The 72,089-nt window shown below is 43.1% G+C and overlaps 2 protein-coding genes across 2 annotated transcripts in view; both read right to left on the bottom strand.

Annotated features, from left to right (window-relative positions):
• Nucleotides 1-20,480: 20,480 nt before the first annotated feature.
• On the bottom strand, nucleotides 20,481-59,899 carry LOC127051040 (tesmin-like). Its single transcript, XM_050952867.1, has 13 exons — nucleotides 59,819-59,899; nucleotides 58,217-58,803; nucleotides 44,527-44,644; nucleotides 42,267-42,325; nucleotides 40,236-40,394; nucleotides 39,530-39,650; nucleotides 37,588-37,664; nucleotides 35,370-35,461; nucleotides 26,075-26,146; nucleotides 25,043-25,145; nucleotides 23,208-23,345; nucleotides 22,220-22,395; nucleotides 20,481-20,673 (listed from the first exon to the last, which is right to left on the bottom strand). The coding sequence occupies exons 1-13, from the start codon at nucleotides 59,859-59,861 to the stop codon at nucleotides 20,481-20,483; spliced, it is 1,938 nt and encodes a 645-aa protein (XP_050808824.1). The 5' UTR covers nucleotides 59,862-59,899.
• A 1,982-nt stretch (nucleotides 59,900-61,881) lies between these two features.
• Nucleotides 61,882-72,089, bottom strand: part of CPT1A (carnitine palmitoyltransferase 1A) — a 178,759-nt gene continuing 168,551 nt past the window's right edge. The window contains exons 18-19 of the mRNA XM_050952846.1: nucleotides 69,040-69,132; nucleotides 61,882-65,014 (exon numbers count right to left, since the gene is read on the bottom strand). Of these exons, the coding sequence (XP_050808803.1) occupies nucleotides 64,928-65,014; nucleotides 69,040-69,132 (180 nt within the window). The 3' untranslated portion in view covers nucleotides 61,882-64,927. The remainder of the gene's footprint in view (nucleotides 65,015-69,039; nucleotides 69,133-72,089) is intronic.

Genomic DNA, 72,089 nt, shown 5'->3' with positions numbered 1-72,089 from the left:
GGTGCTATGGTAATGAGTACAGTACAACCAACTAAAGAGAACAGAAGAGAGTGATGGATAAATGAGCATATAAAACAGTCAATGAACAGGGAAACTTTCCTTTGCAACCCTCCCCATTATCAGGTGTTTACTATGGTAGAAAACAGGGCGACAGATGCAAATTACACATATGCAGCATCTACCGAGAATGCTTGACATTTAGTCAACTTTTGTCTTGTCTTTTTTTTTCCTTTGGGTACAGGTTGTTTCTGGATCTCACGGGGACAACTGTCATTAACTACCCTGGTATAAAAGAGCCTGACACAATAATTTTATTGTTTTGATCACAAAGGAAGGTAGATACTGTATACCTAATTTTCGCATATTAAACTGCATCTGTACATTGTTCCCTTTAAAACTGACTGCTGGAAAGAAACATGCCCAGCTGAACTCAGGTTTGCATGTTTTATGATCATCAGCTGCTCAAGCTCTTTTCCAGGGAGAGAGCGGCAAACCAAATCTTTGACAGCGTTTGGATGACAGAAGAGTGACAGCAGCAGACGTGCTAAAATGGTAAGAAGAATACAGAGTGTGCATGAACTCAGATTTATAATATTCATTGCTCCGTTTTGCTGAATGTGTTATGAAAGGCAAAAATCTATTTTAAAAAATTATTATTTTCTTACAGAAAACTAAAACTGCAGTGGTTTGCGCCTGTGCCATCCTCATGGTTGTTCTTACAGTTGAATCTCAGTGTGCTCCAAAGGTAAAAATTGGGTTAAAAATGTCTCTGTAGGACTTTATGAGAGGATTCATTTCTAGCCAAATAATTTCTACTTTGTTTTTGCAACTTGCAGAACAAACTTATAGCAAGAAATTGGGGCCCACAATCAATGCTATACCTCAAAGGACGATGTAAGTTAAATTCAGTAGCCTATCATTTGCACAGTGAGATTAAATGCTTAATTGGACTAAGAAACTGAATTTATATGTATTTTTAAAAATACCACATTAAATAAAAACATTGGTAAGTTAATAAAGCTGTTTTATCATATGAAAGTTGTACCACTGTGAAGTATACAGATACATTTTCTGTGTAAGGATATCCTAATACCAAAGTACTGCTAATTTTTTTGTGTTACGTACAAATTCTGTTAGAAATGTTATTTTTCTACAAATACCACAGTCATATCTTACTCAGTTATGTATTTCTTTTATACAACATATTATTTACAATTACAAATACTAGTGCTTTGGACAAATTCGACAATAATTATTGGCAGAAAAATAAGATTGTGTTTCTAATTTTTGTGATGTCTGTACATTTTCATGTATGTGTTATAAAGTCAACCCAAAAACAGTCTGATGAAAAGTGGTAAACGTATATTGTACTGTCTACTTTTAACCAATTTTACTGCTAGAGTCCAGTCTTGAAAACAAATAAACTCCGAGCATTCAAATGTCTCTACCTGTAGAACAAACTATGCATTCCAATGCAGGATTTTAAATTCACTTTCAGTTCAGATTTTTTAAATTACAGTAAGTAAACAAGTATTTTGTTTCGTTGATTCTCAGAGGAGTCTATAAAGTATGCAATCATCTAATTTAATTAAATAACTAGAGAAAGACAAGAGCTAGCAGCGGAGGGCAATCTGATAAAGTTTGCCATTGTTTGACAACAGAATGTCACAGAGCACCCAGCACTATTTAGTTATATCTTTGAAAATTGATGAGACGTGACAAAAGGTACCTGAAGTACTGAGACTTAGCACTACACCTACTCAATGTCCTCCTATATTATCCAGATGACATTAGCAAAGAGATAACTGTGACAAGGTCTGAAATGCTCTTTCAAACTTGGAAGAATTTTATAAATGATACTGTGGGAACAATATGCTTCTAGAGAGTGATGACCAGAGAGTTCATTCATAGTTACTGTAAGGTCTCAGATTCATAAATCTCTAAAACCTGATTTACTTAAGAAGTTTTATTTCCTGTGACTATAGGTTGAGACGTTAATGTAGACAAATAATAATCTTGGAGTGGATCAAATTAAAAATCAAAATATTTCAGAGGTGGATCAAAGCTGTAGGCCTAGATCCTTCCATCACTAGGACTATTTGGCCCTTCTTCACTGATGGGCAATGGCTATGAGACTGGTTTAACCAGCACAGGAGTTTATTTCCCAGTATAGGGGGATTATTGGATGGCATAGAACCAATAAAGCCACCATAATGGCTTTTTCTCCTACCCAACCTCCTCCTGGTGGCATAGCTGGGGGAAAGAGGGGATTAGCACAGTTTCCCTGTTCCCAGCGATACTCAGTTATCATAATGACCCCTTAGGGCTGTTGGCAGTGGGTGCAAGTTAGAGAAATCTTCAAGCTACTCTAATCTGTGCCAGAGAAGCTGTCCAACATCCGGATGGCCCAGGGAACTCAGAGGTACTTAGAATCACTTTTGCACTCCTGCTTCTCCTGGCAAATTTTAAGAGATCCACAGCTGAAGTCCAGAATTTTTTCCAGAGAGGATGTGTTTATATGAAGCAAAGAAACTACTGCAGGGATATGACTGCATAAAATAGTTCATTTTCTTGCTTGTCCTTGCAATGATCTGGTATTTCCACACAGGAATATTTTTTAACTAAACCGTTTTGGTGTGTATGCAATATTCGTTACAACCATGCTTGTACTGTACCAATTGCATTCTAGGGCCGCAGAAACTTCTTTCCCATAACATGAAGCAGTGTTGCTGGGAGCAGAGATGCCTGGGTAATTTCCATATGCAGAGCACTGCATTGTAGGGTGTACTTTGTCCCAGAACTGCAAGCAACCAGTACAAGCAGCTCTTTCAAAACACTGGACAGCTGTTCTCTATGAGGACACAAGGCATTGTACACATAGGCTTGCGCACAGGGTTTGCTGGGTGTGCCTAGGCACACCCTAATGTCTCAAAAAAAAAAAGTGGCTTTGCATTTTAATTTAAGTAAAGTTTAGTTCTTAATTTAAAAAAAATTAAGTTTAGTTAAGTTTTAGTTTCTTTAGTTTGTTTGATGAATAATAATGTCCTTTACCATTGAGTATTCAACAAATGTTCACCTTTAAACAAACAAACAAAAAATTCCCTGGGTGCACACCCTAATTATATGTGCTGTGCACACCTAAGATTGTACAGGCATTGCAAGCTCAATTAATGGTTTGTTGCAATACCTTTTTGACTAGTAGAGACCGGGTTAGAGAAGTTAAGTGACCTGACCAACACCAAAGGAGGAGTCAGTGTCAAGATTCAGGAGTTCCTAGCTCCCTCACACAGCTCAGCAAATCACAGCTTTGTCTGGATTCACTGTGGCTTTCTCACATGCATACTGAATATTTATAATAAATCATCCAGACCTGTGACTTATTTTGAATGATGTATTGATAAAACATTTTCACTGGTAACTTGTCTCTCTCTTTTTTTCATTTTTAACAGATGGTAGAAGATATGCTTCTGATAGCGAAGAGCAATATTACAAGCTTGACCTGGAGGACTTGAATGCAGTGTTAAAAAGTAATTTAAAAATATAATATACAAGTAAATCTGCCATAAGCATTTATATGTCGATTTTTAAAATGTTACCCAGACAAATATATTTCTTGGTCTGGGATGCAGGCAAAACCCTTGGGGCAGATCCTCAGCTGCTGTAAATTATCATAGATCCTCTGGATAATTTATATTAGCTGAGGATCTGTCCCTTGCTTTGCTAATTCACTTCAAATCAAGGGGAAAAGACTGAACGCAGGCAGGATTTTCCACAATGCTCAGCGTTACCTTAGCCCTGCTGCCAGTGAACCATAGACTTTGATGGGAGCAGAGTTAGGCCAGCATGGAGTGCAGTGGAAAATCCCATGTATATACTGGAGGTTCAACCATTTCATAGCATAAAGCAAAAACTTAAATAAGAAAGTCTTTATTTTTGGACTGGCAAAAAGGCGGGCAGCAATCTTCTGCACATCCTGGAGTCTGCAGAGGTGGGAGTGGGGCAAGGCAGAGAGAAGGGAGTTGCAGGAGTGAAGACAAGAGGAGATGAAGGAACAGATGAGGATTTCAGCTGAAGGGGAGCGGTGGCAGTGTTGTGTACACAACGGCAATGATGGAGGTGCTAACAGGCAGGGTTGTGCATGTAAGTCATGCAGGTAGAACAGTGAAATTCAGGGCCCAGGGTGATGCCAAATTTACAGACAGTGAAGGCTACTGGGGAAAATATATGCTTAGTTTGTGGCATGAGAGTCGTTCCCATCAAGCATGCTGTAGTATTACAGGAAATGGCATTGCAATGCTGCATCCTGGCATGGAGCTACACTACGGTGCACTGATGCAACATCACACTGGGGAGATTCCCATTTTCTGATGTGGCAACACAACAGTGAATCCTGCCCTACTGCAGTCAAGAGGAGTTTTGCCATTAACTTCAATGGGGCCAGGATTTCACCTAGGATTATTTTGGCTCACAAGCAAATACAAAAGTTGTCAGCCCTAACAAGGTGAGCTGGAAGTCTTCAGAATCATACCCCAGGTCTCTGATTGCTGCCATGAAGCCACAAAAAGTGTTTGTTCTTACAATACCATCTTCTCTCACTATTACTATCACAGCAGCAGAAACCCTACCTCAGTCCTGTCTCTGGTCAGGGGTTCATGGCCATTATTGTCAGTACTTGTGCCAAGAAGTGCAACAGCATGTACTTAAATGCTTTCCTGATTAAGAATGGATTTAAGTATGTGCTTAAGTGCTTTCCTCAGTTGGGGACTGGGTGAGCAAATCAGCAGCAAATACAATGGGGACAGGCAGGAATGAGCTGTAGGAGGACGTGGTAGAGACAAGGATGGTGGTTGTCACAGGCCTTACCAGGGGGAAAATAAAGAGTCCTAGCTCAGGTCACTCAGCAACTCACTGTTGCTCTAGGAAATGAATGAACAGTTTTATTTTTCCTCTTTGTTTTTGCTGTCTCTGCACAGTGTAATTTGGGGAATGTTGCTAAAAAGTAAAATAAACAGAAACTCCAGGAAGAGCAACTTGTTTTCCATCAGACTCCCACTAGGTCTGGGCTGCTGTAGGTGTGTGTGTGTTGGGGAGTGGCGAGGACAAAGATCACGAATACACTATAATCTTTAGAAAAAGAGCAGTGACAAACTTTCTACCCTATAAATTGGTTTAGATTCCAGTAAGTTTTCAAGACTAAATTGGCAACGAAGAGGGCTAGAAACAGTAGCCCAGACTTGGTGGGATGAATCTTTACATCTAAAGTAGGTGGAGTCCTATTCAGGTGTTTATATTATTGATTTTAGGGCCCAGTCCAACTCCTAGTGAAGTCAATGGAAAGACCTTGACTTCAATGGGAGTATGAACAGGCCATAATATCTAATCATGGACACTAACCATAGTATATGTTTTCATATTAGGAACATGTGTAGTGAATATTTATTTTTTGACTTTAGGTTATAAAAATTCAACACCAGTGAAATTTATGAACATCAAAAGAAGATTAACAGCTCAAAATATGGACATTAACTACTTGGAATAGAACAAATAGATTTACTTTACCTGCTGCTAATTTCTCATCATGCTGTAAAAATAAAAACAAATATGTTAACTTAAAAAAGTTACTGTAAATGTCACCGTGAAAAGTTCCATTAAAGGCTGGTAAACTTTAAATCAGTTTGTTTTAGTAACAATTTCATTTTATCTTAATAAAATTTAATTTGGTAGTCATGGACGCTAAAGGGTGAACAACATATTAAATGTTTGATGTTCTTAGGAGCGATATCCAATGTAAAAAAGCAACAGCAAAGTTTACAACTCCCAGGTACCTGCAAAGTAGCAGTGTTCAAAACACAAGCCAGGTGTCTCTTTCTGCTTTCGCCAAAGACATACTTCCCCCAAACTGGTACCTTGACTGTGCTTCTCTCTTCCACTGAAGTCACATTAAGCGTCCTCCTGTGTTTGACCCACTCTACAAAGTCATCCCCACCATCAGCCAGGTGTTTAAGCAGAATGAAATGTCCAGCTGGAGCTGCCTCCTTTGCAATTCTCTGGTCCGACAGAAAGAGCACTTACTGCCTCTCATCACACATGTAAAAGACCATGCTACCTCTAAGACATAGATTAAACAAAATGGCAATGCATTTGTACCTCATTGATGTATCTGTTTTGGTTGTGGGTGATTGGCTTTTCTGATTTTATTGCAATCAAGTTATTAGCTTTCTTCCTTTATCAGGTTTCACACGTCACTGGCTTCTCAAAGTTTGTTCAGAAATCTGAACATGACAAGTGGGATTTTGTACATGCAATCTTCACAAATATTGTGCTAGGATATGTTTGGTACTTGTGTAAGACCTATGAAACACAACAGCATCCTTCAAGTGAGCTGCTTTTGATCTTTCTGGTACAAATGCAGCATTTGCTAATTACTCACTGAAATTTTACATCAGATGCTCACTCATCACATTGGCACAGGACATCTGTTCTGAAAATGATATTGTAGCCTTTGTATTTAACCAACTAAGTAATTTATAATACTTGCTGTATGCCTGGTGACGCTGTACACTGACACAAGAAGAACAGGAGTACCTGTGGCACCTGAGAGACGGTGCCACAAGTACTCCTGTTCTTTTTGTGGATATAGACTAACACGGCTGCTACTCTGAAAACTGACACAAGAGTTATCCTGTGGCATTAGCTTATTTTAACAGTAAACTGCTTCCAGACATATTTATCACTTGTGAGATCAGATAATCCATATGCTGTCCAGTAAAGAGCAACATGACCTGGCAAACAGCGACAGCATAATCTGGGGTCTGTGGGCAGCTTAGGCAATGTAGGTTTTTATAGTTGTCTAAAACTTCTGGGTGCTTATCTGAACTCTGAATGTTTTGAGGTTCCCCATCACTGGTGTCACTGTACTGATGCTAGTTTATAGCATGCGTTTACATGTTGTTTGCCTGCGGTAATGGGTTTGCATGTTTTTCATTTTATTCCCTTCTCAGTACTAGAAGCAGGACAAGAATTGTTTTGAAGGGGAGAAGGAAAATATTTCCGTTTGGGAGAGCAACGGTCAGATCTGTGCAATGTTTTGCTTACACATAGGCCTTGTGCGCACTTGCAATGGTATGTAGGGTATGTGTAGCTACACACCACAGTGAAAAGCTGTGTCTATGCTGCACTGTGTTACTACACATGTCAGTGAAAGGCTCTGGTGGGGGAAGGCAGCTGAGAAAGGCTAAGACAGCTGGAGTCTTTCCCCACTGCCTCTGCCCTGCCCGAGTCTTTCACTGCTGCCAGAGCCTTTCACTGTCTCTGTCCTACTTGCTTAAGCAACGCTCACCATCTATGTAGTACGATAGAACCCTGTATAGCCGAGGCTCCGTTAGCCAGCTCTCCGTATTAGCTGAACTGGGGCTGACAGCAGGTGCCCTGCCACCTGAGGCTGAAGCTCTTTGCCCATTAGCCAGATTATCCACATTTTTGATGATCCAATCTGGCTCCGGTCCCACTTAGATCAGATAAGTGGGGTTCCGCTGTATTTATCCACGTGGTAGGGATCTGTGCAGTGTCTGTACTCTATACGCCACCATAAGTGTAGACATACCTATACACATCTAAAACGCTGAGACGGGATCAGAGTTGAAGACCCAGCTGAAAGGTCTAGTCTTCTTCTTATTATTTATATCATGTGAGCGCCTAGGAACCCTAGACTTCGACCAGGACCTCACTGTGTACATTCTATGGGCACTGTACAAACACAAAGTCTACCTAGTTTGGATGCTGCTGCTCCTGTCTGAGGTTAATATTTTAATATACTTTTAATAGACCTTTATTATCGCTATGACACCTGCGACTATCCATGTGCAGTTTATGGGTCATAAGAAACAGTTATGGTTAGGTGCATTGTGACTAAAAAGAAGCTGTTGTTGCTGCTGCTGAAGATACTGTTTGTTGTATGAAAGTATGCATTGACTTTCACAGCTGAACTTTGCCTGTGCTGTCAGTTTTGCTGTTCTTGAACTTCGTTGTTTAAGTGATGCTGATTTTGTGTCCTGCCTGCCTAGCTTAAATTCTATTGTATATACCTCAGCAAAGCTGGAAAAAATGCTGACTCCTGATTTATTGCTGTTCTTTTTGGCTAACTTGGGGAACTGTGTAGGTAAAACAATTCTTCTCACAACAGGCAGGCTGACTAGCAGTCAGACCACTGACTATGTGTGAGGACCCACTGGCTTAGATCTGGGGAAAAGAAACTTGGACACGGGCAAGAGGGCCAGACCAAACACCTGCCTCCCACTGGATTTCACTAGCATATGAATCAAGCCCTAACACCAACAAATTAACAATGTTTTTTTCTTCCTTCCACTGACCCAGCCACGCTCTTCACCTACAGTGCACAAAATTTTAAGAAATGGCCACTATCCCGCTTGGGCATGAAATGCCAAGATCATGAAATTTCTCCAAATAGAACAAATATTTTCAAGCGAAATTTTGTGAAAAAATGGTCACTAGTTTGACACTTCTCTTGTTGCACTCATCTAGCCTGACTTTTATATGTGCTCTGAACCACACAAAGCAAGGAAAGGGGATCTGCAAGTGATAAAGCCAAGTACCTCAGAGATAGTCTGCCTCAGTGCAGTCAGTACCAATAATGTCTGATGGGTGGCATATGCGGCTCACAATTATAAATAGGTTGAGAACCATTGCTGTAGGGGAACCTCCTCTATAACTTTTTGCACAAGCAGAGTCTGGACCTGCTTCAGGAACAATGTCTTGTAAGAAGGGTCCCAGGCACCAGCACACCAAGCGCGTGCCTGGGGTGGCAAGCGGCGTGGGGTGGCCTGCCAGTTGCCGTGAGGGCGACAGTCAGGCTTCCTTCAATGGCATGACTGTGAGAGGTATGCTGAAGGCACGGGACCGGCAGACCTCCCACAGGTGAGCTGCTGAAAACTGCTGACTGCCATGCTTGGGGTGGCAAAATACATAGAGCCGCCCCTGGTCCCTGAAGAGGACGGGATAGAAGGTGTTGAGAAGAGAAGGCTAGGAATTGTATGGCATTACCCGACCTCATGATGCTTAGGATGCATTTGTCCATGGTAACTGTAGTAAAAGTGAGACAACTAGTCTCCAAACTGAGAAGACAGAGATGGAGAGTACATGACTAGAATGCTGCCCTAGACAGGCAAGGCAAAATGGGTTCTTGCTGGAGAAGGATTCGCCAACTGGTTGAAACTGGACCCAGAAGACCTCATCCTCCGAGATCTCTGACCTTTTCAGGAAAAATCTTGCTGCCTCACAGGAAAGGATGACTAGCAGAAAAACTTCTGTGAGTGGTATTGTTACTGCTGCTGTTGATCCTCATAGTGATGTCATTTTGTGGCTGGGGTATAAACTCCCAAGGAACAAAAAGTAGTAGCCCGTGATCCTTAAACACATTTAAAGTTTCTTCAGTCTTTTCTGAAAACAAAAATGACTCTCAAAAGGTAAGTCCTCTATGTTTTGTAACCGCAAGGCCCTCCTCATGGTCACAGCTGATACCATAGTTCTGGCTGAAGCATCTGCCATGTCCAGAGCCAAATGCAACAAAGTCTTTGCCACCAGATGGCCCTCTGCAGTGAAAACTTTTAAACACTTTCCTGGAGGCTTCCAGCAACTTTCAATTGCCCCAGGGTGATTTGCACTTAAATATGGTACTATGGTGTGTCATTTCTTTATAAATAAAGGACACTGTGATCCTCCAAGCCCCTGAGGCTTCTTGTTTCTTATAATTGCAGTGGTGCCATTTCCCTTGCTGAAGGTATTAATAATAAATAATAACCAGACTCTGCATTTCTATAGCATCTTCCACCAAAGATCTCAAAGTTCTATTCTTTCAATTTCCCTGGTCCTTATCCAGAACTCCAGGTATCTCCCAAATATTAAAACACTCTGGTGGGCTAGATCCTCAGCTGGTATAAATCAGCATAGATCTGTTGACTTCCATGGAGCCTTGCTGATTTACATCGCTTGAGAGTCTGACCCAGCATTTGAAATCCTGAAAATGTTCAATACATTGTTTGGATCCACCAAATATCTAGTTAATAGTCTCACACAAAAAACAAAGAAACTCAGTGAATATGGGAATATCCAAAGACCTGACCTGCCTCATCCTGTGTTCTCCAACCCTTCCATCTATGAACTCTAACAGGTCCGAAAGCGTGTGCGAAAAGATGCGCTTTGCAGCATACCTTGGATTGTTCAGACTCTGAAGGACCAAGGACGGAAGTGAATTTCATAGCCAAGCTCTCCTCAGGGAGAATGTCCTGTCATGATTTCCTCTCATTTATAATGAGGGACATTCAGCTTGAGCATCTCTATTGATATCCACTATGGCAACATAAAATAAGTGGCCCCTCAGGCAGCCATGGTCTGTGCCATTTAGGACTTTCCGACTTAAAACATGCAGCTACTTGAACTTCTGTAAACTGTAGGAAACCAGTGCAATTCTCTGGCTACTGATGTTATATTGTCCCTGCTGAAAAATAGACAGATTCACTAGCATCAAGTGTTGATTTCTTGAGGATGAGAAGGACTACTTTGTATTTCCAAGTACATGGTGGAATGCCCTTCCTGAGCGGGTTGTTTATATTGTTAATGAGCACCTAAGATTACTATAACTGAAAGAGTTCAGAGGAAAACAGTAGTGTATCTTTTTTTCTTCCCACTTTACTTTGCATTCAATAGCACTTTCACTTTTCGCTTAGCAACAAGAGAGAAAAACAAATAGGAAAGCACGGCTGTAAAACCACATAGTTTGGTAAGGGGTTTCAGGGACAAGGGTAGTATCTGAAACTACTGTTAACTCATGTTTTAAAATTGAATAGGCTTCAAGTTGACTGTGACCCTTTAATCTGCTGGACATACTGCAAGGCCCACCTTTGCTCCCAGGCCTTTGGGGAGAAGGCTGTGTGATGGGGAAAGGGAGGTTTTATAATTTATTTGCTTTGTGGAAGCTTTGGGGGTATTTGTGGTGGGTGAACAGTTTATTACTTGTTGCTTTATGACATTAATGAAATTCTAATGTTAATTGCTGACAAGGTGCATGCCTGTTAAATTATTTGCCATCTTTTACAATCAAAATACATAAAGGCTAGATTGTGACTTCAGGCTTAGCGCTCGGCCCTGAATGAGAGGTGCTGCATAAACTGTACTAACCTAGCAGGAGTCTCAGAAGGCAGTGTGACAGGTTCTCTCTGAAGGACCCTATAGAATTCACTTCCTCATCGGTCTGACAGAGCCTGGATTTGTTAATCTTAAGGGCATGCTGCAGTGCTCCTATTTTCTCACTGGTATTTCTCTGCAGGGCTGAAAGCTGAATAGGTGGTGTCTTATATCACTGGACTTTAGCTGTGGTGAGAATCTGTTAATATAGTACTTGGAAAAAAATGATGAACTAAGGTTTTGTGTGGTAATTTTTAAATAGCTAATTTTGTGTTTAAAGTTCTGAGAGGTGCCCAGAGCTCTGTACAGGTATCAAGGAATCTAAAGAAAGGTAAATGCTAAAATACAACATTACGTTAATATGGACTAATTATGAGCTGAATGTAGCACTCTGATTGTTTGCTTAAAGTAAATGTTCAGACACATTTACTACTGTATTAAAATAAATGAACCCAAGATTCTCTGTGCTCTGGGTAATTCAGTTCAGAGAAGAATGTACATTTATGTAAGTCACAACAAATTATTTCAAACACATACATCTACCTTTTCCAAAAAACAGAACTCCATTCGCATGTTCCCAAGACGTTTCCTCTATATTGTTGGAGAAAAGCACCTAAATATAAATGCCTCCTGTTTTGCATGCATTCAGAACAGACATTTGTATCCTCAACTGTAATTTTGTTTCTATGCTCTTTCCAAATGTAAGGACTTTCCCCTCCCCACTTCCAATAATATAATTACACCTTAGTGAATCTCTTTTATAGATACTGAAACATTACATTGCCTCTAACTAGTTTCCTTGTTAGGATGGAATACAGGGGGATGTGTTTCCAGTTACAGTAATTACCTTAATTTTGTGGGAACATAAGATTGCTGTGTAATCGGCTATTACTAATGCAATTACTCTAACAAAAATGGCTCACAAAGAGATAGTGCCAGGGTTACTCCTACATCAGCACAGATTGTAGTAATTTAATACTGAGTCAAATTTGTCTCTGAAGTGGATAATACTGAATGCCAAATATCCACATTATAATTAAGATTTATGAAAGCATTATTTTGTGGTATGCTCATTGGACTGTTTGTTTGGTTTTGCAAGTTCCCTACACGCCTCTTCCTGGGCCTAATATCTAAATATTATTACTATTATTTGTATTACAGTAGTGCTTGGAGGCCCAAACCAAGACTGGGGCCCTGTTGTGCTAGGCACATACATATATAAGGGTATGTCTACACTGGTAGAGTTACAGCACCGGCAGTTACAGCGCTGCTCAGAGAGCATTGAAGGGAAACTGTTGTTGTGTGTTCACACTGTCAGGTGCCTGCACAATAGCATGTTCACACTTATGGCACCTGCATCGGTATTCGGAGTGGTGCACTCTAGGCAGCTATCCCACAGAGCATCACTTCCTCTTCTGCCACTAAGAGCTGTAGGAAGGCGGAGGGGGTCATGGGCATCCTTGGTCCTTCCCAATGCCCTGTGATGCATTGCTTCGCATCCCAGCAATCCCTGTGCTTCCATCTGCATTTGGGGCCATCTTTCAATGGCTTGTGTACTGCCTCTTCGGTCTGTAGGAATAGATGACTGTTGACCAATATGCTGCTCGCTCTTATTAACATGTCACTAGTGGCAATGGAGTTACTCCTTAAACTACAAAAGCAAGACAAGTTCAACATTGATTTCACCCTGTGTAGTAGCTACAACAATAGATTGCTTGTGACATTCATGAAGGTGCTGACCACAGTGGAATGCCGCTTTTGGGCTCAGGAAACAAGCACTGAGTGGTGGAATCACATCATCATTCACTTCTGGGATGATGAGCAGTAGCTGCAGAACTTTCATATGAGGAAAGCCACATTCATGGGACTGTGTGATGAGCTTGCCACAGCGCTGTGGCACAAAGACACGAGAATGAGAGCTGCCCTGTCATTGGAGAAGCATGTGGCAATTGAACTGTGGAAGCTGGTTACTCCAAACTGCTACCAATTGGGATTTCTGGAGTACCTGCTACATTTTAGCATCTTATGGAGAAAGTTGTGGGAGACATGAATTTACTGCAAGTGTTAGTTTATTTGGATGACCTGATTGTATTTGGAAGAACTTTGGAGGAGCATGAAGGAAGACTTCTTAAAGTTCTAGATCGGTTGGAAGCCTATGGGTTGAAGCTTTCAATAGACAAATGCCAGTTCTGCAGAATCTCTATGAAGTACATGGGTCACATTGTGTCTCAAGAGGGTGTGAGTACTGATCCTGACAAAATAGATGTTCTCACCCCATGACCACGTCCAACTAATTACAGAGAACTCAAGGCCTTTCTTAGATTTAGTGGCTACTACTGCAGATTTGTAAAGAAATATGCTACCATTGTAAAACTCCTGAATGATCTTACGTGGGGGTACCAGTCCAGTAAGAACAAATCTAAAAACAAATCCAGCAAGAACAATAAGGGGAGGTCGCCAAAGGATCCCGAGCAGAGACATTAAGGCCCCTTAGAACCACTTGGACCATGGTGGGATGAGAGATGTGAAAGGGGTATTAGTGATGGTAGAGCAGCCAGCTGAAGGAGAGCCGTGTGAGTCGTTGAGAGCCAGAGACCCATGAGTCTTCATGGGTGTGTTGCAGAAGCTCTAGGTCTGTCCCCTGAAAGCATGCCATCTGCCTCAGTGAATTATATTGTGTTGGACCAATCTCCGTTGCCCATGCTCAATGCAGCTGACTGGCAAGAAGCCCCGCTGCAAGATATTAAAATTTGTGATACACTACTTGCCAAAAGGGAGGGACAAAGTCCCACTGTGATTATCCCACTTAACCCTGAGAGTAAACTACTATTGAAAGAATGGGACAAACTAAAACTGATTCAGTGAGTGCTGCATCCTATTACCACTGGCCCTTTACAACAACAATGAATGCAACTAGTGCTACCAAAAGAGTACAGAGCCCTGGCCATGAGGGCACTGCATGATGACTTTGGACATTTAGGAATGGAGAGAACCCCAGAACTTATTTGTAGTATGTTCTATTGGCCCAGGATGGCAGAAGATGTTCATAGGAAATGTGAGACGTGCACTCAGTGTGTTCAATGGAAAACTCTGCCCACTAGAGCTAAATATCTGAAGAATATCACCAGCAGCAAACTTTTGGAGCTGGTATGCATTGACTTCTTGTCTTTAGAAGTGGACAAGAGGGATGTCAGGAATATTTTAGTAGTTACTGACCATTTTACACAGTATGCACAGGCATCCCCCACATGTGACCAGAGGGCCACCACCGTCGCTCGAGTGCTGTGGGAGAAATATTTTTCAGTGTATGGGTTCCCAGCTCAGATACACTCTGACCAAGGGCAGGACTTTGAGAGTCACCTTCGGAAGGAGGTGCTGAGGATAACAGGAATTAAAAAGTCTAGGACAACGCCTTATCACCTGCAAGGTCATCCTCAGCCAGAGAGGTTTAATCAAAGTCCGTTAGATATGTTGGGGACTTTATGGTCAGAGCAGAAGGCAACCTGGAGCCAGCATGTTGTGTTTTTGGTGCACGCCTACAACGCCACAAAGAACGATGCTACTAGAGTCACCCATATCTCTTGAGGTTTGGGCGAGAACCAAGATTACCCATAGATTTGTGCTTTGGCATATCAGGATGTAGACAGCTATGAGACTCATCAGCAAGAGGTATCCCAATTAAAAGAAAAAATGTGGGATGCTTATTGCTTAGCTAATCTGCAGCTCGGAAAAACTCAGACTGTAACAAGCATCGGTATGCTACTAGCATGTGTTCACAGGAGCTCGAGCTGGGGGATAGAGTTCTGCTGCAAAATTTGTGTATTGCTGACAAACACAAGGTAGCCAACAGATAGAAAGCAGTACCTTACTTGGTGGTGGAAAAACTGGGAGATCTGCCAGTCTACAAAGTGGGGCCAGGGCAAATAAAGACAGTACATAGAAACCTTTTACTTTCTGTGGGGGAGTTGGTAGGTACCCCTTACGAAGTGGATCACAACATGGCAACTGGGCAAAACAAATATGCTAGACCAAAGCCATCATCCAACATGGACAGTGGGCCCCCTGTGGCTATCATACCCTTAATCAGCACATCTGAGAGTGAGTCTGAGGAGGAAGACACTACCATGGTGTATCCAAGAATGGAGACGAGATTTGGTCTCGATCAGCTGAACCAAGGGAAAGCACCACTTCTTCAGCCCTAAACTCCAAGTATTTAGGCCCATTGCTAACACACCTGTGCCACCAATGAGACCGCCCTATGATGACACATCTAGGTTATTGGACAGTGGAGATATACAGGTGGAAGGTGTCCTGGATGCCTTGGACCTTCCACTACTAGAATCAGAGATGCAAAGGCCTATGCCAGTAGCAGAGAGATCCTCAAAAGAACCCGCATCATCCCTTGTCCAAGAAGATGCCCCCCTTTCCCTGCCCCTGCAATTCCCACTCTCAATAGGTGGAACAGGGTTATAAGGCCAGTAAGCCAGTTAACTCATGATGAACCTGCGGTGGTTAGTGAAGAACCAATACACTTAGTTCACAGGCTGGTGGAAGCCATAGTGGGTTTCCTGAGGCCCTTTGGGCGAAACTAATGAATTTGGTATAATATGGAATGTGATTTGTCAGGACGACAAATTCTCGACTGTGGGGAGGATGTAAGCAGAGTCTGAATGAGCTCTCCCCTGACATCTAGTGGTGAGATGTGTGGAAAAAGACTTCAGCAGCTGATCTCATTTTTATGGACACACCCACCCTGCCTAGGTGCTCAGCATGATCACTTGCGGCTAATGTTGGATCCCCAGTCTTATTGTTATTGGGGCAGGAGTAATAAAGGTTGTTATCCTTGTTGTGTTAACCGAGGGCAACAGAACTGCACCTGGCATATCCCAATAGAGGGACTCATCCTCAACTGAACAGCACTTGCTAGGCAGGGGACATGGGTTCCAATGAGTTGAGAGAGGCTAGAGTACAGGTACTTGGTGGTGTAGGCCCTGTTTAAGGGCTCTAGACACCATTTGACCCTTTCTTTCCCCATTGTCAAATAAAAGAGCTAATTTAGTTTCAATTAAGAGTCATTACATGCTGCAGAGCTACTTTGGGACAGTATCTCTATTGTAAGAGACTGCCCATTGTTCACCAGTAGTGAGGCTCCCCCACTAACAGCTGAAATTACTGAGAGCTGTGTTAAGTGGGGGGCCCTGAAGACATCTTGGTGAGTGGTCAGCTGGGCAACTGGTGGAGAGGCGTAGCAAGTGGCCAGCAGGGCAGCTGGCAAAGAGGCGTAGCAAGTGGCCAGCAGGGCAGCTGGTGGAGAGGCACAGCAAGCAGCCAGCAGGGAGGCTGGTGGCACAGGCCAGAGCAGAACCCTGCAGAGAGGCGTGGCAATTGGCCATTGGGGTGAGGACCGAGTGCCCGAGCAGTGGAGTGTGTAAGGTGCCTCCTTAACCTCCCTCACCCCGAGCCAGAAAGATTAATAAGGCCGCACAAGAAAGGTATGGCAGAACTGGGAATTGAACCCAGGTTTCCTGAGTTCAGTACCTCCAGTTCAGTGCCTTAGTCATAAGACTATCACTCTCCAATGTAAAATACTGTCTAATACAGATTTAGCCTGCATTCTAATTAGTGCCATTCTTAATCCCACTAATCATTCAGAAGAACAGAGTTTATTTTACTGAAAAAGGCAGCAACTAGGCCTAGTGTAATTTAAGGAAATTAAACTGAACATTCCACAGCATAAAAAGAAACTCCATCAGATCAACATCTATATGAGGGAGACAGAGAGAGGAACTAAATAAAAGACATTCAGAGTTCTAAAAATAAATTATGTGCAGGATCATGAATAAATGATTCAGCAAATACACTTAAATTATGATGCTATGAACATTTAAACAGTAAATTATAATGTTCTTTTCAAATGTATTTTAAAGTTCAGAGCAGAGAAAGGTAAGGTCTCCCACCTCTGTTAATTTTGTGAGGAGTGGACTGAACACAGTGTTTGTCATAGGAATACATTGTGTCTAGATATTTGTGCGGTTTTTGTGAAAATGAGGTTTCAGCATTTATTTGAAACACATGATATTCAATGTTAAATACCAAAATGCATTGAGAAGTCTGCTTAACTTGCTGAATAAGGAAAGTCTGCAGACAGGAACACAGACATTATAGTAACAGAAATTGTCAGACCAGGCCAAAGGTTCAACTAGTCTGGTACTTTTCTCTGCAGTTGCCAACACTATAAGTTTCAGAAGAAAGTGTAAAATCCCCATGTTTTTGAAGCTTAATAATAAACAAACAAACAAACAACAACAACGGTGCAATACTATAACATAGAGAGAATCCCTTCATGTCCTCAGCTGACCAGCTTATGAAATTAAGTATATTAATTAGTGTAGTTTTCATTTTGCTAGTATAATTGCTGATATTTCAAAACTCTAAATAGCTGCACATTTTAAATATTTGCATGATTTGATAAAACTAATTTCCCCTTTGATTAGCCAATTTAAATGCTTTATATCTAAATAAAATAGGTGAAATTTTGTTCTCAGATTCACCAGTGTAAATCCATTGGAGTCAGTAGGGTTACACTGATGTATGTGAGAAGAGAATTAGGCTCAATATACAGTATCTGTATACAGATTGATAAAGGATGGATTGGAACTCTGCTGTGCAATACTGAACTGAAATATCCTACTAGTGCAGTGCAATTGGATAAGATGCAAAAACAGGCATCCTGAGAAAGTCTTATTGAAGAATTTTTGCTTCAGAGATTTTGTCTACATGGTGTAGCAATGCCCACTAAAGGGGTGTGAAATTTAAAGAGCACCAACATGCTATGTACTAACTGGCCTCTCTAGACCATGGTAGCCCACACTAAATGCTCCCTAGTGCATGTTCCTGTAGTGCTGCTGAATCAGTAACTATGTTAACGCGCAGTAGGGAACATTGGGTGTACACCAGCAGCAGGGGTGAAAGTAACTTAAACGACTTACCAGTACTCCGGAGTCCTTAGGAGGGGGCGTAGCCTCTACTGGAAGAGGCAGGGCCTTTAAATCTCCCGGACTTTAAATCACCATCGGAGGGGGCTCCCGGCTGCCGCCGCTACCCCCAGACCGTGACTCCACTGCAGTACTGGCAGCTGGGAGCCCCTGGCCCTTTAAATCACCACCAGAGCTCCGCCGCCACTACCCCAGGGCTCCAGCAGTGGGGCTTGAGTGGCGATTTAAAGGGCCCCAGAGGGTAGTGGCAGTGGGAGCCATGGGCACTTTAAATCGCCACCCGAGCCCCGCTGCCAGAGCCCCGGGGTAGGAGCAGCAGCAGCTGAGGGCTCCGGGGACGATTTAAAGGGCCTGGGGCGGTAGCTGCAGCAGGTGCCCCAGGCCCTTTAAATCACCGCCTGAGCCCTGCTATCACTTCCCCAGGGGTCCAGAAGCAGGACTCTAGGGACGATTTAAAGGGTCCGGGACTCCGACAGCCACTACCGGCCCAGGCCCTTTAAATCACTTCCGGAGACCTGAGGGCGTGGCGGTGGGGCTCCGGTGGCTATTTTAAGGGCCAGGGCAGTAGTGGCTGCCAGAGTCCCTGGCCCTTAAAATCGCCACTCAAGCCCTGCCGCCTCTTCTCCAGGGCTCCGGCAGCAGGGCTCTGGCATCAATTTTAATTGCCGCCAGGGGAAGCGGATCTGCCCCGGCACAGGACACCGGCTCTTGCTGGTACACTATACCAGGGCGTACCGGCTTACTTTCACCTCTGACCAGCAGGGTCTACGTGGGCCAGTTAGTGTGCAGCATGCAGTGTGCTTTAGGATTCACAACCCTCTCGCATGCATTATCAAGCTGTGCAGACAAACCCTGGGATAAATTAAGCTATTAAGACGTTAATTTCAAACATTGATTCTAGAAATTGCTCAAAACACAGAATGCTGTAGCATGTAAATTACCTCTAAGCAGTATAAGCTACTGATGTTCAAAAATAAGTTCTGAAGCGTACACTACCTCTTATGTTTTATTTGGTTTTTTATCCATATGGTTCACAACAAAGTTCTATTAAATAAAAACAATGACATTGGAAAGAAGATTTAGGCTGCCATCCAGCAAAGCACTTAACTTGCCTAATTTTATTCACCTGAACAGTCCTTGTAGAAGGCGATGGGATTACCCAGGTGATTAAATTTAAGCCCATATTTAAATACTTTGCTGGACCAGGGACATAGTGGAAGAATACTATGAGAAACAGGAAAAAACAAATGAAATAAAAACATTGCTCTGTGACATCAAACTCCAGTACAGAGCAGTGTGGAAGAGTTTTTAAAACATTAGTATTTGTGATAACATATAAAACTTGGAAATAAATTGATTAAATATTTATTGTGTGAATAAAGATGGACCTAAGTGAGAATTCAGAAATGTGAACACCTTCAAAATACAGTTATCTGCAGGTAGATTGAATATTGACAGGTACAGTATATATGGACCAAAACCAAATATTCACAAAACTCCCACAAAAATGGGCAGTGACTGTTTAATCCTTTTTAAAGTAGTGCAGCTCTATTCATTGTAATTTGAAGAGCAGGTGTTGAGACAGGTCTAGAGAAAACTTTGAGGCCCTACTTTACAGCTGCGCCTCCATCCAATCTCCATTTCTGCAGGTGTTTTTGGGCAGCTGTAGTGAACTGCACAAATAAATATCAATCATTCACATCTAACTATTGGATTTGTGGGAGCAAAATTGCAACTGCAAAAATGAAGGCCATATCTAAAAATCTTGGTTTTAATATTTAATTTTTTCCCCAAACTGGAAAAGTGGAGAAAATACCAAAAGATGTATATTACAAATTGTAAAGTAGCTCTCTACTCTTCTGATTTTACTAAGTGCTTTCATAGTACTAAAAGGGCCTAATACTAAATCAGGCCTCTTTTGGAGCCTAATCCTAAAATTATTGATTTATATACCTTATTTAGGTAAACTCCTATCAAAGCCATGTAAATTATTTGGATTTCAATGGCAGTTTTGTTTGGGTAAAGACTTCAGAATTTGGCCAAAAGCAATGATGTTATTTTATGGAAAATCCTTTAACATAAATAAAATATTCTAGGTGACTCTTTAAATGTTTCGGTCCTGATTCTGATCTCACTTAAACCACTGTAATTCAGAATCAACTGAGTTAAAATCAATGAAGTTAAATCAGTGTGAGATCAAAATCAAGCCACTGAGTAATAACAGTACTCAGAATATAGTGATGCTCAATAAAGTGAACACTCATTAGTTTCAGAATACATTGTACATTACTCAACTGTCAGCCCTTTGGACTTAAATTCTAAATGCAGAATCTGTGACAAGCATCTCCCAAACTCTTCCAAGATCATTTGTTCTGCTAGACAAACAGAGTAAGTTTCTTTTTCTGCCTCTTCAGCTTGTGCCAGGAGACAAGCACATGTTGCTTCAACCACTTCCCAGGATATACATGTAGTAGGTTGCCTGTCAGGAAAAAAAAAACCAATATAAAATATTTGAATAATAAACAATCAATATGCGAAAGACAAATTACGCTCTACTAAACTTACTGAAACTGAAAATACATAGAGCTGAGTCACAGTAGTTGCACTGTTTCTGGATAGCATATTCTTGTGGGACATCTTACTCCTCTACTTGTAACAGCTCCAGAAGCCAACAAGCTGCTTCTGAATCCTCCTAATTAATCATAGAATCATAGAATATCAGGGTTGGAAGGAACCTTAGGAAGTCATGTAGTCCAACCCCCTGCTCAAAGCAGGACCAATTCCCAGCTAAATCATCTATTCACACTAAGGGATAAGTGCATCCAAGTGCTGCACACGTAGTACAAGTTGGGAACGATGGTGCAATGAATTTCTTTCCTCTTTTGTAAGAAACAGATTCCCATCTTTGCAGTCAAGGAAGATGGTCTATCATTTAAGAGGCCTAGTCAGGCACCATGGTATATGTTGCAGGAAGCAACACACATTAGCTGGAAACATATTCTGCTAATTTTTAAGGAAAAGGCAGTGAGTGTCCCCTCCTGGCACACTAAGCCATCTTGCTTCAAGTCAACAGGATGACTCTTGTAACCACCATATGGTTGCCATCATTCCACTCCCCCTGCAGCATGACTCAAGCAAGTAAGGGCAGGACCTAGTACTAACTAACTAATTAACCAACCTCACAAGCATATGCACAAACAGCAAGCCTACAAAAACTATTTAAATTAATCAAAATAAGTCACCAGTCAGTTCTTAAAACAGAATTAATAATACAATTAAAAAAAATTATACATGAAGGTTAAAAAACAAAAAGCAGTGGCTGAGGCAGTGAAAAATTCATCTTGCATAGAAACTTCTGAGCCTGATGCAAAGTCAATTGAAGTCAATGGAGAGACTCCTATAGATTTCAGTGGGCTTTGGATCCTTATTAATTTTTATTATGTTTATTAGGATGGTCCCTAGGATTGGCCCTATTGGGCTGGGCATTGTTAAGAGTAGCAGACAGTTCCTGCTCCACATAGCTTACAATCTATATCGTCAAGACAAACAACAGGGGAGAGGGGTATAACATACAAGCAGGGTGAACAATGTGATCACCTGCAAACATTCTGTAAATGCCATTTTAAAAAAAAAATTCTTTGGCCACAATTTTGTTAAAAGGGGATTAGCTAAATCAAAAGACAAATGAAGGGAGAAGGATGCTGAAAGTGAGTGGGACAGGGGAGGAGAGAAGGGGGGCAGGATCAGGTCCTCAATCATCAAAAAATAATTGCAGTTCGGTAAGTAAGTGTAATATTTATAAACCTTAAGCTATGCATAGTGTATTCCTAAATAGTTTGTCTTAAATGATCTTTCTAATCCTATCAATCCAAAATTAATGTGTGGATCTACAGATATCTGTTATAAAAACCATTAGTCAATATTAGTCACTATTTTTAGATAACCCTAGTTAGTGACGAGCACTTCAGAAAAATCTAAAATAGCTGGACAGATAGATGGACTTGATTTTGTTAATGCCAAATCACCTGTCTCTTCTAGATTTTGGTAACATTTCAAATGTTGATGTTGAAACAAGGATGTTTTCTTCATTATTTCTAATCTCCGTGTAGTTGGGCATGTTCATTAGTGTTTTTCGGTCTGGGCTTTCTTCATAATTTTTGCAGCCAATGCATTTGCAAATAGAGGAACACATAATTTTTGCCTGGAAAACAACAAACACCAAAATCATAAATTGCTAAACATATATGAGTATCCCTTGGAGCTGTGCTACCATAGACTCACTCTGGCTGTTCCAGTCCTGGAGACTCCCGGGGGGAGACTAGAGAAAAGTAAATAGAGCAAGGGGCTATTATCAGCTTTTCCAAGTATTCTCTCTGGGGCCACAGAGGGGAATGACTGGAATGTGTATGCCTCCGACCCTGCACACGGCCCACCCACTCCTTCCCTCTAGCCTGCCTAGTCTCCTTCAGCTCCTCGAGCATGGACTCCAGACATGTGGAGGACTTTGCTGGATCAGATGGGAGGGCAATGTCACAGAAGCAACTGAGCCACCATTCCACATGGACAGGAAAAATCTGCACTTGGGTCCTGATCCAAAAGTCCAATGAAGCCAATGGGAAACTTTCCTCTGCCTTCAAATACTTTTGGATCAGGTGTGGGGCAAGTCCCTTAAGGAGCCACACAATAACTGAGAACTAGTGGAGCAAAGTTGTGCTTTGCTCCTCGCAACACAGCCTTTCCCCATCCCCTACACTGGAGCAAGGAGTGCAGTTGGCATAGGAGCTGGCTGAGAGCTCCTCCACCCCCATGGGGAAATTCTTAGCTGGTGAGCCACAGCCAGATCAGGGAAAAGAATCTATCCCCTAAGTTGAATAAGATTTAGAATGAACAATCTGGGGGGGGGGGAATATTTATTTTTAGTGTCTAATATTATTTATGCAGAAACAGCTGGATCAGAACATATCCATTTCTATTAAAAACATGATTAATGCTAGGAAAGTTCACTTGACTAACCTCAAAGCACTCACAATAATTCTTAAGGCACCCTGAGCGCTTGCAATTACATCCTTTGTTGTGGCGAGGTTTAATATCCCCCAGTTTCCCTTTCCCAATCTTTGGCAGGAAAGCTTCTGGGTTTCTATCAAGACAAGCCTAAAACAAAAAACATTGGCATGTGAGACATTCACAGAAATTTTCTTTATGTAAAATACAAGATCAACTGTGCTTATGAAAGAAAAAGTACTTATCTGTAATTCGTATTCTCTAGGGTCTGTGCAATAGACCCACACCTCTGAGTCTGGATATCTAGTGTAAAGTAAGTGGGAATTCTTATAACTCAAAATTCTGAGCTGACAGGGTTCCATCAAAGATACCATGTGCTCTCTCTCTTATGGCAAACTCTAGTGACTCCTACTCTCTCTGGCTCACTTAGCGATTAGTCTGATACACAACACATTATTCTTAAATAATCTTAATATAACATGGCTCAATCATGAAATGCTAAAGCTCACTCTGTGCAAACTGAAGTCACTGTCACCAGAAATATAACATTCCATGTAAGAAACTTGAAGTCACTGGTATTTATCTGAGGAGGTTTCATCAGATTTATAAATATCATACGAAGGGCCTGATCTAAAGCCCTTTTGTTAAAGACAATGGGAGTCTTTCAGTTGACTTCAGTGGGTTTTCAATCAGGCCTTAAGATTTCATGACACTAAGGACTTCTAAAAGGCAGGCTTTAAATGTAACAAGCCCCTCATGAATCTGAGGAAAAGGGACTGCAGACAAACTGGTCTGACTTCAGCATGGTGATACGCAAAACTGAAACAGGAACCAACTGTACTCTCCCAAATATACTCTCCAAGATGCAATCTGAAGTAGCAAGGATGACTTCAGGCACCTGCTTGGAGAGTCCAAATCTCTCCAGCTTTACCATCCAAAGTGCCATACTGACACAGAAAGAAGTCCAAGGGTATGATGCAATGAAGTGTCATGGCTTTGTGTGATCAGATGTGACAAAACTCTCAGTCTGATGAGATCAGCATCAGCTACTACCACTATTCACAGTGCTTAGAACCATATTGGGGAATTCCTGACAGTTGCACTCTAGGAGCACAAACCAAGTAATACAGAGTTATTACAAAGCACCTAGCTTTGGAGAAAGTTTTTTTATTGTGTTAAAAATTTTACAGAAATTAGCTAGATAATATAATTTTGTAGTAACAGCTGAGATATACTATATTGCTTCTTGCATAGCAATTAGCCCTCTATTTTTCACTCTTTTATTCCATTCAAAGATTAATCAACGGCTCCATATATGGAGGTAACCTTCCTTCCAAGAGAGCAGGTTCAACGTGGCTGCCATTAAAGAGGCTTTACATTACTGCACGAGTCATACAGAAACAGTAACAAAAGGGCCCTGCGAGATGCCTACTCCTCTCAGCCGTTGTGGTCTGTCAGACTGGATAGCAACTTGGATATCAGTTTCTTCTGTTTGATTTTGAGACATTACACATTTTTTCTTCCAAGTGAAAACCTTTTCTTAAATTAAATTCTGATATGCTTCACTTCCTTCCAATTTTTTTGAGGACATACATCACAGTTCAGCTAAAATAGTACCGATTACGGTCCAAAAGGATCAAAAGTCCTATGAAGTGAATGAAAATTCTTAACTGCAATGACTTTTTTTTATTTAAAAACAATATACAGACTATACTCCACTTACTCTATCTAGGTTTTAAATCAGATTATTTTTAAATTACAGACTTTTTGAAGCCAAACCAAAAACAAACAGAAACACTTGTATATTTTTTCCTGTCTGAACTAGATAAATATTGTTCTTTTATTACCTTAATAGCTTTAAACCGCTCAGTTTCATGAAGTGGATTGTTGTAACAATTATTACAGTTGCAGTTGTTGCAAAAATCATCACTGGCAAAGCAGTCACAATATCTGTGATTAACAAAGCAAATATATATAAAAATTAACTATTTTTCATCATTCTCCTGTTTCAAGAAAGAATTTCTGGTAACCAAACAAGAAACATATACGTCTCACACATATACTGTATCTGATACTTACTTCTCTCTCACACATTTTATAATCTATGCCAAAAACATAATGACATAATGAAATTGTATCAGCATCTGTATCTCTCTCTATATATACAGTATACACATGGAGAGGAGTGAGCCTCAAGTATACAGAGGTTGATACAATTTCATAATGGTTTTGCCACATATTATAATCAATATTATTTAGTTTCAAGTTTTATTCTTCAAAACTCTGGACCGCATGTAGTCATGTACACCTCTGGGCTAGATCCACAGGCGGTGTAAACAGGCCTAGCTACAATAACCACAATGGGGTTACACTAATTTACGTCCACTAAGGCAGAGTTTCTCAAACAGGGGTCGCCGCTTGTGTAGAGAAAGCCTCTGGCAGGCCGGGCCGGTGTGTTTACCTGCTCCGTCCGCAGGTCCGGCTGATCGCGACTCCCACTGGACGCGGATTGCTGCTCCGGGCCAATGGGAGCTGCTAGAAGCGGCAGCCGGTAAGTCCCTCGGCCCATGCCACTTCCAGCGGCTCCCATTGGCCCAGAGCAGTGATCCACATCCAGTGGGAGCTGCGATTGGCTGGATCTGTGGATGGGGCAGGTACACACACCGGCCCGGCCCGCCAGGGGCTTTCCCTACACAAGCAGCAACCCCTGTTTGAGAAACCCTGCACTAAGGATCTGACCCTCTCTGGTTTTAACACAACATACTAGTTGTGTATATTGGGACATGCATGTATTCTATTTCGTGTTTTCTAAGTTTTGCCTTTTCCAAAATAAACTTAGCTCATATTTCATGATAAATGCTAGTTGGTTAGTTACTTACAATTTCAAACACTGAGATTTGGTACAGTTACATGGTTTTTTAGACTTTGTATCCCATGAACTAAGAGGCAATCTATAAAGATTAAAAAAGAATAAAAGATATTAGATGATATTTTAATGTAAAAACTTATGAAAATTAATTACGATTATTTTTCCCAAACCACAAATACTGACTTTTTAGCATCAGGTATCAATATTATTTAAAGATTATTTGCAAATACAGTATAATTAAGAAAGATTCATTAGCTATAGAATTATATGGTGAATTCCCCATAGTTAGATTTAGAGTCATCAGCATATAGATTAACTTTTAAAACTTACACATTTTATTCTTTCAGGTCCCCATAGTTGAAATAACTGACTCCAAGTGATGCCTAGCATGCACTATGCTTGTAACATCTCATCGACTATGGAGTCTGCTGGAACACACAGCAGGCCTATGGGATGGGTTAGGAGACGTCAGAAAAACAGATTTTTTTAAAGCGTATTATGTAGGTTTTCTCAGTTTTTTTTAATCTAGCATGAAATAAAGGAATGCCAAATTCTTGAAATATTTCAGAGCTGAAAGAAAGGAAAGAACCCCAAATGTCACTGGGACTATGGAAAGGTGATGGGGAGAGAGGAGAATCTGGTTTTTATTGAAGTTTTCAGCTGGGGTTTTACTGGAGTTAAGAGTTTGGGATAAATCTGCAGCACTACAGAGAGTTTTGCATAGAGTTTGGAGTGCAGAAGGGAGAAGATATATGTATTGATCCAAAAAAATCCCAAACTAAAACAAGGTTTGTTTCATGGCTTTTGTAAGGGGAAATCATGCCTCACCTATTAGAATTCTTTGAGTGGGTCAACAAATATACGAACAAGGGTGCTCTAGTGGATATAGCATACTTGGACTTTCAGAAAGCCTTTGACAAAGTTCCTCACCAAAGGCTCTTAAGTAAAGTAAGCCATATGGGATAAGAGGGAAGGTCCTCTCATGGATCAGTAACTGATTAAAAGACAGGAAACAAAGGATAGGAATTAATGGTCAGTTTTAAGAAGGAAGAGAGGTAAATAGTGATCACCAAGGGATCTGTACTGGATCCAGTGTTGTTCAACATATTCATAAATGATCTGGAAAAAGTAGTAATTTTGCAGATGGTACAAAATTACTCAAGATACTTAAGTCCAAAGCAGACTCCCAAAAGTTATAAAGGGATCTCATAAAACTGGATGACTGGGCATCAAAATGGCAGATGAAATTCAATGTTGATAAATGCAAAGCAATCCACATTAGAAAACATAAGCCCAACTATATATGCAAAATGATAAGTTCTAAATTAGCTGTTACCACTCAAGAAAGAGATCTTGGAGTCTCTGTGGATAATTCTCTGAAAACATCCACTCAATGTGCAGCGGCAGTCAAAAAAGCAAACAGAATGCTGGGAATCAATGGGACCCCAATGCAGCATTGGAACGTATGACAAACTGTGGTTGAATTTAAGTGCCCTAAACATTGCAGCACAGAGGAAGCCACCATTTGCAGGTTGCAGCTGTGGTGTTCTGTCCCTTTAATTGTTTGAACATACCCCGCCCCCCACCCCAGTGCAAAGACTCACTTCTGTGTTAGTTTCAGTTTTCCTGCTGAACAATAAACCTACCATCACAGCAGTCACCTGTGCTTTTATCAGCTCCCTCTGTGTCTATCTCCTTCTGTGCTGGGTTCAAATAGAACATATTAGTGATAAGGAATTTTTATCTCATGAGTGTCCAGTGCTCCCTTTGCCTGAAGAAGACAATCATCATCACCATCATCATCTTCAGGAAAAAAGTTCATCTAGACTCAGAGGCACAAAGTGACAAACTGCTGCTTTTTGCTGCTGGGACTGTGAGAGCCAGCTAGCTAGAGAGGGAGAAGTAGGCAAATAAAATTGAACAACAGATAAAGGGTTCTGCAATTACTGCCGGTGTTGTGCAAACAAAGCAGTGAGGGAGAAGCAAGCAGAGAGGGAGCCCAAGCGCAATCACAGGAAGAATTCTGCATTCTGCAGTGTAGACACAGCCAGAAGAGGCAGATTAAGTGCAGCTCGTGTATAGTAAAATGGAAAAAAAAGTTTCACTGTGGGAAAGAAGACCTTCAGGAAATGTGAAGTCCAACAGGAGAGTAGAGAAATGGCAACTCTTGTGGGCAAAGTTAGTTAGTCTGATGAAAACCAGAAATCATGGGTAGTGTACCCTGAACGTTTTGAGCAATTTCTTGCTTGCAACTCCATTTCAGACATGCAAAGGCATATAGACTGCTGTGTGACCTACTTCTCCAACTGTGCCCTGAACTGCCACGTCTGCCACAATTTCTGCAGCGATGCAGGAACATTTTTTCCTACCCCGCTGATGAAGCAGAATAATATTGATTCCATCAGTGACATCAGGGAAGTGGAGATTTGGAAGCACAATTTGTTGCTGTTCTCAAGATGATGTCAGAACACTGTCAGTTCCAACAAACATTAAGTGATGCCCTACATGACCAGTTTGTCTATGGAATATGCAATGACCAGATCTGGAAAAAGTTACTGACTGTATCAGCCCTTACACATTCAAGAAGGCTGTTGAGATAGCAATTGTCATGAAGACTGCAGAGAATAATTTGCAGAAATTTAATGTGAATCAAGAAGTTCCCCTCCTGCATTGGCGAGACAGAGGACCACGGGAACTTAAGGAACTTCTGTGTAGCTGTTATGCATAAACCACATGTGCTGAGAAGGAATGCTGGGCATGCCAGCTTATCTTCTGGAAGTGCAAAAAGAAAGGACACATTGCTGTGACCTGTCACAAAGTTCAATTACCAGCAACACAGAGTAGCCATACATCTAAGAAGACACCTATGGAGACTGAACCTAAGAAAGGACAGAAGTTGGGAATTCATCATATGGAAAAAGACAAGAGTTCTAGTGAGACTGATCAAGACCTAGCACTACATCTGTTATCAGAAGCTGGAGTAAGAGATGCTATCTTGGTCACATTCTTGATCAAGGGAGTTTCTTCAAGAATGCAGCTTGATACTGGAGCTGCCATCTCACTGAGTTCTGCATCTACCTATCACCAGATGTTGTCACAAGGTCCTCTGGAACAGTGGTTCTCAATCAGAGATCTGGGGCCCCTGGGGGGTCATGAGCAGGTTTCAGAGGGTCCGCCAAAATAAAACAGAGAGCAGGCTGGCATTAGACTCACTCGGGTCTGCGGCTGAAGCTGAAGCCTGAGCCCCACTGCCCAGATTGAAGCTGAAACCCAAGTAATTTAGCTTTGCAGGGCCCCCTGTGGTGTGGGGCAATTGCCCTGCTTGCTACGCCCTAATGCTGGACCTAGCTTTTAATTTACTGGATATGCAGAAAAACAACTGTTGTGGCACAGGTGAGCCATGGAGATTTTATAGTATGAAAGAAAAAGGCTGAGAACCCCTGCTTTGGAAGACACCTCCATGGTTTTGAAGACTTATACTGGAGAAAAGTTAGTCCCCAAAGGGATACTCCAGGTGAAAAAGACGGTTACTCACCTTTGTAACTGTTGTTCTTTGAGATGTGTTGCTCATATCCATTCCAATTAGGTGTGCACGCACCGCGTGCACGTTCATCGGAAGATTTTTACTCTAGCAACACCCGGCGGGTCGGCTGGGTGCCCCCCGGTGTGGCGCCGCTACGGCACCGAATATATACCCCTGCCGACCTGTCCGCTCCTCAGTTCCTTCTTGCCGGCTACTCCGACAGTGGGGAAGGAGGGCGGGTTTTGGAATGGATATGAGCAACAAATCTCGAAGAACAACAGTTACAAAGGCGAGTAACCGTCTTTTCTTCTTCGAGTGCTTGCTCATATCCATTCCAATTAGGTGAATCCCAAGCTTTACCTAGGCAATGGGGTCGGAGTGAGAAACTGTAGAATGCAAAACTGCTAAGTCGAAGGCTACATCGTCTCTGGATTGTTGCACCAGGGCACAGTGGGAAGTAAAGGTGTGTACTGAAGACCACGTAGCTGCTCGACATATCTCCTGAATAGGTACTCGAGCTAAGAAGGTGGCCGACAAGGCCTGGGCCCTGGTAGAATGTGCGGTAATATGACCCGGAGAGGTATGAGCTAGCTCGTAGCAAGTGCAGATGCACGCAGTTACCCAGGATGAACTCCTCTGAGAAGAGATGGGCTGACCTTTCATCCGGTCCACCACTGCAACAAAGAGTTGAGGCGTTTTGCGGAAGGGCCTCGTATGGTTAATATAGAAGGCGAGCGCCCTATGGACGTTGAGTGAATGTAACTGCTGCTCCCTAGAGATGTATGAGGTTTGGGAAAGAAGACCGGTAGGAATATGTCCTGGTTGAGATGAAAGGCCGAGATTACTTTAGGGAGGAATGCCGGATGTGGGTGCAGCTGCACCTTGTCCTTGTGGAACACCATGTATGGTGGGTCCACCATCAGAGCCCGAAGCTCAGAGACTCTCCTAGCCGATGTAATGGCTACAAGGAAGGCTGTTTTCCATGATAAATATAGGAGTGAGCAGGTTGCCAATGGCTCAAACGGGGGAAGTGTAAGTCTCATCAGAACTAAATTGAGGTCCCAGGAAGGGGCGGGGCGTCGTACTAAGGGGTATAGATGCTCCAGGCCTTTGAGGAACCTCAAGACCACAGGGTGGGAGAAGACAGAGTAAGTACCTTCTCCGGGGTGGAAAGTAGAAATAGCCGCCAAGTGCACTCGCAGAGATGAGATAGCAAGGCCTTGTTGTTTTAGGTACCAAAGGTAGTCCAAAATATTAGGGATAGGAACCTCTGGAGGTGCAACATTCTGCGTGTGACACCAGCAAGAAAACCGTTTCCACTTGGCTAAGTAAGTAGACCGCGTAGAAGGTTTCCTGCTACTCAGGAGTATCTCTTGCACCAGGGCAGAGCAGCGGAATTCCAATTGGGTTAACCATGCAGGAGCCACGCTGTTAGATGGAGGGATTGCAGCTCTGGGTGGAGAAGCCTGCCGTGGTCCTGCGTTATCAGATCCTGATGAAGGGGTCGGGGGATTGGGTTGGCTATCGAGTGGTCCAGCAACGTGGTGTAACAGTGTTGTCGGGGCCATGCAGGGGCAATCAGGATCAGTCGAGCCCTGTCCCTGCGAAGCTTTACGAGAACCCTGTGCACCATCGGAAAAGGTGGAAAGGCGTAAAGCAGGTGGTTCGCCCAAGAGATTAGGAAGGCGTCCGATATTGAGCCCAGGGCGAGACCCTGGAAGGAGGAAAACCTCTGACACATCCTGTTGTTGCGGGAAGCGAATAGGTCTATGTGGGGAAAGCCCCACTTCTGGAAGATGGAATGTACAATGTCCGGGTGGAGTGACCACTCATGGGAGAGAAAGGATCTGCTGAGATGGTCTGCCAGAGTGTTCCGGACCCCTGGGAGGAAGGCCGCTACAAGGTCTATAGAGTGGGCTACACAAAATTCCCACAGTTGGATCGCCTCCTGACAAAGGGGGGAGGATCGAGTCCCTCCCTGTTTGTTTATGTAGTGCATTGCTGTTGTGTTGTCCGTGAGTACTAGAACACAATGGCCCTGCAGGTGATGTTGGAACGTCTGGCATGCGAGGCGAACTGTTCTCAGCTCGTGGACGTTTATGTGCAATGCTAGCTCTTCAGATGACCAGAGGCCTTGCATGTGACGATGGCCTAGGTGTGCCCCCCAGCCGAGAGACTGTCGTTAGGGATACTGAAGGCTGTCTCGGTTGGAACGGCATCCCTGCACACATCAGGGAAGGTGTTAGCCACCAGTTGGGCGAGCCTAAGACGCTCTGAGGAATGGTGACGATCATGTCTATGGAGTCCCTGCCCGGGTGGTAAACTGAGGTGAGCCAGGTTTGAAGTGGACGCAGGCATAGTTTGGCATGCTTGGTTACAACAGTGCACGCGGCCATGTGACCGAGAAGGCTGAGGTAGGTGCGGGCCGAGGTCATCGGAAAAGTTTGGAGGCTTTCTATGACTGAAACTAGTTCCCAAAACCAGGGTAGTGGAAGGCAGGCTGTTGCGAGTGTGGAGTCTAGAACGGCCCCGATGAATTCTATTCTTTGAGTGGGCACGAGAGTAGACTTCTCTAGATTGATCATCAGGCCCAACCTCTCGAATAGGTCCGTGATGATAGCAACATGCCTGGTGACTTGAACCTCGGAGGTCCCGCGAATAAGCCAGTCGGCTAGGTAAGGAAAGACGTGTATACGCCGACGACAGAGGAAGGCGGCCACTACAGCCATGCACTTTGTAAACACGCGTGGGGCGGTAGAGAGGCCAAATGGGAGGACCGCAAATTGAAAATGTTGGTTGTGCACCATAAACCGTAGGTACTGTCTGTGCGGAGGGTAAATGGCGATGTGAAAGTATGGGTCCTTCATGTCGAGAGCAGTGTACCAGTCTCCAGGATCCAAGGATGGGATGATGGTCCCCAGGGACACCATGCGGAACTTCAACTTCTTCACAAAGATGTTGAGACCGCATAGGTCCAGGATGGGTCGGAGATCCCCTTTCGCTTTGGGGATCAGGAAATATCGGGAGTAAAATCCCCTGCCCCTGAACTCCTCCGGCACCTCCTCTATAGCTCCGATGGAGAGGAGCGTACGAACCTCTTGCCAGAGGAATTGCTCGTGAGAGGGGTCCCTGAAGAGGGACGGGGAGGGAGGGTGGGAGGGAGGGGGTGAAATAAATTGGAGGTGGTATCCAAATTCCACCATGTGTAGGACCCAACGATCTGAGGTTAATTGGGCCCAAGCAGGGAGGAAAGAGGAAAGGCAGTTGGAAAACTGAAGAGGATCCTGGGGAAGGACTGGTGCTCTGCTTTCGGGTGCACCTTCAAAAGTTCAGTTTTGGTCCCTCTGATGGTTTGGCGGGACCGTTATTCTGGCCCCTTTGGGAACCCGATTGCCGTCTGCGGTTCCTGCAACCACGTCTCCTGCTAAAGTCTTGTCGTGGCCTGGGCGGGGGGTAAGGGCGTTAAGGCTGGGTACGGAAGGACCTCCGTTGGGTCTGCGGAGTATGTATCCCGAGGGAACGCATGATGACGCGACTGTCTTTGAGACTCTGGAGTCTAGGGTCCATTTTCTGAGAGATAAGGCCCTGTCCATCAAACGGAAGGTCCTGAATAGTGTGTTGCAGTTCAGGAGGTAGGCCTGATACCTGCAACCACGATATTCTCCGCATTGTAATCCTCGAGGCCACGGTTCTGGCTGCCGAATCAGCAGCGTCGAGTGAGGCCTGCAGAGAAGTCCGTGCCACTTTCTTCCCCTCCTCCAGAAGGGCTTGGAATTCCGGGCGGGAGTCCTGTGGGACCAGTTCAGAGAACTTACCCACCGATTGCCAGGTATTATAATTATACCTGTTGAGCAGGGCCTGTTGGTTAGCCACCCACAGTTGGAGACCTCCGGTGGAGTAAACTTTACGCCCCAGTAGATCCATCCTTCTAGCCTCCCGCGATTTCGAGGCAGGGGCTTGCTGGCCATGGCGCTCTCTCTTATTCACAGATTGAACGACCAGAGAGCATGGAGGAGGATGGGTATATAAGTATTCATACCCTTTAGAGGGTACCATGTATTTCCTTTCCATGCCTCTGGCCGTGGGAGGGATAGACACCGGGGATTGCCAAATGGTGTCCGCTTTGGCCTGGATGGAGCAGATGAATGGCAGAGCCACGCGAGTTGGGGCATCCGCCGACAGTATGTCTATGACCGGGTCTTCCACCTCTGGGACCTCCTTCACCTGAAGGTTGATGTTTAAGGCGACTCACCGGAGAAGGTCCTGGTGGGCTTGGAGGTCGATCGGGGGCGGGCCCAATGTAGAAGTACCGGCTACTGCCTCATCTGGCAAAGAGGAGGACGACAGACCCGGCACGGTTGGCTCATTTAGTGACTCCTGTTCTGGAGCAGCATCAGGGTTCGGGAACACCTGAGGATTCAGTGCAAGAGCCGAGTCGTCTGTACCCGCTGGAGGAGGGCGGCTAACAGTGGCTTCTGGTGCCCGATGTTCCGACGGGGCGGAACGAGATGGAACTGTGGGTTCGCCTTGGGCCTGGTGATATGCCCAAGGCGTCCAGAAGGACCACTGAGGCGCTTGTTCCATGCCCTGAGGCTCCTGGAGGACACAGCTCTGCATTTCTGAATCTCCATATGTGGCGCTATCAGCGTGCGAAGACTCAGATGGGTGCCGTGATGGCCATAGTGGAGCAGAGTGCACGTGAGGAGGAGCCCTGTGCGTAGGGTACCGTACGTCATGCCTCACCGGAGAGCAGTACCGGCAATTGTACCGGTGCTGAGAGTTATTAAAAGTGTTAACTACAACTATAAAACTATATACACAATAGTACTAGAATGAGTGAATAGCTAGGGAAGTGGAGATCAGCTAAGCCGCGCTCCACTGTTACAATGACCGACATGGGCGGTAAGAAGGAACTGAGGAGTGGACGTGTCGGCAGGGGTATATATTCGGTGCCATAGCGGCTCCACGCCAGGGGGCGCCCAGTCGACCCACCGAGTGTTGCTAGGGTAGAAAATTTTCCGACGAATGCGCACGCGGCGCGCGCGCACCTAATTGGAATGGATATGAGCAAGCACTCGAAGAAGAAGTTCACCTTCATGGACAATCAGTTGTTTTAGCCTTGTATGTGACTGAAGGAAAGAATCCACCATTCTCAGGCAGATCTTGAATTGAAAAGCTCAAGGTGAACTGGATTAAGATCAAGATGATAACAAAAGCACCCTGAAATCAAGAAGTACTGGGCAGACACTCCAAAGTTGTGAAAAAGAAGTTGGACAGATTAGCAATGTGTCAGTGTAGCTCACTGTTAAGTTTTTAAGGTGTTTCATGTTAGCCACATAAATGATAATGTACATAGATTAGGGAAGTTTTTTTAAAGTAGGGTGGGGAAATGTGATGCCTGTCCCTTTAAAGGTTGGAGCACTCCCCGTTCCCCAGTGTAAAGCCTTACTTTCCTGTTAGTTTCAGTTTTGGTAAAGAAGAGAGGGGAAACGACATATTAAGAACAACAGTATCTGTGCTTGAAGTGAACTCTCCAAAACAACAAGAAATATTACAATGGTTCTCTGTGTATATATATCTTCCTACTGTATTTTCCACTGCGTGCATCCGATGAAGTGGGTTTTAGCCCACGAAAGCTTATGCCCAAATAAATTTGATAGTCTCTAGGGTGCCACAAGTACTCCTCGTTCCTTTTGCTGATACAGACTAACATGGCTATCATGCTGAACCAAAATAGCTTGACACTGAAATTAGTAGAAAATTAAAGGTCTTGTTTTCTTACCCAACTAAAGTCATTTTTGTTGGCCCTTGAAGATTTACTTCTGATTGGAATGTGGCACTGCTAGCTACTGATTGTAAAGATCCATTCTCAAGCTGTTCAAAATAATAAGCAAAAATCCTGTTTGTGCTAAGTTTTAATGAAGACAAATCATGTCTGTGACTATGAGAATGAGACAGAGAACAGTTGACTGGTTTAATCAGGCAAAAGTTACTAATAAAACTAATGGAGGCATAGATCTTGGGAAAATATGTAATCACATTCTTTAGAAAGGTTCGATATGCCAGGACTCTTGTCCTCATTATTACAGAGAACTAGCAGTAAGTTTCATTTATGCTGTTCAGCACTGGCACAATATTTTCATGCTGCTGTCAAGTCTGGGTCCAATCTCTTTTTAATTCTGGCAGTCAGTAGCCGCCTGGCCACTGTCACTGATGTTTTCCATTGAATTTAAATGTAATAAACCCTTTGACTGGCCCCAGAGCATGTGAAATTTAAAAAGAGAAACAACGGTTAGGACCTTTTTGGAGAGGATCAGGAAAGAAAGGGTGGAGCTATGTTGGGAGGTTATACAGATGGAAGGAGAAAATAGGGAACTGTTGGGAAGAAGAGGGTGGGAAGGAATGCAGAAATAGAGGATATAGAAAGATATGGAAAACAAAACTGCAAATTTTTTTACACGACATTTCTAACATGTCTCACCCCTGACCTGCAGACACCATCTTTATGGATAAGAGAACACTTCAGGCACCTTGCTCCATTCAGTGTTTAGGTTTCTCTTCTCTCTTTTTTGATATAGACACTTATCCACTAGGAATTTGCCTGAGCCACAAATTCATCTGACACATTTCATTTAAACTAATATCATTCAAATCATATGCCATCAAGTAATAACTCCCAGTTACTATTGATTTGAACTCTATTTGTACTGACAGACTAGAAATCCAGGGCTTTCTATCTTCTTATTAGGCTTTTGTCCAATTGTTTTATTTAAACTAACACACTGTTCTAACAATTACCACAGTGATAATAAATAAATAACAAGGATAACAACCTGAATACTTATAAAGCATAATAGCAATGAACATTTTTTTAAGTCCTAATGAGGGTGAGTAGAGGAGAGGGAAATCCTACTGAAGTACAACAGAGGATGCTTGCCAGAGTGCTTACAACGGCAGAAAAAATTAATACCCAGCAAATGTATTATACATTGGGCTGTGATTGCTCCACTTCAAAATTTGACATTTTAAAAAAACCCTTACACACGCTCACAGAAGGCAAAAGTGAATTTTAATTCCAAAACCATTTCATATTTTATATATGGTGGGAATTTCTTCCAATTATGGCTCAATCCCCCAAGGTGCTGACCACCTTCAACTCTGACAGATTTGAATGGGAATTGAAGGGTAATTGGCACCTTACAAGTGTGAATTTTCAGACTGCTATTCTTAGTTCATGTTCTCTCTTCAAAGCTTCTGGATGAAGAGTTTCCGCCTTTCCAGGCAAAAATCAGGAAGTTGTGATTTTTCATTTACAAACAGAAACAAGTCTCTAATGCCTTGACTGTATGGTGCCACAGACTGAGGTGTGTGATTTGTAGAGCACACTAAACAGTTGCTCTGACTACCCTGTGTAAACTCTGCTGACATGAACTAGAAGGTACCTAGTTCACATTGATGTAGTCCTGTTTCAGACAGGACTATGTTAACTCAAAGTAGATAACTTTTAGATCATGAAAGCCAGAAGGGTCGTCACAGAGCAGTTAGAGTGGAACACTTCAAAAAGCACTACAAATCACACACTGATAGTCCAGATTGTGGCACTGTGTAGACAACACCTGAAACAGTTTCCAATCATAAGAGCTCATATATGAACACCAAATTCAAGATCTTGATACTGTAATAATTACATTCTTGCTAAAAGGTATGTTCTTAACACTGGGTTCACCTTCATTCTTACAAAAATCAAACTGAAATCACAGGCCTCTATATATCTAAGATTATTGTACACTGGATGCACACCTAGCCAAGCGTAATACAAGAACATGTACACAACAGCTAGATATTCTGATTTAAAGGGTCTTTACAGCATGTACAATGTGTTGGTTACTTCCCTAAGTCGAATGAATATCCCATTTTATGAATAAATGAGAAGCCTTAAGAAAAGAAATGACAATATATTTATTTTCTTCTTTTCTTTTCTTTTTTAAAGGCTTCCTCACCTGTTGTTCATTGAGATCCACTTTACCTGGAATTGGCAAAAACTGTCCCAGCAGAGCTGTCATAGGGTTAGGCACATCTGATAAGAAAATGTTTATATGAAGTTAATTGGATTGCTCATAGGTCATAAAATTAAGCACATGCATAAGTGTTTTCAGGATCAAAACCTAAACTTGTGGGAACAGGTGTGCCATTTAGCATCTTTAAGCCTTTCTTTTATTAAAAATAAAAAAGACATTTACTGAGTTTATCTTTCATTTCCACTTCTTTGTCATAGATTAGCTTGGAACCAAACCCATGCTTCCCCCACAATAAATATAGTTAATGGAGGACTCAGACGATATCTCTCCAGAAACAGTTCTTTTAAATTTGCAAAAGGGTTGCATTTTGGAATTAAATATTAAACAATTGCACACAGCCACCAAAGGCCATCACCAGTTTGTCAACAAGTTGACCATTGGAGGCCTTTACTCTTTGACCTTAAATGCATCAGAGTGTGTTTAAAAATACTCTAAATGCTAATTTTATAGCCTAAAGTACCTTTACAAATAAGTAACTGACAGAAACTTTTATTGTATTTATTTCAGATTCTTATTTTACAACTTTGAAAGTCAAAAGAATGCACTTTGGAGCAGGTGTATTTGCCTACGAACAAGAAATTACTGCTAGAAAAATAAGGAGGAGGCCATAGCCCTGGTGGGGGGGCATTCTTTACATAGGTACTGATTCAGCAATTCACTCAGGCACATGCTTAACTTGAAGTACGTGAACAGTCTCACTCACTGTAATTCATATTAATCCTCCACATCGGTTTGGGGGAAAAAAAAGGATTAGGCTCTATGAGATTGACAAGATGAATCTTGCTATCTGAAATTAATTTATAGATGCCTTTTTGCAGATGTTGAAGGAAAAAATGGAGCTCAGAAAAAAGCTCAAATTGGAAACTTTTAGGGTCCATCACCCTGGGACTTTAATGGACTTAATTTCTGGTTCTTCTAATACTGGGCCTCCAACGCCCTCTGTTCTATACTATGAAGGTGAGTAAAATGGAAGAAAGTCTGGTTAAATGGGAGATAAAGACATATGGTAGTTCTCTGATGTGGTTTCACCCTCCTCTCCTCTGGAGATATTGTGACTGTAATAGAATTTGGAATTTTAATATAAATATTTTCCTCATTTTGGATCTTTCAGATTTGTCCTTGGTAAAGGCTTTGTTTGTTTTTTTTACACTATAACAAATATATTGGGCATCTGCAGAATCTACTGAAGCCAATCAGGTTTGGAAATGCTCTGCACCTTGTGAAATTGAGCCTGTTAGTCACGTTTTTACAGTGCCTAACATAATGAGACCCTGATCTCAGATTGGTGCCCATGGGCACTACTGAAATACAAACAACAGATAATAATAAAAACAACATGGAAGAAGACAATGGTAAAATGACTCTTAAGAAAGTCATGCTGCTGGAGGAAAGAGAAGCTTACTAAAATGTTACCATTAAACTACATGTACACACAGCATTGCTGTTGTAGATGAAAATGTACTAAATCACTAAAAATCTTAATGCTAAATCCATGCCCCTTCAGCTGCTTTTTATTTTTGGAGAAAGAGTAACATTTGGTGGCAAGCTTGTGTAAATGCAAGTGGGTGTCATCCTTGAGAATGCACGTGTCTTGGACAAACTGCTTCCTACTGAATGTAATCTGCTCATTAACATCATATGACCAACTCACTAATTTCAGCACATCTGTTGTAGCAATCTTGTGGTCTTTTTGTGAAGTACCTGGCAGACACCGTAAAATAATAAATAGTAATTGGTGGTAGCCACATTAGTCCTGGCTCATCTCAGCACCAATGTTGCTTAGAAACACAAACACATAGATACACATTAATGATTTGTGGCATAATGTCTGACATGTTATTTTACATTTTCATTTTCTTTGTACCTGACTGAAGATCATTATCTTGTTTTTGATACTGGGGAACCAGATGAACTGTTTTCAGTTCTCTTGTGCCAGAACTGTTTATACAGAGTATTTCAGTGCCTCCTTTCAATTGGCAGATCACCTGAAATACACCATCAATGATTAGTTTTCATCTAAGGATAGTCATTCTAGGAACACAGATACAAAAGTTGTCATAAGAATACTTATCTGTCTGATTGCAGAGTGCCATTGAACAGCTATGCTGCTGCTCCTCATCTCAGATGGGAAGGATTCATAGCTTTCTAGGCTTCCCAACCATGGAACTCTCCAGGACACATTCCAATTACTAGTGCTGTGTTCTATGTTTAGGATTTGGCTCTCAAGACAGAAATATGGCTCTGCAATGGTGTTTCATTTTGTTCACTCAACTATAACTATAGAGCAAGCATCTCTTTTTGGTTGTAGCCAACTCCACAGCTTGCTTTGTTTCTAATGTTATATAGTAAATATAGACAAAATATAGTGTAATTAAATATAAGCTCCTAGATCATGAGTTCTCTGGAACAGGGACTGCCTTTGCATTACTTGTCTGTATAGCACAGGCATAGTGGTGCCCTGGCTGGGACCTCTAGACTACTATAATACAAATAAATAAGCAAACAAATAAACAAATAAATATAACTTCCTTCAATGTGTACTGTTGCTGTCAGTTTCAGGCAGTAATTACCACTGGACTGGAATCTTTTCTTTGTGAACTGCTGGGGTCCTCCATTATATTTTGTGCAGTTAGTAACTTGCAGCTGGTTTCGCCTGCATCTGAATTCTGAAAAACTGCTTCCTTTTGGTTATTAACCATATTACTAACAATTGCCTCTTTTACCTCCGCCTGAAAAAATAAATAGTTTCACATCTTAAAAGGAATACTTTAAACACTACCCTAAATTGCAGTGCCAGTAGGACAGGAGATGAAAATTTATAGCTGCATAAACAATGCATTTTAAAGCAAAAATTGTATTCAAACCTAATTTGGAGAATAGCTAGTTCTAACTGTCACATCTTAGGCTGAATGATTTTCATTTAATATTCAAATGAAAATACTTCTAAAGAATAACAATGGATAATGCACAAAGACATATTCTACAGTAACAAAGACGTTCCCTCCCTTCCTATACTGGCAATCATCAACTCAGTTCCATGGTGCCCTGAAGAAGTTAAGAAACTGCTTTAGCAAGTAATGTGAAACACATGAATTAGTCATAAAATACACAACTTGAGCTCTATGGACCCAAGAGATTTAATTTAATTAATACTAAGCAATGACATCAGGACCCGGACCTAACAGTTTAAGCAGCATTCCCATACTACGACATTTGTCACAGAGGTCAGTGACTAAAAGTTGGTGGTACTCTTCTTCAAATGGGAATTGCAGCACCTTTACTCATTGGCAACACTATCCACCATAAAGCATTTGTCAAGCTGGTACATGGAAGAACTGTAGTACCCACTGAATAATGATCAAACCTCTGAATAAATCCATGATTCATTTAAGCACACACTAAAGCACTCACCAGGAACCCCAGCACACCTTGTCCATGACAGTGTTCTAGGGATGTCTAGCAAAAATTTCTCCAACCTGAAATTTCTTTGTTTTTATGGTTTGTCTTTTATAAACCTAGGAAATTACATTTAAAAAACCCAAACACAGTAAGAGAATGTTAGGCTTGCAAAGTGAAGCACTCCAACAGTAGGAATTGCCCGTGTTATAGTTGTACATCAGCCTTAACTCTGCATGCAACATAATACAGGCTCAGATGCTAAGTGACAGCTGAGGGGTTTTTGGCACAACTCAGGATGGGATATGTGCAAAGGTAGCCATAAGCCACTTCTGTATTCTCTGACTGTACAGGGACGACTGGCCACAGTCCATGTGACTGCCTTAGGCAGAGGGGTAGCATAGAAGCTACTACACCATTCAAGATCCCCCTGAGCTGAGGAAATCCTTTGGGGCGTAGGCAAGGCAGCTGTAGTGCATTACTTTATCAAATAAAATGCATCTGCAGGACTAGTGTCTCTTTTGGGCCCTGATTTAGCAAAGTACTTAAGCATGTGCACAGCCCCACTGGGTACGTCCATGTTGCCTGCAGATTGCCCACAGAAGCAAGTCTCCCAGCCCAGGATGAGACACGGGGAATTGGGGCTTGTGCTAGTGATATAAAAGAACTGTGCAGACAGTGTTTTGAAGTTAAGGCTTGGGCTGGAACTCAGGCTCTGAAGCCTACCCCCTTCCCTAGGCTTCAGAGCCCGAGCTCCAGGCAGAACCATGATATCTACACAGCATACTTTCAGCACAGTAGTGCAAGCTCCACTAACCTGAGTCTGTCAACCCAGATATACCCATTCTCTTCAATGACAGCCGCTGGTCCTCAGCACTTTTGAAAATCAGCCACCTACTTAGGTGCCTAGAACCCACTGAAGTCAATCAGAGTCTTTCCATTGACTTCAGTGGGTTTTAGGTTAGCCCCTTAATGAGGATTTAGGAGCCTAACTTTACAGCCAAGATTTTCATAAATGGATGTCTAATGTTCTCTTTTTTCTTTTGTATGTGGAATATGTAGGATTGTATTTGAAAAAACATTTTACCCTTTGGCAGTTTATGTGATTCTCATTTTCAATTTCTACAATATTTTGCCTGCAAGATCAAAAACAAAGAACAAAAACTTTCAGAAAAATAACAATAACATCCTAAAATCATACTTACAAGTTCATCACAGACAGGAGCACTAGTCTGAGGTAAAGTGCTGTTATCACTGCAAGGTTCTGTCACACAAAATGGAAGGTTTTTTTTAACAAACAATGACAATGGCAAACATTAGATCTTTTATACTATAGGTCTGAGGAAAAAAGTATGGACATCACAGGATTGCGTAGGACACTGACAAAAATTAAAACAAGCACTCTGAAAGTGCAGCTAGGCTTGCATAAAAATACTGAATATTCTCCGCTAACAGACTTCCTGTCAGGAATGTTGGGAAATAAGACCCCAGTATTGAGCCAGCTTGATATTTCTCAACAGCTGGGAAAAATTATACATTTTTCACTGATGTTATATTAATAAAGGCTAATGAATGTGCACCTTGCCACTGGAGGGAGTCTAATACCCGATCACATGACAAATGGCTATGAGATACCTCATATATTAGAAGAAACAACTGGAGAACATGCTTTGTGGTCTGGCATCTATACGAGGGCAGCTTTGTCTTTTTGACACTGGCTCATGCTAGGACTGATGCAGAGCAGCACAATCGCAGCGGGAGCTCCAAAAGGCAACATTCTTAAGGATGCACAATTCCTCCAAGAGGTTCCAGTCATGCATACTGTAGGGAGCACACCCCGGGCGTCACTGCTTAGGAAGATACAGCATGATCCCTTCTGCATATCTGTCCAGCTCTGTATATCTGGCTTTAATCCTGTCTCTTCCCTCACCCCTTTGGGATGGCTAGTAAGCAAGGAATACTGTTGCACACAGGAAGTGCAATTGTGCATGGCTCCTATGCAATGGTGTAAGGCTCCTTTTGCCCACCCCACCCCGTCTCCTTCCCTTGTACACCTGTGTATGGACAGGGCACAAAGTGGCCATTACTGAGCCCATGAGAAGAGAGCTCACTCCTACCTACTTGAACCTGAGCAACATATTTTCAAAGGACCAAGGAGAAAATCATCCTTTAATTGAACTTTATATCTTAACTTTTCAAGATAACCAGTGAGCTACAATAATTTTTTCAAACACATACTCTATCAAACTTCTTCAGCTTCCTTATGGACATCAAAGTAAAAAGTGGTACATAGATAGAAACAATACTGCCTAGAAATTAAAAACAATTTCCTTTCAACCTCCATGATGTAAAGCCCACATTATCACACAGCAAGACCAAAGGTCACAAAGCTAACGTGCAATCAGAAATCAGAGCACTGGGGAACAATTCAGAGGATTGGTGATGGTATATCATACTTCTTACCTTTCAGTAACTGGTTCAAATTTGGGCCCTTGTGAGTAATGATCAAAAATCATTCCCATTTAATAGTTGTTCAGTGGCTTACGTCAAATGAGCTTGTGATTGCAGTCTTGTTTCTAATGTGTAAGCATTCACACTACAAATCCCCAATTACAAGTGGCACTCATTGCTGGCAAACTCAGCAGAGAGATCAAGATCTAAAATAATCTGAAGACTGACAAGCTCCCTCTCCCTAACTAGAGCAGCAGCTCCTCCTAAATTGGGGCTGAGCCACACTGGTAGGGGAATGTAGAGAAGCTTGCACTGCTGTAACTGCTGCATGGATAAGGTTAAGATTTTGTCATGGTTATTTTTAGTAAAAGTCAAGGACAGGTCATGGGCAATAAACAAAAATTCATGGAAGCCGTGACCCATCTGTGACTTCTGCTGCTGCGGCTCCATGGTTTCCCCTACCACCATGGTGGCTGAGAGCTGTGGGGTTTCCTCTCTGCCTGTGGCAGCTGGAAGCTGCAGGGGGGGCTCCCCTCTAACCACGGCGGCTGGGAGCTGAAGGGTGTCCGTATTTCCCAAAGAGAAAACTGGACACCCTTAGCCGCTCGCCAGAGGCGCCCCCTACCTACCCTCCCACACAAGGCTGGAACCCTGAGGACCCTCTCAGGAGGCTGTTGCCTGTCACTAGAACCTTGCAGGGGGCCCCTGGGGCTGAGGCAGAGAATGTCATGGAGGTCTCTGGAAATCACAGACCTCCATGACATAAACATAGCCTTAAGCATGATAAATAGAAGACTTCCATCTCCAATCTCATCACACTTTAATAAGTGCTAACAAAAAATTCACTTACAGGAGAAAAACAAACTAGAAATCTGAACAGTCATGCACACACAGGCACAAAGAGAATCTTCTATATACAGGGACAGTCAATCATTTATACTGTCAGTTGTAGATGGGAGAAGACCAAATTTAAAAAAATCAAACTCACAGTAGGGGACTTCTCCAAACACTTACCATCGGAGCTACCTGGCAAGGCTTGTGACTGTACACAATTATTAATCATTCCTTTGAATTGGTCATAACAAATACAATTATTCCCACCAGTAACTGGATCTAGTAGCGGTCTGAATACCTAGAGAAAGAAAATATGTTTTCTTTCATTCATTTCTTTAACTTCAACACATTTATAGAAAAATTTAACTATTTGATTTCAACTGTGAAAAATCATTGCCATTTAGTTCAAAGTTTAAGAGAAGGTTGCTCAGCTTGTGCAGTAACTGAGGTTCTTTGAGATGTGTGTCCCTGTGGGTGCTCCACTTCAGGTGTCGGTGTGTCCTGGTGCCACTGATGGGAGATTTTCAGTAATAGTGTCTGGTCAGGGTATGTGTTAGCAGTAGTAGTCGCGCAGTGCCACTGATGCCTCATCTAACAGGCTCACGTCCTGACCCCTTCAATTCCTTCTCTACCGTGGAGTGTTTAGCTCATACTCCGAATTAGAGGAGAGGAGGGTGGGTAGTGGAGCACCCACAGGGAGACACACATCTCAAAGAACATAGGTTACTGCACAAGGTGAAAAGCAACAAAGAGTCCTGTGGCACCTTTTAGACTAACAGACTATTAGAGTATAAGCTTTCCTGTGTAAATACCCACTTCGTCAGATGAATGTGCACTAGGTGAGTAACCTTCTCTTCTTCTTTGAGTGCTGTCCTGTGGGTGCTCCACTTCAGGTGAATGTAGAGCAGTGCCCTCATGAGGATGGAAAGGACTTTGGAATTCAGTTTGGTGCTGAGGCTACTACAGTGAGGCCTAGTCTTGTGTCTGAGCTTGAACTGAGAGTAATTACGTAGTGATTTGCGAATGTGTGTTAAGAGGCCCAGGCAGCCGCCCTGCAGATGTCTAGAATGGACACATTGTTAGGAATGCTTTGGATGTAGATAAAGCTCTTCTTGAGTGGATTCTGTGCCTGGAGGGGCTTCAGTGTTCTGCAGTGAATAAGCACATATGGATACAGCTGGATATGCATTTCGATAATCTTTGCGTGGATATGGCAGAGCCCTCTGATCGTTCTGTTGTTGACACAAAAAGTGAAAAGTCAAGGTGATTTTTGGAAGAGCTTTGTTCCAAATAGATAAAATGCTAAGCATGTGTCCAATGTGTGCAGGACTGCCTCTTGAGCGTTAGTGTGTGGTTTTGTATGAAATTTAGTTAAGTGAATCAGTTGGTTCAAATGGAACTAGGATGATAGTTTGGGCATAAATTTACGATGTGTTCTAAGTGTCACTTTATCCTTGAAGAATATTGTGTATTGCGGGTGAGCCATAAGAGCCCCTATTTCGCTGACTCTTCACACTGATATAATGGTGACCAGCAATGTCACTTTCATAGATAAGTGAAGTAATGAGCATGTGGCTAACGGTTCGAATGGGGCTCTGGTTAGACTTCTGAGCACCAGATTTAAGTCCCATACTGGCGTGGGTTCTCAGATATCTAGGTACATGTTCTGTATGCCTGCAAGAAACTGCTTAGTAATCAGGTGAGCGAATATTGAAGTCCTGTCTACCTGCTGATGGAAGGCCATGATGGCGGCAAGATGAACTCTATGTGAGCTCATAGCAAGCCCTGAGTTCTTTAGGGATAATAAATATTGCAGGATTAGTGGAAGTGGTGCCTTGCTTGCAGATATTTGTTTATTCTGGCACCATAGGAAGAATCTTTTCCATTTCTGGAGGTAAGTAGTACGTGTGTTGTGATTCCTGCTGTTCATTAACACTTGTTTTACATGTTCTGAGCAGGTTAGTTCGTCGTGGTGGAGCCATGAAGGAGCCATGCCTTCAGGTGAAGTTTCTCTGGATGGAGGTCTGGATGGAGGACTTGACTATCGTCCTGAGAGAGAAAAGATTCCATAGGCCAGGGAGAGTGAACAGTGTGCAGATCACCATGGGTGTCAGGTAAGGGAACCATGTCTGTCTGAGCTATATAGGTACTATGAATATTATTTTGGTCCTGTCGGTTTGTATTTTGTGTATTACTCTGGAGATTAGAGGTATTAGTGGGAATGTGTGCAGGAGGGGAGCGTTCCATTTGATAAGAAAAGCATCCCCTAGGGATCGTGCCCTGCTCGTGAGCTAAACTTTGGGCATTTTTCGTTTACTGATGTCGCGAACAGGACTATGTGTGGGGTTCCCCATATGTAAAATTTGTGTTGTGTTATTTCATCATTCAGTTCCCATTTGTGCTCTTGGGAAAACTGTCTGCTTAACATGTCTGCCATCATGTTCAGTCGACCTGGGAGATATGCTGTTATAATAGTGATGTTGTGTTTTATGCACCAGTTCCATAGTTTTAAGGCCTCTGTGCATAAGGAGTGGGAACATGCTCCACTCTCTTGATTTATATAGAACACACACACACTGTTGTCCATCAGGACGCTTATTATTTTGCCTCACATAAGAGGGCGGAAATGAAGGCATGTGCTGTGGAATGTGCATAATTCAAGCAGGGTTGATATGAAAATGTGTTTCAGTGGGGGACCACTTGCCTTGGATTGTATATTGGTTTAGGTGAGCTCTCCATGTGATCAGTGAAGCATCTGTTGTGATTTGTACGGATAGTGGATCCTGTTAAAATGGGATGCGTGAGCAAATATTTATTGGGTTTGTCCACTATCATAGTGAATGTAGAACCTCTGAGGTTTGTGTAAGTTTTTTGTTTAGGCTGTGATTTCATGGAATATATACTGAGCTCAGCCATCCTTGAAGCAAAATATGTAGACTCTGGTGTGTTTAACAACAAAAGTGGTAGCTGCCATATGTCCCAAGAGTTGGGGGCAGGTGTGTGCAGACACTCATGGGCTGTCTGAGACCACTGATATGAGGGAGGTCATTGCTGTGAATAGGGGTATTAGAGTGATGCTTTAGCCTCCACTGAGTCCAGGTGCGCTCCTATGAAGTCCAATTATTGTACTGGAGTTAGGATAGATTTCTTTTCACTGATTTGTAGCACTAGTGAGTGAAAAAGAGAGATGCTTTGTCGAGTAATGCATAATGTTTCTTTCAGGGTAGGGCCTTTTAGCAGGCGATCATCTAAATATGGGAATATCAATATTCCCTGTCTGCACAAATAAGCAGCTACCACCACTAGCGTTTTGGTAAAGACACATGGACCTGTCAACAGTCCGAATGTCAGTACTTTGTATTGAAAGTGATCTTGTCCCACTGTGAATCATAGGAATCATCTTTGAGTGGGATAGATGGTAATGTGAAAATATGTATCTTGCAGGTCCAAGGTTTAGAACTAGTCACCTTCTTCCAGCGCAGGGATGATAAGAGTTTAGTGTGACCATTTTGAATCTGTGGGTACGGACAAATTTGTTGAGTTTTCTGAGATCTAGTATGAATTGCCAACATCCGTTTTTCTTTTTAGAGTCAGGAACTAATGGAAATAAAATCCCTGCCCTCTGTGCTGTGTTGGAACTTGTTCCATGGCCCCTAGTTGTAGAAGATGATGTACTTCTTGTCTCAATAGGTGCTTGTGAGAAGGGTTCCTGAAGAGGAACAGGGAAGAGGGGGCAGGTAGGTGGGATGGAGGTAAAGGAGATGGTATAACCCATTCAAATGATCTCTAAAACCCAATGGTCCATGGTAACAGAGTTCCATGGATGGTAAAATGGTCGAAGCCGATGACCAATGTTTTGGATTGTTTGTTCCATTGGCGTTAATGGTTGGGGGAGGCTGGTCAGACCCTTGACCAACATTTTAAAATTGTGTCCTGTTTGGTGGTGCTTGGGATGTTGCAGCCTGAAATTGGGTAAGGCAATATCTCTGTGGTCTGTGCCTTTGTCTTTGATTGTCATGTGGTCTCTGCTGGCATTGAGACATGCTGTCTCTGTTACAATTGTAAGGCTGGTATCTGCATCTCCTGTTAGGGCGTGTGGACCCTGAGGGTCCTCAGTGTAGCCTTCATGGACTGGAGGACCTCATTTGTTTTAGCAGAGAAGAGCTTGTCCCTGTCAAAGGGAAGGTCCTCTACCTTGGTCTGAAGTTCCCTTGGGATATCAGATGAGTGCAACCAGGATGCTCTGTGCATGACGATAGCTGTCGCTGTTGTGCATGCCACTGTGTCCACCACGTTGAGGAATGTCTGGAGTGCTGTTCTAGCAATATGTTGTCCTTCACTGACAATGGCATGGAATTGGTCTCTTTTTTAACTCTGGAATTTCCTGGATGAAATTGTTCAGTTTTAGATGCTTATCATGATCGTAGTTGGCAACTAACAGTGTGTAATTGGCTGTGTGGTATTCAAGAGTCGCAGAAGAGTAAACTTTTTGCCTCAAGAGGTCTAGTCTCTTTACTACTGGTCTTGTGGTGTGGATTTGAATTGAGGATATTTGCCCCACTGGTTTACCACATCCACCACTATGGAGTTAGGTTGTGGGTGTGAAAAAAGGAAGTCCATGACTTTATTTGGCACATAGTATTTCCTGTCCACATGCTTATGGGTTGGGGGGATGGTGGCAGGTGTTTGCCACACCATTTCTAAAGGTTCCATCAGAGCGTCATTTTTGTCGTGGATGAAGTGTGTAGGATCTTGAGAAGTTGGTGTTGCATCTTTGGTATCTCCTCAAGAGGAATATTTTGGCTCTGTGCCACCTACTGGAATAACTCCTGAAAGTGTTTGAAATCATCTGTAGTAGTGGGAAACGGGGGCATAACTGCCTCATCAGCGGAAGAAGAGGAGTTGTGATCGAGGATGTTTCATTTTCTGTGGTCTCATCCCTGTCTTCCTCCACCTCCTCTGTTACCTCAGAGGGCTTGGGTACCGATGTCATCACAGAGTGTATGGGTTTGCTGTGGGAAGTGAGAGGTCTGTGAAATTGAGATCTGTAGGCTGCCCATGGGTCACTGAATGGAAAATGGAATGGGAGGGCACATCCATGGATTAGTGAGCCATGGGGGGAAGTTCCTGGTGCTCTGTTCCCTGGGTCTATAATGAGGTTCCGTGCCTGCTGGGGAGGAGTGTCCAGATGAGAAAACTGCCTCCTCCATGTTGTCCTCCTCATCACTCGAAAAATGTGGAGCATCGGGAGATTCAGGTTGGTCCGGTGCAGTCGGTACAAGCAGTTCCAAGCAGTGGAGATCTGGGAACAGAGAACACTTCCATATCTGACAAGTGCATAAGGTAGATTGGTACCACTGTATGCGGTGCTGTATCCTTCTGCACTGCCATCCTAGGTGGAAGTGCATAAGGAGGATTGGTACTGTTGTATGCAGTGTTTTATCCGTCTGCGCTGCTGTCCTAGGTGGAAGTGAGCCTGGTGCCGACCCTTTGTGTGAAGCCTTCTTCGGTGCCGATGAGCTTGGTGCCAGAGGGGGAGCCATCACAGGTGGTTGAGGTTGTGGTACCATGCCCTTTGTAGGAGTAGTTGGAGCTGTGGACAGGAGGTCACTTTGTGCCTGCTACTCAACTCCTTTCTCCTGCCAGCAGAGGTCATGGAGCAGACAGTACTGGAGGTGCCCAGTGCATCAATGGTGCTCATTCTGGAGGAGGTCGGTACCACTGGGTGAGGATCTCACTGGAGACCATTTTTTTTTAAAGTTCTTGGCTTGGTGGAGACATGATCCTTTTCCTCGATTTTGTATAGGAGCTGGCACTTAGTCTGTCCATGGAGGACGCGCTGCGGAGTCCTTTGTTGCGGGTTGTCCAAGGCCCAGTGTAGGAGTGAGGGATTTCTCCATTACAATAAGTTTAAGATAAAGATCTCTATCTTTCATTGCTCTCGCTTTGAGATTGCTGCACTGAGCGCACTTCTGCAGTACATGTGACTCACCTAAGCATAGGACATATAAGGAGTGGCCATCAGAAATTGGTATTGCGTCCTTAAATGAAGTACATCTTTCAAATCCTGGGGAGCCAGGTATATTTATGAAAAAGGGGGATGTGAAAATTAAAAGTTTATTTTATGGCTATCTAACTAAGTTTAACTAATGCTAACTTTAACTATATTAATTAAAATAACAAATTACTAATAAAAAAGGGTAATAACTATGTTATCTAACTTAATCTACTGTTTTTGAAGGTTTTTAGAGACACTGTTACTGGACTCTGTCTCAAGCCGAGGATGGCTGAGAAGGAACTGCAGGGGTCAGGGTGTGTGCAAGCTAGATGAAGCACCAGTGGCGCTGCGAGACTGCTACTACACAGGCTCATCCTGACCAGACACTGCTACCAAAAATCACAGATTGATGGTGTGACAGGTTGGGTCACAGAAACCCCCTCAAGACCGTCACTAGATGTGCTGGGATAGCACTGAGAACAAACATCCCTGCCAGAAAAGGCTTCCCTCCACTCCCATCTTGCTGAGCTAGACACACCAATTGGCTCCAGCACAGAGCAAGAGGCTGGACTACACCATCCTGCAGTTCACAGAAACTAAGATTCACTTGGCCCAGGAGTTTCTCAGTTAACAGGAACTTTCAAAGCACTCAGTATTCAGTTTTTCTGGGAGCCTAAACCCCAAATAAATCTGTTTTACTCTGTATAAAGCTTATGTCCATGAATGATTCAGCTTTTTGCAGGCTAACGCCATTGTTTACATGTTAGTTTGAATGTTCCCAGGAAATCTCCGATATGGATTGGCGTCCCCCAAAGTCCATTGTCAGATTAGGCACTTACTGAGACTAGTCCTTTCCCAAGAAGCTGACCAAATGCTTCACTGAGGCTACTTAGAATCAAACACATTGAGATACAAGTACATAGCCAATAACTCATAATCAAAAATGACAAACACACACACACAGAATAATCATAACCAGCAAACTACAATGTTTCCATAGACACACCTGACCTCCTCTGTACAAGACCTGGTGCCACCATAGGACCCTGGTTGCAACAATGATCTATACAGCCACAGTTCATGTCAGTAGCATCACAGACGGGACACACTGACACCTGAAATGGAGCACTCACAGGAACAGCACTCAAAGAAAAAGATTTGGTTATCCAAAAACTTGATTTACAATTACCTTGAAATTTCGGGGGGACATGGTGCACTGGTACAATTGCTACTAGAATATTATGTCCAGTTGTGATGTCCAAGACCTCAAAATGATACAGATTAAACTGGAGAGCCATCAACAGGACAGGAGAATGATTAAAGGATTGGAAAACATGGTTTACAGATGCAATGAGCTCAGTCTGTTAAGTTTAACCAAAAGAAAAAAAGGCTAAGGGTGACCTGATCACAGTCTACAAATACCTACATGGGGAACAGAATTTTGATATAGGGCTCTTCAGTGTAACAGATTGAACAAGATCCAATGGCAGGAAATGGAAGCTAGACAATTTAAAACTGGAAATAAGGTAAAAAAATTAAGTGAGTGTAATTAATCATTGGAACGTCTTACCAAGGGTTATGGTGAATTCTCCATCACTGACAATTTTAAATCAAGGTAGGATTTTTTCTAAAAGATATGCTCTAGTTCAAATATAAATTAATTCAAGGAAGTCCAGTGGCCTGTGTTATACAGGTCAGACTAGATGACTACAGTGGTCTCTTCTGGCCTCACAGTCTATGATTCTATTATATTTATATGATCTAGAGATAGTCAGAGAGGTGTATAAAACTGTTTCAATCTATCTAGTACTAGCAGATACTAAAATAAAACCTTGTGAAAGAAAGCTGAACACACTACTACTGTTTTCTTATTCACGGACATATCTCTGTATTTTAAATACAGGGCACTTATAATTGCATCATCTGTAATACCTGGTTTTTATCTGCAAATATAAAAGTTATGAACAGAAATTACAACAAACACAGATCACCTAATCTGGAACTTCACAATCAGGTGATCAATTTAAGCTAAACAATGGTCCCTTTGAATATGTATTAACTATTTATGATAAACAATCTGTTCCATATAACTTTGTTAGACACTACGGGCATGGCTACACTTGCAAATGTGGAGAGCTGAGAATTAAACCAGCCCTCAAAGAGAGCAGTAGGGAAAGCGCTGCAGTATGTTCACACTGTCAGCTGCAAGCGCACTGGCATGGCCACATTTGCGGCATTTGCAGCGGCATTGGGAGTGGTGCATTATGGGCAGCCATTCCGCAAAGCACCTCTTTCCATTCTGGCACTGTGGCTTAAGGGAAGGGCGTGGGAGTACGCGGGGCATTCTAGGTCCTGTCCCAACACCCCATGATGCATTGTTTCGCATCCCAGCAATCCTTGTGCTTCCGTCCACATTTCATGCCATCTTTCAACGTTTTTTGTACTGCATGTTCTGTCTTCCCTTTTGGTCTGCGGGAATGGATCCCGAAGTGCTGAGAAATATGCTGATGGGTCTCACCAGCACATCACATTTGGCAGTTGAGCTACTTCTTAAGCTACAAACTGACAGTGAGGAGTCCGAAGATGATGTCGACTCACATAACGCATATGACACGAGATTGATTGAGGCATTCATGGACATGCTCACCACCATGGAATGCTGCTTTTGAGCTTGGGAAACAACACTGAGTGGTGGGATCAGATCGTCCTGCATGTCTGGGATGATGAGCAGAGCCGGCATAACTTTTGGATGAGAAAAGCCACTTTCATGGGACTGTGTGATGAGCTTGCCCCCACCCTACGGCACAAGGACACGAGATTGAGAACTGCCCTGCCAGTGGAGAAGCAGATGGCTATTGCAATCTGGAAGCTGGCAACTCTGAGCGGTTGCTAACCAGTTTGGAATGGGAAAGTTGACCTCTGGAATCATGTTGATGCAAGTTTGCAGGGCCATTAATCGCATCCTGCTCAGAAGAACTGTGACTCTGGGTAACATGCATGACATTGTGACTGGCTTTGCACAAATGGGTTTCCCTCATTGCGGAGGGGCGATAGATGGGACGCATATTCCAATTCTGGCACCAGCCCACCTAGCGTCCGAATACGTTAATTGGAAGGGGTATTTGTCTATGGTTCTCCAGGTGCTTTTGGATCACTGTGGGCGTTAATGCAGGCTGGCCTGGAAAGGTGCATGACGCACACACCTTTCAGAACACAGGCCTGTTCAGGAAGCTGCAAGCTAGGACTTTCTTCCCATACCAGAAGATCACCATAGGGGAAATTGAAATGCCCGTTGTGATCCTTGGAGAACCTGCTTACCCTTTAAAGCTGTGGCTCATGAAATCCTGCACAGGGAGCCTTGACAGAAGTAAGGAGCGGTTCAACAACAGGCTGAGTCGGTGCAGAATGACTGTGGAATGTGCTTTTGGCCATTTAAAGGGCCGCTGGCGCTGTCTGTATGGGAAGTTGGACCTGGCCGATGATAACATCCCCACGATTATATTCACATGCTGTACCCTCCATAACATTTGTGACGGGAAGGGTGAAAGATTCACTCAGGGATGGAACTTGGAGGTTCAACTCCTGAAGGCTGAATTTGAACAGCCAGAGAGTAGGGCTATTAGAGGGGCCCAGCACTGGTCTGCAAGGATTAGGGATGCCTTGAGGGACCAGTCTGAGGCTGAAAGCCACCACTAATGTTTGGTGCCCTGCACAGGAGTGAAGAGTGGTGGTTCCAATGTTAGTAGGAATCTGTGTTTGCTACACTGACTTGCAGTGCTTGTTGCTTTCCTGGGCTACGGTTATCTTTTACTTAATGCAATAATGAAGAATGTTTTCAAAGCCAAAAAATCCATTTATTGAAAAGAAAATTTATTTATGGAAAGAAACACAACTGCTTGGGAAACAGAAAGGGCAAGGGCGTAGGATGGGGATCGGTTCAATCACAGATTTGCATATGTCCTATTATCATACTCAGCGTTCCTGTCTGGAGTGTTGTGCAATGAGTGCTGCACTTCAGGCTGGTTAAAATGCACAGTGATGGAGATTGAGTGCAGTAGGTAAGGGTCATAGTTTGCAAGGCTGGGTGGTGAAGCTACAAGTGTTGGAGGCAGCTGGTGGCGATAAGAACCCAGAGGTGGGGAAAAGTTGGTTGGAGGTGACATGGGGGCACAAGGGAAAGGGTTTGGAGACAAGGGATGCAGGTGGGGGTGGGGGTGGTAGTGCTCCACTTGCATTGCTACGAGCGCCTGCATCGAGTCCGCCTGGAGCTCCATAATGCTTAGCAGCTGCTACATGCTGTGGTGACGGTGACTCGCATGTTGCTGGCGGACCCTCCTTTCACTCTCCCACCACTCCTGCGCTTTTTGATTTTCATTAAGGGACTGCTGCGTTACTTCATGCAGCATGTCCTCTTTGTTTCTATGTGGCCACTTCTTAATTCTTTGGAGCATAGGCACTGACTCCGTGGGTGCTCCGCAGCTGCTGCACCAACAGGTTAAAATTGGTGGGTGCCTGTGCCCCTGCCCAGTCCCCCCCACCCCAGCTCACCTTCGCCTCCACTTCCACCTCCTCCCCTGGGCGCACCGCGTCCTTGCTTTTTCCCCCTAGTTCCCAGTGCTTGCCAGAGGGAAGGGGGAGGAGGGAGAACGTGGTGCCCTTCAGGAAGTGGTGGGGCTGGGGCAGGGATTTGGGGAAGGAGTCCAATGGGGCAGGGAGGGGGCAGAGTTGGGGCGGGGACTTTAGGGAAGGGGTTGAATGGGGGCAGGGCAGGGATGGGGAAGGAGTGGAGTCGGGGCGGAGGCGGTGCAAGCACCCTCTGGTGCCAGGGAAAGTTGGCGCCTATGCTTTGGAGTCTTTTGGCCAGTGATAACAAGGACAGCTGAGATTTCAAGGTTGCATCTGTAAAGCCAAAATGCAACACTTAATAGAGGCAGCATTGTTCACACCGGACAGAGCAATGATTCGTCCGTACTTAAAGACAAGCACAGTCTACACAATAGCAGAATCTGCCCATCCCAAAGCTAACACACATAACCCACAGGAGCCCCAAAATGGTGAGTAAGCACAGGGGCAAGGGGGATTGATTGTTTCACAGCCATACTGTCCTCTGGGGTTCTGTGCCTTGGGGAGAGCTAACAGCTGCAGGAGGCTCCTATACAGAACACTGTCCCCACATTTTCCACAGGAGTTCCTCCTGGAAGATATCTTGCTGCTGAGAGCGACCCGGGAAGCAAGGGAGGGTCTTCTACTACAATGCAGCTTCCACTCTGGCCCATATGCAGCTTGCCTGTGTGCAAGAATAGTCCCCTCCACCCCCCTTACGGCGCAGTGGCACGGGCATGTTAGCCTGACTGGGACAAGGAGCACAGTAGCTCTGCCAAGGAACCTGTGCAAACGCATTGCCCAGCTTCTGCACGAGACCTTTGAAGAGATCACTGAGGCCGATTACCACGATGTGAGAGAGCACATCAACGTCCTATTCCACATCTAGGCATGCATGCAGCCCTAATCCTCCTTGCTCCAAAAGCCTGCACCGAACAACTTCCTTCCCAAAATAAAAGCCACTTACCTGGCACCTCCTCTGGTGTTTGTTCTTCCCCAAGCACCATCCGCTGCGACTGGCTACCTTCCTCCTGGCTTGAGAACAGCTCCTGGCTGCATGCATATAGGGATGCTGGGCTGGCTTCCTCCTCCTCAGCACCCTCACTCCCACTTTCCTCCTCTTGCCTTGTTAAACTGAGCTCTGAAGTGCCCATGGTGGTCCTTGGAGTGGATATGGGTTCATCCCCACGTATTGTGTCCAGCTCTTTGTAAAAACGGCAGGTCACAGGGGCAGCACTGGAGTGGTGGTTTGCCTTGTGGGCTTTGTGGTAGGCATTCTGTAGCTCCTTCACTTTAACCCTGCACTGTAATGCGTCCCGGGCATGGCCCCTTTCCATCATGTCCCTTGATATCTGCCCAAAGGTATCATAATTCCTACGGCTGGAGCACAGCTGGGACTGGACAGCTTCCTCCCACCAAATACTGATGAAGTCCAGCACCTCACTGTTACTCCATACTGGAGATCACCTGGCGTGTGGAGCCATGGTCACCTGGAAAGATTCACTTCGAACACTCCACGCCTTGCTGAACAAACAGGAAGGGGATTTTCAAAATTCCGAGAGAATTTAAAGGGTAGGTCTGATGGTTGGTCACCTGAGGCAGGGCAGTAGAGTTCAAAATGATGACCAGAGTGGCTAGAACAGGTATTGTGGGACACTTCTGGAGGCCAATCAGAGCGCATTAATAGACTAGAGCATCCACACTAACCCCATGGCACTCCAGTTCAGGCGCAGCAAGCATTATGCTTCTCGTCAAGGTGGAGTACCAGGAGTGCTCCAGTCATGGAGTCCGGGTGCTCTACGTGCTTTGCCAGTGTGGACGTGTCGTGAGTTAGGCCTTGGCTACACTGGCGCTTTACAGCGCTGCAACTTTCTCGCTCAGGGGTGTGAAAAAACATCCCCCTGAGCGCAGCAAGTTACAGCTCTGTAAAGCGCCAGTATAAACAGTGCCCCAGCACTGGGAGCGTGGCTCCCAGCGCTGCAAGCTAATCCCCACGGGGAGGTGGAGTATGTGTGGCGCTGGGAGAGCTCTCTCCCAGCGCTAGTGCCGTGACCACACTCGCACTTCAAAGCGCTGCCGCAGGAGTGGTCCCGCGGCAGCACTGTGCAGCTGCAAGTGTAGCCATACCCTTAGGGTGCCCAGCGCTGCTTTAATGTGCTCTAACTCACAAGTGTAGCCATGTCCTACAAATCATGGTCTTAATAATGACAATGGATTTATGGCTTATTACAACAATCTGTAACCCACTAGCCTCTCTTTTTTGTCCTAAGACTGCAGAGATGCTAATGAGCCACTTCACCTTGAAAGGTCCCTTAGAAAGTGTGATAACTACTTATGCTAAACAATCTGTTCCACCTTGTATTTAGCTGTAACATTCTGAGTACCTTTCCCAGACTTGAAGAAGAGCACTGCTTAGTTTAAAAGCTTGTCTCTTTCACCAACAGATGTTAGTCCAGTAAAAGATATTACCTCACCCACCTTCTAATATCTTGGGACCAACACGGCTACAACACTGCAAACAAACATAGAAAAGGTTGGATATTTCACATATCTTGGCTGCACTGTAAGTACAACAGGAGGACCAAAAACATTAAAGAGAGAATAGTGAAAGCCAGACATGCCTTTGTAACTCTAAAGCCAACTGTAGAAACAGAAATCTTGCCCTCCAAAGTAACTTTGACTATTTAACACCTTTGTAGAGTCAGTTTTACAATATCGGACTGAAACTTGGAGACTTATTAAGTCCTTACTATCTAAACTCCAAATTTTCATAAACAGCTAGCAGCTTTAGACAAATCCTCAATATCAGATGGCCAGAAAAAAATCACTAAGGAAGAACTCTAGAGGAGAATGAAACAGAAACCAGTAGAACAGGAAATTATGGAAAAAAAATGAAGATGGCTAGGACATACATGGAGGAAAGACCCAAACAGAATAACAAGATGGATGTTAGACTGAAACCTCTGGGGTAAGCAGCAACAAGACCAAGGATAACATGGAAATGCACAATATAAGCAGAATTGAAAGCTATCAAAATGACATGGTGAACCTACGACTGCAGCAGGAGACTGGCAAAAATGGAAGGCAGTGGTGAAGGTCCTATGCTCCACATAGAAGAATAAAAGAGAAAGAAATTGTAGCTCATACAACTTATATAGTAATAACTTTAAAGCATCTTATGCTTTTTCTTCATATGGGAACTGTGCTTATTCACACACATAAATCAAGAGAAAGTTTATAAATGGCAACCTCTATTTTGTTGAATCTTACGGGTATCATTCTGACATTTTGATTGATTGTTCCTTCTGGAGGGCAGGTACTTAGTGGCAAAACATTAGAATTTCTATGTTGCATCATTAAGGAAGATAGAAAATGGACATTGTATGAGTGCGATGGTGGATAAGGTGGATATATATGTTTAGCTTCTTCTGAAGGATTTAGGTCTTGTAGTTTCTGATAATTTCCAAGGATTTCATTATCATGATTGTCTTCTACAAGTGGATGTATTTTGACCGTGAGTATTGTATTTTGACTTTCAATAGTAAGAGGGTATTTGAATTGATCCAGCAAAGTTTCTCCAACAGCCATAGTGCATAAATGTCTGTCTTGACTGGAGGGAAACTCTTCTTCACCAGGTTTATTAATTACTGTATTTTCAAAGTTAAGGATTTCAAAACTAAATGGACTATTTTGACTAAATATTTCAGTGATAAATCCACCTTCTGTACTTGAAATTCCACCAAGCAGTGTCTGATTTTCCATAGCCACAGTTGGAATCTCAGTTTGTTCATATCTGTTTTTCTCCTTGGGGATATTTAACTTTTCTAGATCAAAATTCTTCTTGGTAAGTCTTTCCTCTATAAAATAAATAGTATAATTTTAACAAAACAAACACACACAATTAAAGGTGAGCCCAAACCAAAGTCTAATTCCAAACAAACCCACATTTGCAAAATTCATAACCAGAACTGAATATACAGCAGAAATTTTAGCAATTTTAAAAAAAATGCAAATCCAATACTTTATATTCTATTATAGCAACTATTAGTTACATTAGTTCTATATAAATATTATTTATATTACAGTAAAGCCTAGAGTCCAGGGCAATATTGTGCTAGCCACTCTACAAATACATAACAAAGAGACATACCCTGAAGACTAATTTACTATTATTCTCAATACTCAAAGAGGGATGGGATGGATTCTCATATTCAACCCCACGGGAGACGGGAGTGTGGTGGGGAGACATAGGTACAATCCTCTAACCCTAGGGGACAGAAGATCGAAAACAGCGCAAGTGCAAAGAAGGGTAGCAACAACAGAAAAGGTTTTATTATTCCTGTTGTGCCTAGGAGCCGGAGTGACAGATTTGCATCCAGAATCTGTAGGGATCCGGACAAGAAATAACTAGTGCCCAGACTCCAGGACGAGGTGTGTGGAGGAACTAGTAGACTGTGGTTTCTAAACACTGCCTGTGTTATCATTTGCAGAAGAAGAAAGGGGAGATTGGGACCCCAGTGGGATCATAAGCCTCAACCCTCTGTGTGTATGACTGGATTTTGAGCCTGCCCCATATGAGCGGGACACGGGTTTGATCCCCAGTGAGGCACAAGGGAGGCTGGATTGTGACCCCCATCTCCTCCAGAGCACTGTGGGCTGCATTAGGGGCAGCTCTCCCATGTGTGGCTCACGATACTCCCTCTAGCTGCAACTATAATGTGCATTGGGACCCCCTATCCCGGGATCACCCGCACCTGAAGGGGACGCTCAGTGGGATCCCCTGCGCTGGGGCTGGAGCGCATGCCCGCCCCGTGGGTGGGGCAACAGGGTCCGCTCACGCCCCCGGGGCGATCAGGCAGCAGCCTCCTTCACCTTCCCCTCGCCCTGCAACGAGCTCCCGCCTTTCCGCCTCCATCCCCCTTCCTGCCCCGCGCTGGGCCTGGGACGGGTCAGCGTGCGACACCCGCCGCCGCGCGCCCTGGGAAGGACCGTTGGGGCCGAGGAAGAGGAGGGGACCGGGAGCGCCTGCGCGAGAGCCGCGCGGGTGGGGGGGGGGGGAAGCTGGTGGAGTCACGGGGCGAGGGCCAAGGCGGGGCCTCAGCCCACTTCAGGCCTCGCGCGGGCTGGTCAAGGAGGGACGCGTGCGCGGGGGCCCGGGGGATGCCGCCGCGCGCAGAAGCAGGGCTGCGTTCTAGGGCAGTGTCCGAGTCCCTCCCTGGATCCCGCGTGGCCGCCCCCGCCCAGCAGCGCCTGGGGGGACAGAGGGCAAGGGACCAGAGAGCGCGCTCTGCACCGCGCCGCCTCCGGCCCAGCCTAGGCACGGCCATTTTGAGTGGGTCCGTCCGTTCCCCTCCCCTCGTGGGGCCAGTGCTCGGCAGCGTGGACTCGTGCGTTGCGGGCACGGGGACTCAGAATAATGGAAGGAGAGGTTGGGGTAAGGGCACAGCTGGAGGCCTAAGGAGAAAACCGCCAAGGTGTCGTTTGATACCCTGTGAGCTCTAATGCAAGGAGGGCTCGGCTGCCCAGGGCCCTGGCCGGAGTGTTTGATCTCTCGCCTGGGGCCATGCTGCCCTCTAGTGCCCACCGTTTTATTCTTACGACCGTATCGTTACCCGACTTCCAAACGCTTCGCGTGAACTAGCGTTATTGTGCCCGGCAGCCCGAGTCTTTTTTGGTGTTTAAAAATAAAGTTAAAACGAGCACCGAGCCAGAGCTGTGGGCGCTGCTGCAGACGTTCTAAATGTAGTTAGTTGAACTCCCGCATTCGCTCCTTCAAGCAGTTCTATTCCAATGGACTTTAACAGCGCGTGGATTTAAATTACAGGTCGGTGGAAGGTTACCACCTTTGAAATGCAAAAAACCTGTTCTTCCCCCCTGCCCCCGGCAAGCCCACAGTATCGCCAACCCCCAGTCACAAGGCATCTTCCCCCCCACACACAGCCACTTACCGTATCTATAGAGATAACATATATAAATAAGATTACTAATATGTCTCCTCTCACTCTCTGACACAAACCTCTCACACTTGGGCATACAGTTGGGTTACCCACTTTCTAAACGTACAAAATTTAACACCCTTGCCCTACCCACTCCATCCCCCTCCTCTGCTCACTTTCACCAGGCTGGGGCAGGAGTGTAGGAGGGGGTCAGGAGTCTGGCTAGGAGTGCACGCTCTGGGGGTGGGGCAATGAGGGGTTCAAGATGTGGGAGGGGGCTCTGGGCTGGGGCAGAGGGTTGGGGTGCAGGAGCTGGTTCAGGGTATGAGTTCTGGTTAGGCAGTGCTTACTTGAGGCAGCTCCTGAAAGCTGCCAGCATAGCTGGCTCTTAGGTGGAGCGTCCAGGGGGCTCAGTGTGCTATCCACACCCGAAGAAGCCACCCCCAGCCAATGGGAGCTGCGGAGCCAGCGCTCAGGGCAGGGACAGCACGCAGTGCTCCCATAACCACCTGTGCCTAAGAGTCGGACATGTCGATCACTTCCAGGAGCCGTGTGGAGTCAGGGAGCCTGCCTTAGCCCTGTTGCTCCGCCGACCAGATTTTTGTGGCCTGGTCAATGGTGCTCACTGGAGCCGCCAGGATCCATTTTTGACTGGGCATTCTGGTTGAAAAACAGATGCCTGGCAACCCTAGCATACAGCTGCTGTATTTTCAACAGTTTTGACCTATTATTGCTTAAACGGTGGAAGTGGGAACACTGCAGCATCTTTAGCTGGACACAAACTTTTAACTTTAGATATCCCAGTGTATTATGATAATTACGCAAATCTTTAGACCCACAAAAAACAACTTTGGTAGATTGGCCAGTTTTTCTGGCAACTGGCCAATTTAAAAAAATACACAGCAGGCCACTCAACTACTGGCAAGGTGGTAACCCTAGGTCAATGAGCAGAGACATTGGAGCAAAGGGTAAGGAAGAAGACTCCAAAAGGATGAGTGATAATTGTGAAGCGCTTATTTTTTATTTTTCAGAGTTAGAAAGGCAGAACAAATATAATTAAACAAATTAGAAGTGTTAGATGTAAATAACTGATGAAACGATAGTACAAGTGGAGTAAATGAGCATGATAAAACCAGTATAAATTAGTAAATCTGATATAGGAAATCAATATGGTACAAAGCATAATAAATTAGGAACTTTTTTAAACTTGTGGGGCTAAAGTCAGACACCCTAATTCATATTCCCACCAAAAACAAAAAAACCCCAAAACTTTAAAAATAGTTAGGGCCATCAATCAGATAAGTGTTAACACCTAAATATTAAATCTCTCAAATTACACCAAAAAGCTAAATATTAGAAATTCCGGAAATGCACAATTGAGTTGTCCAGCCAATTCCTCAGTGCCATGTAATAACTGATTTACTATAATTCCTACCAAATTCTATTCCCTACTCAACCTTAGCTTTGTCCTCCTTAAATCACTGGGTGAGAATCAACCAATCAAGAATTTTTCTAAAAATATACACAATATTTTAACTTGGCCGTGCTTCTTAGTATTATGTGTACCACACTAAACATTAGAGGTAAACTGTCACTTTCATACAACTTACGCAAACAAAAGTGAGCAGTTTCACTGTGTACATAATGTAGAGGATAGAAAGATTAAAAAACTTTTAATTAATGATAACCTACATTCACTGTGCATTTTTAAGATTTACATCCAAAAGAGCACATTTTTATTTACATGCAGTTGACATTCTAAGATAAATGAAATACAAACTATGTTTAGAAATTATCTGCTCCAAATAAAAAATACATAAGACTTATCCTTTTCAACATATACAATAAAAACAAACTCTTCCTGTGCCAATTATATTTACACTCTCTTAAGGAATGTAAAATTGCATTGATAACTGCACTACCTACAATTACATATGTAACGTTTAAAACCTGAGAGTCAAACCTAAATATTTTCTTAATAAAAAATTCTCCTACAAGCTAATATGTCAATATTAATACAGACTGGTCAGTGGTCATTATAAATAGTGCATGATTTCTGCAGCTCCAAAAGGACAATTCACTGTGAAGTTGCTGCAATAGTCTGATTAGATGCCATGCCTGCCAATTGGAGTAAGGCTTATTTGATAATCTCTTTGCCTGCACACTATCTGACTCACTTCTATCAGGTTCCCATATTACAATATTTACATGACTATTCATCTGTAATCTTCAGCAGGGCCTCTTTCCAAACTTGTGTATCGAATTCGTGTGAAACCCAGACGGAAAAAAAATTACATGGCAGAATCAAAACAAGATTAAGGGTCAGAAAATACTCATATTCTCAATCTAAAGATAAATTAGACATTTTCCTTTACAGGGCTGTTAATGTTATTACAGCCCTGGAGCAGCAGTCATTTTTGTACTGACCACTGCTGTATATGTTACATGATCCTTTTATATACAGTTGCTTTGACAAGTACTTGCCACATTTTATGCTGCTTAGGCTCATGTGATATAAAGACCGTCTAAAAGGAACACAACCTTGAATCCCAGGGAAGAGAGGCATCACAAAAAGCTACTTCATTTAATTTCATAGCAACCATGAACTGTGAAGGTTTTCTTTACTCTGCTTTTAAAATTTACATTCTATACCTTTCTGAGTGGTACTGCTGTTTTTCCCCCCTCCTTCCCCATTTGCTTTCCTCATTAACTGTGCATTGATTCACCCTGGCCCTACCCAGAGCCACTCCAGGCAGAGACCAGAGAATGCTAGATTTCACCATTCTGGCATTACCATTTGGCTGTCTTAATCCTTTCCCCGTAAAGATGTTTGGAAATGTGGTGGGTGCTGCTTTAAGCATGAGGGTAGACAAGATGCAGTTCCTTATCTGCAGACAGTCTATGGATTGCCCAACAGGTTTGTATGTAGCTAATGGCTACGTTCCCTGGAGTCCCGGACAAAACGTGCATGAGATGCAGCAGTTATCTTCGGTGACTTATACAGCAAAATGGTGTTTTTAGAAATGTGGTTCTGAAACAAAGTTAATTCATTGTCTCATCAGGATTGGTCTTTCATTAGACAGAAAAAGGGGCATTTCACATAGAGGCCCTCAGCCAAATTGTAATGTGTAAAAACATGAACTCTTATCCTATGTTGCACCTAAATAAATCAATTTGAGAATTAAATTTACAATCCCATTCCAGTTGTTCAGCACAGAAAATTTATAGAAATAGTTAAAAAAACAAGAACCCCACAGTGTAAGATTTCCCTGTATTTGAGGCCTTTCATTTTTAAGGCACTGGCTCATACAACATGCAGTATGTTCAGATGGTAATAAAATTTAAGATGTGGTAAACTATATGCTTATAAAACAGAGGAAAATAGGTGATACCTGCCATTCTTTTATGTAATGCAACTATTTTACCACCCACTGCAGCATTTACTTATTTCCAAGAAGCACAATATATTTTCAGTTAGTGCATTACAGTAGGTTATGTCAGGTTATGATATATTTTCAATGCAAAGAAATACCTTTAAAAAAAGTGACAACTTAGATGAATACCCACAGGTCTTGTCACTCTCAGACAGAAGCAGCAGATACACTAATTGATGTTTTGCTACCAGTATGTATGATGTCAAATACTTTCTGCAGATTGAGGTTGACTTAATAAATTTTATCCACTCATTTACGAAATACAAGTAGACCCAGATTTTAAGTAAAAAGTTACTAAATGTACACAAAATTGAGACAGGCCTACAGTAGCTACAGTACACATGCCTTTCACATGATGTTGCCTTATACTATCCCTAGAATCACATAGGATGTCTAAAGTTATCCCTTATGGGAAGAAAACTCTTCTGAGCTATTGCAAAGTGATAGGACATTTGAACCTCAGCCTAGGTGTTGAATCCTTATTCACAGGTAATCACTGGATGATTATGACCCAAATCCCCTCTAACCGTTGCGTAGTACACCTTGCTTTCATTCACTGATGAGAAGAGTTCTCGCCCCAATGGTAGGACACTGGCATTGATATTAGGGAATCACTTGGTAGAGTTCATACCAACGCCAAACAAAGCTATGGTGTCAACCATTGCTTGCTTGATGTTTTCTCCAAAACGATGAGAATCCTAAGAGAATAAAAAGACGTAGAAAGAGTTGTAATGCAAGAACTGTCACCATTATCTTGTAGCCAAACATATCTATTTCCTCCTTTCATTTTTTGTAATTCTGAAATCTATGGAATGAAGCAGTCATCTATTCATAGTGAAGCAGGAGAATGTGAAAATCTGAATAATTTTAATGCAGTATATAAGAGGGCTATCTCAGCCTGGATCCTTCTCCATATCCATTTACTTCCCTGTAAAAGGAATTTAGCTGCATTTTAGTTTGAAATTAGATTAGTCTTTATGGTAGGTTAAATTGAAAAATTTTCTCCCACAGGAACAGCATTGATTTCTGCAGATTACTATTTCAAAGAGTGACATGTTTTAAAAAAAGACTCAGCAGGAACCGACTTTCAAATGACACCAAAATATAAGGAAATATAGATGACCTGGGAGAAATCTTTTAACATGAAGTCTCTGGTGACAATTGTGACACTACACCCCATATTCTTTATAGAAATATTGTTATAATATGATTATAGCATATCTAAGATGTATTTTATGCAAGATAGGTCTTGTGAGATCTCATTGGAAAGATTATGATTTACTGAATATGATTATCCTATTTGTATGCATGTATGATTTTTGTATCTAAAGTTAGGAATATTGACTATACATCTGTACTACAAAAGTATTTGCACCTGAGGAATGCCCAGCAGATAGAATGCCATCAGTGTGGACGGGCCATTATGGGAAAAACAATAGGTCTTTGAAGATGCTAATTTCCTACCTTCCTGGGATGCTACAAACAGCCTCTGACTCATGGCTGCTTTGACACTGCAAGGTCATGTGATCGCAGTCACATGGTACTGGACTCCATAATAGAATACCAGTATTTTTCTTCTGGGGGAGAGAGGGGGAAGGAGGAAAAGATCACACTGGAAAACAAAGGATTCCCGCTATATGTAAAACTTAAGGCGGGAGAGTGACTTAATCAAGTTAATTCTTCACTGAATCCCCGCCCAGGATGACTGCTGGAAACATAAGGGTATGTCTACACTGGCAAGTTTCTGCGCAACAAGTTATATCACTTTTATTAAAGTGCCAGAATTAAACTGCTGTTGTGTCCATACTGTGCTCCTTATGACAGTGGAGCACATCCACATTAGCAGTTCTTGCAACGGCAAAGAGAGTAGTGCATTGTGGTAGCTATCCCACTGTGCAACTGGCTGCAAGGTGTTGTGGGGAGGGTTTGCAATGCCTTGTGGGGCAGGCACAGCATCACATGATGGAGATTTCCCAATCCCATTGTTCCATGAGCATCCTAGTACATTGCCAGTTGCTTTTCACCTGAAGTGGGGGGCAGAGAGAGAAAGAGAGTGTGTGTGTGTGTGTGTGTGTGTAGGGTGGGAGGAAAAACTGTTTTGGGGGACAGAGTATGTCAACATGCTGTCTTTGAACTTCAGACAGTGGCAGGAAGCAACCAGTCCTGAGCCAGGGGAAGTGGGGATTGCTGACATCAGACCCACCTCCCTCCCTGGATTCTGCACAGCGCGCTCTCTCTCTCTCTCACACACACACGCGATCAGCACAGCACACAATGGCTTCAGAAATGGAGCTTTGAAAGGGGAGGAGTGCATATCTCCAGGGCAGCCAAGTTCAAAACAATGAACAGAACGGCCACTTGAGGGATTATGGGACACTTCCGGAGGCCAACTGATTACTTTCTGCACTGTTATGTGTTTACACTGCCAATACAGCACTGGACCCTCTGTGCTGTAAGGCTTACGACGCTCACCGAGGTGGTTTTTTTTGTAACGCTGCAACTGAGAAGTATCTGCGCACTACATGGCCTGACAGCGTCTATACCTCGGGAGTTACACTGCAGAAAACTGCTTTACTGTGCAGAAACTTGCCAGTGTAGACAAGGCCTAAGAAACAGACAAGGTGGAGGTGGGGAGGGACTGAGCCCAGGCTGGGAAAGTGTCTGGTCTGTGAAAGAAATACCTGGAGTTTTAATCTGCAAGCATGAGACACTTGCCATCAAGAATCTCTGCAATCTGCTTAAAACAACATTTACGGTGAGAAATTACTGTTTGTAACCAATTTTTTTAGCGTATTAAGCTTAGTTTGCGTGTTTGTTTTATTTGCTCAGTAATCTGCTTTGATCTGTCTGCTATCCCTTATAATCTTTTGTAGTTAATAAATTTGTTTTTGTTTTCTCTAAAAACAGTTTTCAAAACTGGGAGGCAAAAAGCTGTGCATATCTTCCTCCACACTGAAGGAGGAAGCAATTTTCATGAGCTTACACTGCACAGTCCTCTGTGCAACGCAAGACGATACAATTTTGAGTTTGCACTCCAGAGAGTGGTGTGCACTCGACTGCTGCACAATTCGCTAGCTGAGTCTTCCCATGCAGAGCTGATTTCAGCATCTGGCTTTCTGCAGCTGGGTCTGTCCCTACTTGTGTGTGTGCTGGAGTAGGCTTGAGGGCCTGGCTCAGGAGGACAGTGTAAGGGAGCCCAGGCTGCTGGAACAGGCAGGCAGGCTCACTGGTACCCCAGTACATCAGGTGACACCCAGGGCTGGGTGTAACCCATCACAAATACATTTTGTACTTGAGGTTGTGTTAGGATCTCTTATCTTTCTGGCACCAGATGGTTATGAAAACTATAGTAAATAATTGTACAACAATGCTCTAGTCGATTAATAAACTCTGACCCAGACCAGCTTTCCTTCTTGTAAGTTAAAGATCAATAACGAAAGGAAGGAATTAAGATTAAAAATAGGACCAAACAGTTATAACACTAAACACAGTGCACACTGAATGTAGAAACAGTATTGAAGTCAAGGTCACTAATAAAAAGTGCTTCCTTCTTGGTGTAGAACTCTGACTTCACTGATGAGTAAGGCAAAAAACTGAGGCAACTAAAGGATGAATTTGCATGATGCAAGGACAACAATTTATGTCCTAATCCATTATGAATAGGGAATAGTAGCACTGGAAGAATCGTTAAGATACCTTAAATTATCTATGAGATCAGTCCCAACAAGACAATGAGATCACCTATGTGGCTAAAATTCAGCAGGTTTATAGAAACACAGTAAAAAAATAAAATCAATGACTGTGGCTCTACCTGTATCACAATATATTCCCACCTGATCCTAATGAAGGGGTTGGCAACCTTTCAGAAGTGGTGTGCCGAATCTCCATTTATTCACTCTGATTTAAGGTTTGGTATGCCAGTAATACATTTTAATGTTTTTAGAAGGTCTCTTTCTATAAGTCTAAACTATACAACTAAACTATTGGTGTATGTAAAGTAAATAAGGTTTTTAAAATGTTTAAGAAGCTTCATTTAAAATTAAATTAAAATGCAGAGCTCCCCAGACCGGTGACCAGGACCCGGGCAGTGTGAGTGCCACTGAAAAATCAGCTCGCGTACCGCCTTCGGCGCACGTGCCATAGGTTGCCTACTCCTGTCCCAATGGATGACCCTCACTAAAAGCTTCAGAATATACTACACGTTTATTAAATCAACACAATAACTGGACAAGCTTCACATACTATAGTTAAGCTAGGAGATAACTTGTTTCAGAAAGAGATGGCATACATTCTGCACTGTCTTAAAGCTCCAATGCCTCTAACTAGTGGAAGGCCCGAAGAAAAATGTGCAGTATTATGAGAATCCACCAGTGGTGTTTACTGGATGGATAAGGACTATCTTACATGAGTCCCATGGCACTGCATGGGAGAGAAAAAGATCAGGCCACATATTTTCATGGTGTATGAAAGTCTAGATAAACTTGATTGGGGGCAGCTTCCATTGTTTATAAAGATATTCAAACACATACAAGGGGAGTAAACAGATTCACAGCAGATCTAAAAAAGTCAGCAGGAGTAACCACAGAGAAGCCACATACTACAGATTCAGATACGTTTTTAAAAATATGACTCAAGGGACATTTCACAAATGAATCTGCAAATGTAATCACTACTGAACTGTGTAGGAAAGGTTAACAGAATTGTAATTTTACTTCACACTTACTGTCTCAGGACAAGAGAATTTGCTGGACACATGGAAATGGATGAGGTGTTCACCCACATGAAGGTAAGACACACCATAACCATCATCAGCAACCTGTGGAAAAAGTATTTAGCAACTTGTTTAATACACTCATATATAACAGCACAATTCCTGTTCTATAACTAGGTGCTAAAATAACTTCAAGTTTTCTCTAAAGCCAGGATTCTTGACCTTTTCTGAACCACGCTTCACCTTGGCAGTTTTGGGTTTTTTTTGTTTTTTTAACTTGGAACCCATCCCCCTCCCACCCTGCATGTCAGGTCACAACAGGCAGCCAGGCCAAATTTGGCTCCTCACTTTTACTATAATTACTGTTAGTAGGCTTGAAGCAGCTCTCTAAAAAGTTTGATATACCTCTTGGTTGATAACCTCTGCTGTAATGCAAAAATAAATTTTAATGTATGTTTAATGATGCTTCAGCTCAAAGAATTACTGCTATTTAGAGGAACACAGAACAGTTTAAATGGTCTGCCTTCAATGTTATCAGCACATGACCATCCAAGTGTCAAAATGCAGCTCCATGGGACAGACCCTATAATACACACAGGAAGGACTGTCTATCTGTGCACCTCCTACTTATTAAATGTAATGCATCCTCCCTGTACGTGGGGGCATCTCCCATTCTTGCTGAGCAGTCAGATACCCTAGTGTTCTTCTTTTATACTACAGGGTCGTGCGCCGTAGAGCATTAAAAGAAGAGCAGAGAAACTAGGAAGTAATGAAGTAATGAGTCCTTGGGCTTCCATTGTCGCATTGGAAGCACTCCTCTCTTTCAGTTTCTGGAGAGATGCTAGAGGTATCACAAGCAGAGGGAAGGGGAGCCATTTGGACAGTGATTTCCCCAACACCCCCCAAAGTTTTGTGAGCTAGTTACATACCAATTCAGTGACTGTTTGGAAATCTGAATTTAAACTAAACATTAATACACACTTTAAAAGCTTATACAGTGTATGATAAAATAGTGTATTTGAAAAAGTATAATAGATTTGAAAAGTATGAACATAGACTAGCTTCCTTATACAGCTGTTTTTTATGATGTCAGTGCATTCATTTCGGTGATGCTGGCCAACCTAATAATTTCAAATGATGATTTGTAAGCAAAGTCTAAATGAGTTCTCCCTGACAGCTAGTGATGAGCTGGGGCTGCGGGGAAAGGCTTCAGGGCCAGATTATATTTACATTCACACCTAATCTACCTAGGTATCCAGCAAACAGAGCTGTGTTGTCCAAGTGATAGATTTTGGCTGGGGTTGGGTTACAAACCACTTGAATGTGGGGGGAATGGGGGATGAAATGTTGTTCTTATTGTCTGAGTAAAGGGCAGTAGAACTGTAGCCTGTGATTATTTGAAGACATCAAGAGAGAGGGTAGGGACCTGTCCCTCTCCACTGTTTAAAGACAGAGCTGATTAGGCTCCATAGATAGTCTTTTGTTCTGTTAAGTGACCACTGCAGCTGAAATCACTGACAATCAGGTCTAAGTGCTTAGTCCTGTTGTGGGGACAGTGTTCCTGTGGGCTCAGTGTTTTTGTGTAAGAGACAATCCAGACTGCACTAGCAGTGAGCAAGGTTCCCGCACTGAGAGCTCAGCTGAAATCACTGAGAGCTGGCAGAACCTCAAGAGACCAACTCGCAGAGGTCACAGTGGCAGGTGGCAGCCGAAGGTGACTGTGCAGGGCCATTGGCAACAGAGTGGTGGAGTGGACGATGGCACAACGAACAGACATGGCCAGAGCGAACAGTGAGCAGCTGGAGGAACAAGCAAAGTGCCTTCCTGTCCCCCACCTGGAAGGTGTACTCACATGCAAGCACCTCTGAACTCTAAGTCTCCACTGACCAAGGACAACACCGGTGAGTGGAGTGCGGTGGAGGGAAACGTAAGGGGCATGTTAAATAAACATTTGTTTGTTGGACTATATTTTAGTCACTTTGCTCCAGAATGCTAGATTTGTGACTGGGAATGGAAACTTATATAAATATGTTTCCTAGTAGGCCAAGATTTTTAAAAGGCATTATTTGCAAAGGTTGTTCTCACATTGTTGCTATCTTGAGAGGTTGTTATATTGGGGAATTTCTGTACTAAACATTTTTATTATTATAATTAATTTTTACATAAGAATGGTCATACTGGGTCAGACCAATGGTCCATATAGCCCAGTACCCTGTCTTACAACAGTGGTCAAGGCCAGGTGCTTCAGAGGGAATGAACAGAACAGGTAATCAAGTGACCATCCCCTGTTGCCCATTCCCAGCTTCTGGCAAACAGACTAGGGACACTCAGAGCATGGTATTGCATCCCTTCCCATCCTGGCTAATAGCCACAGATAGACCTGTTCTCCAGGAATTTATCTAGTTCTTTTTATAATCCTGTTATAGTTTTGGTCTTCACAGCCTCTCCTGGCAAAAAGTTCCCTGGGTTGACTTTATATTGTGTGAAGAAGTACTTCCTTTTGTTTTTTTAAAACCTGCTGCCTATTAATTTCATTGGGTGACTGCTAGTTCTTCTGTTATGTGAAGGATTAAATAAAATTTCCTTATTCACTTTCTTCGCACCAGTCAAGATTTTGTAGACCTCTATTATTTGCCCCCTTAGTCATCTCTCTTCTAAGCTGAAAATTCCCAGTCATTTTAATCTCTTCTCCTGTTTCATACTCCTGATCATTTTAGTTGCCCATCTCTGTACCTTTTCCAATTCCAATATATATGTTTTTAGGATGGGTGACCAGATCTGCACACAGTATTCAAAATGTACACGTACCATGGATTTATATAGAGGCAATGTGATATTTTCTGTCTTATTATCTATTGCTTTCTTAATGATTCCCAACATTGGTTGCTTTTGTGACTGCTGCTGCACATTGAGTGGATGTTTTCAGAGAACTATCCACAATGACTCCAAGATCTCTTTCATGAGCGTTAACAGCTAATTCAGATGCCATCATTTTGTATGTATAGTTGAGATTGCTTTCCCATGTGCATTACTTTGCATTTATCAACATTGAATTTAATTTG

The sequence above is a fragment of the Gopherus flavomarginatus genome, chromosome 5, assembly GCF_025201925.1.
Source record: "Gopherus flavomarginatus isolate rGopFla2 chromosome 5, rGopFla2.mat.asm, whole genome shotgun sequence".
NCBI classification, from domain to species: Eukaryota; Metazoa; Chordata; order Testudines; family Testudinidae; genus Gopherus; species Gopherus flavomarginatus.
Note: the sequence above shows the minus strand (reverse complement) of the source record. Positions and strands in the feature narration are given on the sequence as shown.

Excerpts from the sequence above, each read along its gene's own strand:
- LOC127051040 (XM_050952867.1), bottom strand. The coding sequence starts at position 59,861 with ATGGAGGCGGAAAGGCGGGAGCTCGTTGCAGGGCGAGGGGAAG. Across the intron at positions 44,645-58,216 it reads AAAATGTCAGAATGATACCC|GTATTCAGACCGCTACTAGA; the intron begins GTAAGATTCAAC and ends TTCTTTCTCTAG. Across the intron at positions 22,396-23,207 it reads ATTATTGTGAGTGCTTTGAG|GCAAAAATTATGTGTTCCTC; the intron begins GTTAGTCAAGTG and ends GTTGTTTTCCAG.